The following is a 72,089-nucleotide window of genomic DNA, read 5'->3' on the forward strand; positions in this document are numbered from 1 at the left end:
CAACGGGTGGATATTCAGTTTGGGAGAGAACTCAGATTCCTTGCAATGCACGAAGCAGTTGCAGGATACGGTTTTGAATTTCTAATCTCTCCTATGCTTGTCGATATTTAAGCTGCTTTATGAATTATTATCATCTCATACAACACTCTTTGACCTGACACGTTGAACTCGAATATCACCTCACAAGTGATTGTTTCACTATGAAACTCGTCAATGTTGTCATTGTCTACACCACGTACCGACATGCCAACTGATTTTTTTCCAAAATTCGATAAATCATTTGTGATTAAAAAATTTAATTTTGGTAAAAGGCATTGAGGTAAAGCAAGAGTAAACCAACATCGGAAAATCATGTTTGTATATATCTTTGTGTCTTTTAAATTTATCTTAGTTTGTTGATTTTCGGGGGAGTAAATTCAAAATTGAAAAATACAAAAACATCGAAAAATTTAAAAAACACAAAAACAATAGAAAAACAAAAATGAGTTTCCTGGAGAGAAAAAGAGAAAATGATAGTACATCAGTGGTCTATCCAAACCTCTTTAAACCTTAAATGTAAAACGATAAGCAGCTCTATATAAGATGTATCGGTAGGCTCACAATCATTTTAAAGTGTGCAGGGTGATATAAACTTAAATCGACTGAAGACCAGGTGGGAACCATTCATTGGCATATGGTCTTAGTACCGAAATTTCGTTTGATAGATTGCCGAGGTTCTGAGATATTCGGTCTTTATGCTGCTTATCATCTGGGTATCATGGTTATATCTTTTACCGAAAAATAACGGGGACACAAGTCTAGATCTTCCATGATACTATACATACGTGTACATACTGCATACTGCATTCGACCTCAATAAGTGATAAACAATCACATGTCCAAACAAATAAGTGATAAAATATCACATTTATCCGGGAGTCAAGTTCGTCTCTCTGCTGTACGGAAGTACTGACCTGTTCACGGACTTGCTCCTGTGCCCTTCATGCATATGAAAATCAAGTTCCTCCTCAATAAGTGATTATATCACATAGGGCTTGTTTTCAATTCAAAATAAGTGAGAATCTCACATCATATACGGTCAAACAGATGATAATCGGTATACTCACCGGTAAGATGAACCCTCGTGCATACCTTAATACGGGAATGTGTCGTGATGTGGATGAACACCGGTCGGTAAGTATAAGTTATACCTTAACGTATCCCCTCGCCATGATTACATCTGATAAGTTGAGCTTAAGTGGACAACAATACCGATAATTGTTATAGGATGCTTATCTCAATGTTAATTAATTGAACAACAAGAGTGTTTTGGCGTGACCGCATACTGATATGATTCTCTTACCCTCGAAACTCGCAAAAAGAATGTTTGTATATATTTATTTACTGCTTTCAGTCTTTACCTTTCGAAATATTAAAAATACCAAAAAGTTTTTAGGTGTGTTTTAATATAAACTTTATAAAAGCCAAAAAGATTTTATTTCTATCTTATTTTCGATCGTACGATGTTGGAACTCGAGTCTTCGTTGCCTGAAACCTGAATGAAAACCGGATTGACTAAATCTTCATAAACGGTCGAAATTTGCACGTTTTGAAAGTTAAAACTTAAAGTAATAAACTTGTTAAACTCTCAAACTGTCGGACGGTGTTTGAATTGATACATGGTCATACGTGTGTCGCTTGTTTATACTAACTATATTCCAAGCAGTTGTTCTCATTACGCGTTTAGATTTCTTGCATGTGCAGATTCTAAAGGCAAGGAGAACATAGTCGATGACAAGCTTCGGAATGAAGACACGACGTGAAGGCGCTCAAAAGATGACGATGATCGAGTTGCCGCTGACCATCATCAACACCTCAAGGATCTCAAACTGTAGAACAAGTCTTTCACGAGCATAACTCAAGGGGGAGCTTATGTTAAGGGGGAGTTTGTCAACACACTTCCCACATGATACGAGTAGTTTGTTGATACACTCTCTGCTTTCAAGACGTGAAGACTTTGAAGATCCTCCGACATTGATGACTTGAAAAGACATCAGATACTTGAAGACACGAAGATCAAGAACTTGTAGAAGATAGAGACAAAGCTACAGCCAAGGGGGAGTTTGTTGGTGCACTTGTGTCTGTACTTTGTCTGTATTCGGTCTCGATGTAAAACGATGTCTTTGTCAGTCATGTAAGTTTGACCAAGTCAACCGTCCTCCTGGTTTGACTTTGCCAAACAGTTAGTAAATGGTTGTCACATGTGTGTGTTGAAGGATAAGACATCGAAGGTTTGTGTGAATCCTTCGATTAGCTCGAAAGTTGATCATCCGAAGGATAAGCTCGAAAGTTGATCATCCGAAGGATAAGCATTCGATTGATGGACCTCGAAGGATATCATCCTTCGAGGTGTATATCTGATCTTACGACAGCTCCTTGATCGATAGATGATGTTTCGATCATCTATCTGATCCTTCGATCAGCATATCTGATCCTTCGCCCAGACAACCTATGTTTCAGGTATATATACCCATGTAGTGTGTTCACAGAACCTAGATAGACACTTGGTGAGAGACATAGAGCAGACATTGTGAGAGCATTCTGTTGAAACACACACACACACTTAGAGGGTTTGCAAAACTGATTTGTAAACATTGTGCTTGTAACCGGAACCTTCATACGTATTAATACAGTGGTGTTAATCGGTGAACTTTGTGTGTCTTGTGTTTGTGCTTGTCTCCAACTCGGTTTGCACTCTAGCTTGGATTCCGCACTTGCTAGTGTGTTAACATAACAAGGATTAGGTTGAACCTCAACCTCCGAGGGACCTACAACCGATGGATTTGTTAAGTTTTACATAAAACGCCATATATTTGGTGACAATTCTTGTACTATTAAAGAAGAGAGAGACTGATGACAGTGAAGATTGGGAAAAGAGATCCGATTAGGATTTTTAATTTATTTCCTTCCCTTGTATTTTTTTTCCTGTGGTTGAAATATAATTTAACAATAGTAAAACGCCAAGATACCACAAACGCCAAAATGTTTATAAAAAATAATAGAACAATAAGCCATCTTGTTTAAAACCAATTTGGAAAACGCCATTCAAATAGATTTCAAGCCCCTTGGGTTCCAATGGCATACAATGTGAATAAACGCGATAAACGCCAAAATGTTGATACAATGAAACCATTAAAACACTATTACATATTGAATTTGGTTAACGCCAAAAATCTTAAAAACCAAAAATTAAAACAACATTGGGAAAAGCGGAACTGGAAAAACAGAAGATGAAAGGACAAAAAAACCCCTCCGCCCTTTTCTAAGCGGCGTGACACGTGTTGGGCCAAGAAGCATTCTCACCGTTCTCACACTTTTGAGCATTTTCTCCCGATCCCGTTTCTCTCTTTATATATCTATACTATCTATACTATATATATATAACTAGTTGATGCCCCGCCCGCGTTGCGGGGCGATGGCCGAATAATGAGCGGGTGTTAGGCAGCTCATTGACACGAAAAACAGTTAAATCGAGTCAACCAATTAAAACAAAACACTTTTATAGTTTTGAAAAAAAAAAAACTAAAACAATGGCAATATTGTAATTTTTAACTGAGGGAAAGTTGTATTTTTTGAGTGGGGTAAAATCGTAATTTGCCAAAAGCTAAAGTAATGGCAGTACTGTAAATTTGAACCAGGGGCAAAGTTGTAAATTTTCACAGGGGCAAATTCGTAATTTTAAACTTGGGGTAACAACGTAATATAATTTTGAACTAAGGGCACAATCGTAATTTTAAGCTGAAGGCAAAAGCACAATTTTATTTTGAACCGAGGGCAAAATCGTAATTTTGAGTTGGGGAAAAAACATTATTTTATTTTGAACTAGGGAAAAAATGTAATTTTGAATTGAGGGCGAAATCACAATTTTTTAAACGGGGAAAAATCACATTTTTGAACAAAGGGCAAAATCGTAATTTTTAGCTTGGGGCAAAAACATAATTTTATTTTGAACTGGTGGCGAAAAGGTAATTCTAAGCTGAGGGCAAAACCACAATTGTATATATTGAATGGAGGGACAAATCGTAATTTTGAGCTGGGGACAAAAACCGTAATTTTATTTTGAGCTGGTGGCAAAACCGTAAATTTAAAGAGGGATAAAAACGTGATTTTAGAATGGACATAAAATAATAAACTGGTTGGTCCAATGGGAGAGTGCCAGGCAAAGTCGTAATTTTGAAGTGAGGGCAAGATCGTAATTTTGAGATGGGGACAAAAAGCGTAATTTTATTTTGAGTCGGGGGCGAAAACGTAATTTTAAAATGGATATAAAACAATAAACGTGTTGGTCCAATGGAATAGTGCCAGGCAGCTGCCTGTCACTATTCCCCCATTTGGTTTTTGCTGCCTGTAACTATTCCCCGATTAACAGGTAATATCGTGTCTGCCTGTTTGGTACACGATACTTGTTAAGGCCATACACGATACATGTTAACTTCGTGTAGGTTCGTGTCGTGTATTCGTGTAAAATTGCCGGCCCTAGCAAGAATGATCATTTGCTAGTTTTTCAACATGTACAAGCTCATTGTGGGCATGCTTGGCTTAGCTTATTTTCAACTTCTTCAAAAGGACTTTTGGAAAAAAATGTTAGGAAATCCTGACTTTAAGATACTTTCATTTGCTCTGTATAGGCTTTATTTTTTTTTTTATGGTGGAGGTTGTTTCAAATTACTGATTTGCGGTTGTTATATGGTTAGCTTGGTGGCATGAAGCGTGATTTAGTCAGCAACAACATTATCTCTAGCGTATGTGTAATCGACAGATCTGTGGCGCGATGGTGGAGCTGTTGAGGTGTTGGTTCAGATCTTGGTTTTAAAAAGCGAGAGGCGCACAAAAGCGACGAGGTCTAAAATTGAGGCGCGAAGCGCAGAGCGCAAAAGCGGTGGGCTTTTCGTACCCGAGGCGCAAGATGTTTATATAATTTTTTTTTATATATCCCATACATATCCCATAGGTTTTTAGCTTCCTTTAACCAAAATATAGCTATATAAGTAAGGCTTTTATATGTTGGTGCATCAGTGGTCTATCCTAACCTCTTTAAACCTTAAATGCAAAACGATAAGCAGCTCTATATAAGATGTATCGGTAGGCTCACAATCATTTTAAAGTGTGCAGGGTGATATAAATCTTAATCGACTGAAGACCAGGTGGGAACCATTCATTGGCATATGGTCTTAGTACCGAAATTTCGTTTGATAGATTGCCGAGGTTCTGAGATATTCGGTCTTTATGCTGCTTATCATCTGGGTATCATGGTTGTATCTTTTACCGAAAAATAACGGGGACGCAAGTCTAGATCTTCCATGATACTATACATACGTGTACATATTACATACTGCATTCGACCTCAATAAGTGATAAACAATCACATGTCCAAATCAAATAAGTGATAAAAATATCACATTTATCCGGGTGTCAAGTTCGTCTCTCTGCTGTACGGAAGTACTGACCTGTTCACGGACTTGCACCTGTGCCCTCATGCATGTGAAAATCAAGTTCCTCATCAATAAGTGATTATATCACATAGGGCTTGTTTTCAAATCAAAATTAGTGAGTATCTCACAGCTTATACGGTCAAACAGATGATAATCGGTATACTCACCGGTAAGATGAACTCTCGTGCATACCTTGATACGGGAATGTGTCGTGATGTGGATGAACACCGGTCGGTAAGTATAAATCATACCTTAACGTATCCCCTCGCCATGATTACATCTGATAAGTTGAGCTTAAGTGGACAACAATACCGATAATTGTTATAGGATGCTTATCTTAATGTTAACTAACTGAACAACAAGAGTGTTTTGGCATGACCGTACACTGATATGATTCTCTTACCCTCGAAACTCGCAAAAAGAATGTCTGTATATATTTATTTACTGCTTAACTTTTATTGTTTTCTTTTAAAACAGTTTCGTCGTTTGGTGCATATCAGCACGATATTAGCGGTGATGTCGTTTGATAACACTCAAAGGATTTTAAATTGTTGTCTTTTAAGTTCAAAAATACCAAAAAGATTTTAGGTGTGTTTTAATATAAACTTTATAAAACCCAAAAAGATTTTCTTTCTACTTTATTTTCGATCGTACGATGTTGGAACTCGAGTCTTCGTTGCCTGAAACCTGACTGAAAACCGAACTGACTAAATCTTCATAAACGGTCAAAATTTGCAGATTTTGAAAGTTAGAATTTAAAATTGATAAATTTATTAAACTTTCAAACTGTCGGACGGTGTTTGTTTGTGACATGGTCATACGTGTGTGTAGGTCCCTCGGAGGTTGAGGTTTAACCTATTCCTTGTTATGTTTAACCCACTAGCAAGTGCGGAATCCAAGCTAGCAAGCAAACCGGAGTTTATATGAAAGCAAAGTGAACAAGAGAAAGAGTAGACAAGCAAGTATCAAAGTTTTCTCTTGTATTTCAGTGGACACGGTTACAGACCTTGACCAAACTGAAAATACACTCTTACAAGACCTTGTTTCACACACAAAAGCTCTCTACTGTGAATACAAACTTTGGACAGAACTATTTGTGAAGTGAAACCCTCATGGATATATATACCCATATCAGATTCCCATGCACGAAGGATAGAGATCCAGGTCGAAGGATCATCTGTCGACCAGAAAGACTATCGAAAGATCTCGAAGGATCTAAGCATACCTCAAAGGATGGTATATCCTTCGAGGTCCACAAAGATACTTCGAAAGACATCTTTCGAAGTCATCGAAGGATACTAAACATCCTTCGATGACATCCTTCAAGACAGGTCATCTTTCAACTACTAAGTGTTGAAGTTTGGCCAAGTCAAACCAGGAGGATGGTTGACTTGGTCAAACACATATTACAACACATATTACAACACATACAAGACGTAAACACAACCGACAAAAGACATCGTTTTATACATTACAAAATATAGACAAAGTACAGACACAAAGTGCACCAACAAACTCCCCCTTGGCTGTAGCTTTGTCTTCGTCTTCATGTCTTAAGTCTCTAACGCCCTTTCCACGGCTAAATGATGCGACGACCATGCACTTCCTGCATTGATCAACAAGTTGAAGCAGTATCGAGCCATCCTTTGAAACTTCATGGCTTGATCTCGATCTTGAACTAGGTAATTGATTTCATGATCCTTCAACACAATGATATCCGATCTGGACATGTTTGTAATCCACATCGGATCGATTATCCTGAAGTTCTCTGCATTGTCTCTGAACAAGATCACAGCTTCACCAGTGTCAGCATCATAAACCCAGCATCGGAAATTACCAAGAAAGTCGGTCTTCATTTTCAACAACGGAATCTTCTTCATCACCCTAGGAGGATCATATACCAGACGATAACGAGCGGTGTTAGTCTCTGGATCAAGAGTGAACTTGATCTGCCCGTATCTTGGAAATTGAGGTTTGTATAGAGGATCCTTCCACCCCAAACGCCTTTCTAGCCTGATTTTCTTCGCAAAGAGATCTACCATCGATTCTTTAGCTCGATTGATTACATCAAGCTGCGCCAACACTGCCACATCATAATATGGAAGTGTGAGAATACTAAGGAGAGTTCTGAAGTATTGAAGACCAGATTCTCTCTTCACAACCATGCAGTGTAAGTCTTTCACAAACATCCAGCTGATGATGCGACCCCTTGCCTGATTTTTCTCCAACAACATGTAGTTAGCCTGATCCAATGGGGCAAGCGGAGGAGGATTCCTAGCCAGGAAATCCGCTCGCCATTCATTAATAGTTCTCTCACGGCTTTCTTGAGCAGTTGGCGAATCAGAAGACAGATTTTCAAACTCTGCTGTCTTCTCAGCAACAAAGTTATCATCCAGAGCATTCATTTCAGCATCGTCCTCTCGAACATAGACAGGACGTTCAGATTAGAACTGATGAAGATTTCATCAATAGAGGAGAAATCAGTCTGATCCTGTACCAGTGGAGTAGCATCAATCAAACATTCAGCAACGTCATCCAACTCAAACAACCTTGATAACTGTTCATCTGTCATCTCAGATACAAACTCTCCCTCTTCCAGTAGTTCACCCGTGACAGGATGAAACTTTTAAACACTTGAAGATTCAGGAGGATCTTCAGTAAAAGTTTCTGGTTCTAGGCTGATCTGTGAAGGGTCTACAGACATTTCCAAAGTCTCAGTCTGTTCAGTTGGGCCGGTAGTAGCTGTAGGAGGAGCAGACTGAGTATCTTGAGGAGTACCAGATCCGCCTGCAGCACCGGATGCAGTTGCACCGGAGCCTGAGGCTGTTGTTTGATCTGGATTAGCAGCATCATCATCCTGATCATCCTCACGTCTTGGAAGAACTATCCCTTGGGCTTTGCACCTTTCTTCCCTTTCCTTCCATAATATACCAACCTGTTTATGAACCCTACCGAAGTTTGTCTGCATTGGCTTAAAAGCATTCACTAGCCTTTCATCACGACTGCTAACCATTTCCCTTAATGCTTTAGCTGAAGTTTCCAAATTTGTACTATGCTTCTTCATAATCTCCACCTCCCTATCTCTTGCCCTGTTCGCCTCTTTTAACTTTTCTATTTCCTCAGCTTGTTCTTTGATCTTCATACTTTGAGCATTTACAATAGAACACAGCTTATTGTGAGCCTCTGCATCCTTCACCCGTTGTACACGATGTTCTTCAATTGTTCGTGTATGTCGACCAACTATGTCACCCAGTTCACTGATTTGTTCAATCAAGAACTGTACCTTATCAGCTTCAGAGAAACCCGACAAGGTTTCTGCCAGAGATGGCCTGGAGGGTTCAGGCCTTGAAGAACCAGATTGACCTGCCTGACCCGAACCACCTGAAGGACCAGTTATAACAAGAGTAGGTCGAGGTTGTGTACCTGTGGTGGGAGTTTCAGGTGGCTGTTGATCAACAGACACCTGATGAGCTCCCGAAGACCTTTGCGGAGAAGACATAAGATCAATTGTCTCAGAAGCAGTTAACTGATCGCCAATAGGAGGAAGCTGCTGCTCAGGATCAGATGAAGGCTGAACTGACACTGGAACAGAAGTGTCAGCAGTAGATTTCTTTGATCCACGACCACCCTGTCGTTGAGCCTTCCTTTTCCTAATAAAGCCTGGAGACGTGAGCGTATAATCTTCATCATCCTTATCAGAGTCTCCAGCACCACCCGTCTTCTTGATTTTCTCAAATCTGGTATTCCCACGACTATCCTTGTATTTCCTCAACCCCGGAGGCGTAGGATTATCATCATCAGGCGAAGAATCACCATCATCATCACCAGACCCGCCTGCTTCATCTTCAGAAGATGAACTGCTTTCATCAATAAGCTTTCTAGGCTGATCCACCTTGCCCTTTCCTTTGTCAGTCGCAGCAGTACTAGACTGACCAGCACCACCATCACCACCAGAAACAACTGGAACATCAGGATCAACAGGCATGTCCTGAGCCACTTCAGCAGTCACATTCACATCAACCTTAGCACTAGCTGCTGCACCAGAACTGCCAGCAGATCTTCTAGTGGCTTTGATTCCATGCTTAGCTGTGAGTTGCTCATCAGCCATAGCAATCAATTTTGGTTCTTCATCGTCAGACACACTTCCTTCACGTCGCCATCTGTTGTTCTGTGGAGGCTCATATTCCGGAGCATCAAGATGACCAATCATTTTCCTATCCGGATGCGTTCCCTTGTAAACTGTGACACCTCGGATCTTTCCGGATAACCTTTCGATGTAACAAACGTGTACGTAATCGACTAAACAGTAAAAATGTATGAAAAACTATTTGTTATTATGTGTTATATGCCGATTTACGTATGTGTATATATATATATATAAGTGTTATATATATGTGAACCAAACCCGAGACCCGACTCGAGACCACGGTCTCGAGTGAACAGTGAAGCACTTGGGCCGTTTGGGCCTTGTAACCGAGAACCCAACCCGGAAACCCCCCTAGCCCAACTCGGTACACTATATAAACCCAACCCCACCTCCCTTAATCATTTTACACACTCTCTTCTCACACTCTCCTCTCATCTTCTTCACTAAACCCTAAACCCTAGCACAACACTACAATCCCTCTTCTTCTTCTCGGGTTCAACCAAATCAAGAACATACTCGGCTTAGCTCGGAACCACCAACCGGAAGCTCATTCATCGAACCCACACACCTTGAATCTCTACCGGTTAGTGTTTTGTTGATTAATATGGTTCTTGATTACTATTAGCGGTATGTTAGATAGCATGGTTATTGGCTTGTGCTTGTTGATATTGATGATTAAATAGATGCTTGTTGCTTTGCAAATTATTGTGATTCCGGTTTGTGTGCATCTCAGTTTGTTAGGAAGTTTAGATAGATTGTGGTCATCATAAATTTATGTTTCGGATATGTGCTAATTGCTTGAATGATCATATAAAGGGCTTGATTATGAGGTTTTAAGTGCACGGTTTTGGGTTTTTAATAGTATGTCTTGTTTGAATGAATTTCAGCTTATTAGGAGGATTGGTTATAATTATTGCTTGAATATTATGAAAAATGATGATGATGAACATGAAGAACAATTTGAATGCCTTTGAAATATTTTTGAAATGAGTATATTTGATCTGTTTTGGCTAATGATCAGACAAACAAACATGTTTTAGTGGAAATGGTACATATTGGTTTCATGAAAATGCATCTCTATTGGTTCGTACAAAATGACAGGTTCTAGAAGGGATTGCCATGCACGTTATCACGGTTGCGAGTCGCAACCTTTGGTTGCTACTCGAGACCGCACCAAGATTTGTCGAAGACCTCCCGGTTGCGAGTCGCAATCAACGCGTATCGATCCGATTGCGAGTCGTAACCACCACTGCTTTGTCGGAACCGCCGGTTGCGAGTCGGAATCTCTGATTGCGAGTCGCAACCAGAGCATGACGAACCGAGACCTCGGTTGCGAGTCGCAACCTTGGTTGCGAGTCATCCTTGTCTCGACTGGGCTGTTATTGGGCCAATGTACTTGTTGGATTGTCTGCTATCTGGATTGCTTGTGTAACTGTTTAGGCCCAATAACCCCACTGTTATGTGTTGGACTTTCTGTTGACTGGGCTGCATATATATACCTGCTACTGTGGTTATTTGCATTTATGTTAAGTGTGTCTTATACGTGTTTACTTGTACCCAACTTGACCCCTACTTGGTAACCATGCTAGGACGTGGTGACCAACATACTTAACCAAGTAACGTATCATACCGAGCAACCCAAGGTGAGTTCACAACTTAAAAGCATGCGTCCCGGTGGTTTGGGACACGAGACTAAAACAACCCTATCCCCTTGTAAAGGGGATACCGTCTACATTCCTTCCCTAGTTATTGGGAACAAACTTACTTTATCTTCCCTTGTATTGGGAAACCTTTTTAGTTAATTACTGTTTATACGGAATGCAATCAACGGCACTAAACGCAACTCTATCACTCAAGTCCCTACTACATAATACCGATTAGTCGCCGGTGCCAGGCGAACGGGTTATTAGTTGATAGCGCTATTTAGGTCTTACCAGCCTCACACCGTGCCATGGTATGGGATCGGTCGTGAACTAATGTACTCAGGCATCCGTCAATGATGATAGAACATTGACATCGGGGCATCCTGCGGAAACGCATTCGGTTACCTAGTGTTCGGTATTGGAAAAACAGTTTAGTCGCTAACTTTTGGGGTAGCTCCCCATGGCATGTATAAACGGATAAATTAACTGGTGAAACAAGTTTTTGGTAATTAAAACTGGACAACTAGTGAACTCACTCAGCATTATTGTTGACCCTTTACTGCATGCTTTGCAGGTGGCCAGTGACTGGAGCAGCTACTTGGGATGTGTAGTGGTCGTCTGCCCGTGTGTTGGGCATTTATCATGTTTACCTTATGAACAATGTTTAAAACTGTTAATTATGCTTCCGCTACATTTTACTCTGAACATTAAGACTTGAACTCTAAACTTAACACTTGCTAATCGTATGGTTAGTAAGTACTACTTTGATTATCAATTTAGTTATTCAGTATAATTGGTGGCTGGATCCTGGTCAGTCACGTCCTCGAAGCGGGTGTTATCCGCGGGTGGAATTTGGGGGTGTGACAGATTGGTATCAGAGCCATTGGTTATAGTGAACTTGGTTTTAAAAAGGGGAAAAATCTTTTTGAGAAAAACCAGACTATAACCCGTGACTCGTGACGACACTACACTCCAAGTACAAGGCTCGACTTATCTGACCTCATTGCTCGGACCCATATTTACTTGCTTGGTTGTTTTATGCTTTCTGCTTTATTATACGTACTAGTTGCCTGATTAGATAGATACATCTTCTCTCTTCTATCTTATTCTCGCTATGTTACGACACCACACTCATACTATGTTTTCTGGTTATGAAGACAATGAGTGGACGCGGACGAGGAAACATCAACATGACTCAGGCTCAGTTCACTAGCCTGCTCAACACTGTGGCTGCAGCTTTCGCAGCTCACCCGATAGGTAAACTCGTTGTTTTAGGATGTTTAGATCCTACCGCCACATCGTCTTTTCGCCTCTAAACCTATTTCGCTCCTCACAACAGGTCAGCCTGCACCTGTGCAACCACGTGTTTGTACCTTCAAGACCTTCATGGATTGCAAGCCTCTTCCGTTCAGTGGCACTGAGGGTGCCATAGGACTCCTGCACTGGATCGAGAAGGTCGAGGCTGTTTTCGCTGTCTGCGAGTGTCCCCCTGCTAATTGGGTGAAGTTTGCTACTGGTACTCTGGAGGGAAGCGCACTTTCATGGTGGAAAGCGCAAATTCAAATGCTTGGTTTGGAGACTGCTAACGCTACTGCGTGGGAAGATTTCAAGGATATGATCAAGGAAGAGTACTGTCACAGGGATGACATCCACAAGCTGGAGAATGAGTACTATGAACTCAAGATGGTTGGGTCAGAGATTGAGACCTACACCAAGCTGTCCAACGACTATGCTGCTCTTTGTCCAAACATGTCTCGACCTATGTATCGAAGGATCGAACTGTACATCAAGGGTCTGGCTCCAGAAATCCGAAGCCATGTAACTTCAGCCAATCACACTACCATTCAGCCGATCGTTCGACTTGCTCACAAACTCACGGATCAGGCTGTGGAAGAGGGCAGGTTGCCCAAAAGGATCAGTGCTGCGGAAGGAAGTTCCAGTGATGGAAAACGAAAGTGGGATGGAAATCAGGGCAAGGATGCTAACCCTACTCAAGCCCCAGCTCAGCAAAGGAAGACTGACAACAACAAAGGCACTCAGCAACAGGGTGGCTACCGGGGAAACTACCCTAAGTGCAACAAGTGTAACAGGCACCACAATGGGGCATGCAACAAGGGTCAGTGTCAGCGATGCCACAAGATGGGGCACGAAGCAAAGGATTGTAGAAGTCAGTTCCCGGCAAGGCAGAATCAGCAACAACCCCAGCAGCAACAGCAAGGAAACAACAGAGCATGTTTTAAATGCGGGGCAACAGGGCACATGCGAAAAGATTGCCCTGAACTGAATAAAACAACAATGCTGGGAATGCAAGGGGAAGAGCTTTCGTGATTGGAGCTGGAGAAGCAAGGAACGACCCTAACGTCGTGGCGGGTAAGTTCCTACTTGATGATCGTTATGTTTCTGTGTTATTTGATTCCGGTGCCGATGCCAGTTATGTATCCCTTCGCATTAGTAAGAAACTTAAGCACTCGCCCGCATTATTAAGTTCTAAGCACACCGTCGAGATAGCTAATGGTAAGAACATCGAGGCCACGCATGTGATCCACGACTGCACCCTAGAATTGTCTGGCCATACGTTTAGTATCGATCTTTTCCCTGTCAAACTTGGAAGCTTCGACGTCGTCATTGGTATGGATTGGTTATCCAACCATCGCGCTGAGATCCTCTGTCAAGAGAAAGCAGTTCGTATACCTCGCCGTTCTGGTCAACCCCTTATCGTTAAAGGCAACAAAGGTGGAGAAGTCACAGGCATTATTTCGCTTTTAAAAGCCCAGAAGTGTTTACAGAAAGGGCACACCGCTATCTTAGCACTCGTCACTAATACCCACGACAAGGAAAAGAGGATTGAAGATTTTCCTGTAGTACGCGATTATCCCGAGGTATTTCCTGAGGAACTACCTGGACTCCCTCCTCACCGTCAGGTCGAATTCCAAATCGAGCTAGCTCCTGGAGCAGCACCCATAGCTCGTGCACCGTACCGTTTAGCCCCTGCAGAACTGAAGGAACTCTCTACGCAACTACAAGAACTATTGGATAAAGGATTTATCCGTCCTAGTTCATCACCCTGGGGAGCCCCAGTACTCTTTGTCAAGAAGAAGGACGGCACATTCCGAATGTGCATCGACTATCGTGAGTTGAACAAGGTTACCATCAAGAATCGTTACCCTCTCCCGCGCATCGACGATTTGTTTGATCAATTGCAAGGATCGAGTTACTATTCTAAGATTGACCTGCGATCAGGCTACCATCAGTTGAGGGTACGTGACGAAGACATCTCTAAGACTGCGTTCAGGACCCGTTATGGTCACTACGAATTTCTCGTCATGCCTTTTGGAATGACCAACGCACCTGCAGTGTTCATGGATCTTATGAACCGCGTATGTAAGCCTTACCTCGACAAATTTGTGATTGTGTTCATCGACGACATTCTGATTTATTCGAAAAGTCAAGAAGAGCATGAACAGCACCTACGCCTTATCCTCGAGCTCCTTTGCAACGAGCAACTGTACGCCAAATTCTCTAAATGTGACTTCTGGCTTCGAGAAGTCCATTTCCTCGGCCATGTAGTTAATAAGAACGGAATTCACGTCGACCCCGCCAAGATCGAATCGATAAAGAACTGGCCTACACCTAAGACCCCCACTGAAGTTCGTCAATTCTTGGGTTTAGCAGGCTACTACCGCAGATTCATTCAGGGATTCTCAAAGATTGCACAACCCCTCACGACTCTTACTCAGAAAGGCGTCGCCTACAAGTGGAATGCAGCGCAGGAATCTGCTTTTCAGAGGCTTAAGGATAACCTATGTAGCGCTCCTATTCTCTCGTTGCCTGAAGGCACTGACGACTTTGTGGTTTACTGCGATGCGTCTATTCATGGACTCGGTTGCGTGCTAATGCAACGCGAGAAAGTTATTGCCTACGCCTCTCGACAACTCAAGACGCATGAAAGGAACTACACGACGCACGACTTGGAACTAGGAGCAGTGGTCTTTGCCCTCAAGATATGGAGACATTACCTGTACGGTACCAAGTGCACTATTTACACCGATCACAGGAGTCTCGAGCATATCTTTAGGCAAAAGGAATTGAACATGAGACAACGTCGATGGGTCGAACTCTTGAATGACTACGAATGCGCCATCAAATACCATCCGGGCAAAGCCAATGTCGTGGCAGACGCCCTCAGCCGAAAGGACACTATACCAAAGCGCGTGCGAGTACTACAACTTACCATTCAGTCTAACCTCCCTACCCAGATTCGAAATGCTCAAGTTGAAGCATTGAAGCCGGAAAACATCAGGGCTGAATCCCTGCGAGGATCGAGACAGCAATTGGAACAGAAAGAAGATGGTGCTTACTATGTAACAGGGCGTATTTGGGTTCCTCTCTTTGGAGGTTTACGTGAACTCGTGATGGACGAAGCCCACAAGTCCCGCTACTCAGTACATCCTGGTTCGGACAAGATGTACCACGACTTGAAGACTACGTATTGGTGGCCTGGTATGAAGGCCCACATAGCAACATACGTCAGCAAATGTTTGACTTGCGCGAGAGTCAAGACAGAATACCAGAAGCCAGCGGGTCTACTCCAACAACCAGAAATCCCGAAATGGAAATGGGAGCAAATTTCCATGGACTTTGTTACAGGGCTACCTAGATCTCAACGCGGAAATGATGCTATTTGGGTAATAGTAGATCGATTGACCAAGTCCGCGCACTTTCTGGCTATTAAGGAAACAGACAAGTTTTCTACCCTGGCGGAGATTTACTTAAAGGAAGTAGTTTCGAGGCACGGAGTGCCAACCTCAATTATTTCCGACCGAGACGCTCGATTTACCTCGGAATTGTGGCAAGCTATGCACAAATGCTTTGGCTCACGTTTGGATATGAGCACTGCTTATCACCCGCAAACGGATGGACAGTCCGAACGTACCATCCAAACTCTAGAAGACATGCTTAGAGCGTGTGTGATTGATTTTGGCAAGAACTGGGAGAAGCATCTACCGCTAGTGGAGTTCTCTTACAACAACAGCTACCACACTAGTATTCAGGCAGCACCTTTTGAGGCATTGTACGGTCGTAAATGCCGGTCACCTCTCTGCTGGGCAGAAATCGGTGATAGTCAAATCACGGGCCCAGAGATGGTGGTAGATACAACGGAAAAGATTGCCCAGATCAGACAACGCATGGCGGCAGCTCGTGACCGTCAGAAAAGTTACGCTGATAAGCGTAGGAAACCATTGGAATTCCAGGTCGGTGACCGGGTTCTACTTAAAGTCTCACCCTGGAAGGGTGTGGTCCGCTTTGGTAAACGGGGCAAGCTTAATCCGCGATACATTGGACCGTTCGAAATTACCGAGAAGATCGGTAAGGTCGCTTATAGATTGAACCTGCCTGAAGAACTGAGTGCGGTACACAACGTTTTTCACGTATCCAACCTGAAGAAGTGTTTGTCGGATGAAACACTTGTGATTCCTTTTAAGGAACTAACGATTGACGAACAGCTACACTTTACTGAGGAACCGATTGAGATCACGGATCGAGAGATCAAAATCCTCAAACGTAGCCAGATACCTCTTGTACGAGTTCGTTGGAACTCGCGACGTGGCCCAGAGTATACCTGGGAGCGGGAAGACCAGATGAAGCACAAGTATCCCCAGTTGTTCCCTAACGAAAATCCCAGCACTGAAGCTACGAACGAATTTCGGGACGAAATTCCAAACTAATGGGGGGATGATGTGACACCCCGTTGAAACGCTTTCACTTACACTAGCTTAACAGTGGCTGCCTTAACTTTCGGGACGAAAGTTCCTAAAACTTGGGGATAATGTGACACCTCGGATCTTTCCGGATAACCTTTCGATGTAACAAACGTGTACGTAATCGACTAAACAGTAAAAATGTATGAAAAACTATTTGTTATTATGTGTTATATGCCGATTTACGTATGTGTATATATATATATATAAGTGTTATATATATGTGAACCAAACCCGAGACCCGACTCGAGACCACGGTCTCGAGTGAACAGTGAAGCACTTGGGCCGTTTGGGCCTTGTAACCGAGAACCCAACCCGGAAACCCCCCTAGCCCAACTCGGTACACTATATAAACCCAACCCCACCTCCCTTAATCATTTTACACACTCTCTTCTCACACTCTCCTCTCATCTTCTTCACTAAACCCTAAACCCTAGCACAACACTACAATCCCTCTTCTTCTTCTCGGGTTCAACCAAATCAAGAACATACTCGGCTTAGCTCGGAACCACCAACCGGAAGCTCATTCATCGAACCCACACACCTTGAATCTCTACCGGTTAGTGTTTTGTTGATTAATATGGTTCTTGATTACTATTAGCGGTATGTTAGATAGCATGGTTATTGGCTTGTGCTTGTTGATATTGATGATTAAATAGATGCTTGTTGCTTTGCAAATTATTGTGATTCCGGTTTGTGTGCATCTCAGTTTGTTAGGAAGTTTAGATAGATTGTGGTCATCATAAATTTATGTTTCGGATATGTGCTAATTGCTTGAATGATCATATAAAGGGCTTGATTATGAGGTTTTAAGTGCACGGTTTTGGGTTTTTAATAGTATGTCTTGTTTGAATGAATTTCAGCTTATTAGGAGGATTGGTTATAATTATTGCTTGAATATTATGAAAAATGATGATGATGAACATGAAGAACAATTTGAATGCCTTTGAAATATTTTTGAAATGAGTATATTTGATCTGTTTTGGCTAATGATCAGACAAACAAACATGTTTTAGTGGAAATGGTACATATTGGTTTCATGAAAATGCATCTCTATTGGTTCGTACAAAATGACAGGTTCTAGAAGGGATTGCCATGCACGTTATCACGGTTGCGAGTCGCAACCTTTGGTTGCTACTCGAGACCGCACCAAGATTTGTCGAAGACCTCCCGGTTGCGAGTCGCAATCAACGCGTATCGATCCGATTGCGAGTCGTAACCACCACTGCTTTGTCGGAACCGCCGGTTGCGAGTCGGAATCTCTGATTGCGAGTCGCAACCAGAGCATGACGAACCGAGACCTCGGTTGCGAGTCGCAACCTTGGTTGCGAGTCATCCTTGTCTCGACTGGGCTGTTATTGGGCCAACGTACTTGTTGGATTGTCTGCTATCTGGATTGCTTGTGTAACTGTTTAGGCCCAATAACCCCACTGTTATGTGTTGGACTTTCTGTTGACTGGGCTGCATATATATACCTGCTACTGTGGTTATTTGCATTTATGTTAAGTGTGTCTTATACGTGTTTACTTGTACCCAACTTGACCCCTACTTGGTAACCATGCTAGGACGTGGTGACCAACATACTTAACCAAGTAACGTATCATACCGAGCAACCCAAGGTGAGTTCACAACTTAAAAGCATGCGTCCCGGTGGTTTGGGACACGAGACTAAAACAACCCTATCCCCTTGTAAAGGGGATACCGTCTACATTCCTTCCCTAGTTATTGGGAACAAACTTACTTTATCTTCCCTTGTATTGGGAAACCTTTTTAGTTAATTACTGTTTATACGGAATGCAATCAACGGCACTAAACGCAACTCTATCACTCAAGTCCCTACTACATAATACCGATTAGTCGCCGGTGCCAGGCGAACGGGTTATTAGTTGATAGCGCTATTTAGGTCTTACCAGCCTCACACCGTGCCATGGTATGGGATCGGTCGTGAACTAATGTACTCAGGCATCCGTCAATGATGATAGAACATTGACATCGGGGCATCCTGCGGAAACACATTCGGTTACCTAGTGTTCGGTATTGGAAAAACAGTTTAGTCGCTAACTTTTGGGGTAGCTCCCCATGGCATGTATAAACGGATAAATTAACTGGTGAAACAAGTTTTTGGTAATTAAAACTGGACAACTAGTGAACTCACTCAGCATTATTGTTGACCCTTTACTGCATGCTTTGCAGGTGGCCAGTGACTGGAGCAGCTACTTGGGATGTGTAGTGGTCGTCTGCCCGTGTGTTGGACATTTATCATGTTTACCTTATGAACAATGTTTAAAACTGTTAATTATGCTTCCGCTACATTTTACTCTGAACATTAAGACTTGAACTCTAAACTTAACACTTGCTAATCGTATGGTTAGTAAGTACTACTTTGATTATCAATTTAGTTATTCAGTATAATTGGTGGCTGGATCCTGGTCAGTCACGTCCTCGAAGCGGGTGTTATCCGCGGGTGGAATTTGGGGGTGTGACAGATTGGTATCAGAGCCATTGGTTATAGTGAACTTGGTTTTAAAAAGGGGAAAAATCTTTTTGAGAAAAACCAGACTATAACCCGTGACTCGTGACGACACTACACTCCAAGTACAAGGCTCGACTTATCTGACCTCATAGCTCGGACCCATATTTACTTGCTTGGTTGTTTTATGCTTTCTGCTTTATTATACGTACTAGTTGCCTGATTAGATAGATACATCTTCTCTCTTCTATCTTATTCTCGCTATGTTACGACACCACACTCATACTATGTTTTCTGGTTATGAAGACAATGAGTGGACGCGGACGAGGAAACATCAACATGACTCAGGCTCAGTTCACTAGCCTGCTCAACACTGTGGCTGCAGCTTTCGCAGCTCACCCGATAGGTCAGCCTGCACCTGTGCAACCACGTGTTTGTACCTTCAAGACCTTCATGGATTGCAAGCCTCTTCCGTTCAGTGGCACTGAGGGTGCCATAGGACTCCTGCACTGGATCGAGAAGGTCGAGGCTGTTTTCGCTGTCTGCGAGTGTCCCCCTGCTAATTGGGTGAAGTTTGCTACTGGTACTCTGGAGGGAAGCGCACTTTCATGGTGGAAAGCGCAAATTCAAATGCTTGGTTTGGAGACTGCTAACGCTACTGCGTGGGAAGATTTCAAGGATATGATCAAGGAAGAGTACTGTCACAGGGATGACATCCACAAGCTGGAGAATGAGTACTATGAACTCAAGATGGTTGGGTCAGAGATTGAGACCTACACCAAGCTGTCCAACGACTATGCTGCTCTTTGTCCAAACATGTCTCGACCTATGTATCGAAGGATCGAACTGTACATCAAGGGTCTGGCTCCAGAAATCCGAAGCCATGTAACTTCAGCCAATCACACTACCATTCAGCCGATCGTTCGACTTGCTCACAAACTCACGGATCAGGCTGTGGAAGAGGGCAGGTTGCCCAAAAGGATCAGTGCTGCGGAAGGAAGTTCCAGTGATGGAAAACGAAAGTGGGATGGAAATCAGGGCAAGGATGCTAACCCTACTCAAGCCCCAGCTCAGCAAAGGAAGACTGACAACAACAAAGGCACTCAGCAACAGGGTGGCTACCGGGGAAACTACCCTAAGTGCAACAAGTGTAACAGGCACCACAATGGGGCATGCAACAAGGGTCAGTGTCAGCGATGCCACAAGATGGGGCACGAAGCAAAGGATTGTAGAAGTCAGTTCCCGGCAAGGCAGAATCAGCAACAACCCCAGCAGCAACAGCAAGGAAACAACAGAGCATGTTTTAAATGCGGGGCAACAGGGCACATGCGAAAAGATTGCCCTGAACTGAATCAAAATCGTAACAACAATCAGGGAGCTGGGAACAATGAGCAAAACAACAATGCTGGGAATGCAAGGGGAAGAGCTTTCGTGATTGGAGCTGGAGAAGCAAGGAACGACCCTAACGTCGTGGCGGGTAAGTTCCTACTTGATGATCGTTATGTTTCTGTGTTATTTGATTCCGGTGCCGATGCCAGTTATGTATCCCTTCGCATTAGTAAGAAACTTAAGCACTCGCCCGCATTATTAAGTTCTAAGCACACCGTCGAGATAGCTAATGGTAAGAACATCGAGGCCACGCATGTGATCCACGACTGCACCCTAGAATTGTCTAGCCATACGTTTAGTATCGATCTTTTCCCTGTCAAACTTGGAAGCTTCGACGTCGTCATTGGTATGGATTGGTTATCCAACCATCGCGCTGAGATCCTCTGTCAAGAGAAAGCAGTTCGTATACCTCGCCGTTCTGGTCAACCCCTTATCGTTAAAGGCAACAAAGGTGGAGAAGTCACAGGCATTATTTCGCTTTTAAAAGCCCAGAAGTGTTTACAGAAAGGGCACACCGCTATCTTAGCACTCGTCACTAATACCCACGACAAGGAAAAGAGGATTGAAGATTTTCCTGTAGTACGCGATTATCCCGAGGTATTTCCTGAGGAACTACCTGGACTCCCTCCTCACCGTCAGGTCGAATTCCAAATCGAGCTAGCTCCTGGAGCAGCACCCATAGCTCGTGCACCGTACCGTTTAGCCCCTGCAGAACTGAAGGAACTCTCTACGCAACTACAAGAACTATTGGATAAAGGATTTATCCGTCCTAGTTCATCACCCTGGGGAGCCCCAGTACTCTTTGTCAAGAAGAAGGACGGCACATTCCGAATGTGCATCGACTATCGTGAGTTGAACAAGGTTACCATCAAGAATCGTTACCCTCTCCCGCGCATCGACGATTTGTTTGATCAATTGCAAGGATCGAGTTACTATTCTAAGATTGACCTGCGATCAGGCTACCATCAGTTGAGGGTACGTGACGAAGACATCTCTAAGACTGCGTTCAGGACCCGTTATGGTCACTACGAATTTCTCGTCATGCCTTTTGGAATGACCAACGCACCTGCAGTGTTCATGGATCTTATGAACCGCGTATGTAAGCCTTACCTCGACAAATTTGTGATTGTGTTCATCGACGACATTCTGATTTATTCGAAAAGTCAAGAAGAGCATGAACAGCACCTACGCCTTATCCTCGAGCTCCTTCGCAACGAGCAACTGTACGCCAAATTCTCTAAATGTGACTTCTGGCTTCGAGAAGTCCATTTCCTCGGCCATGTAGTTAATAAGAACGGAATTCACGTCGACCCCGCCAAGATCGAATCGATAAAGAACTGGCCTACACCTAAGACCCCCACTGAAGTTCGTCAATTCTTGGGTTTAGCAGGCTACTACCGCAGATTCATTCAGGGATTCTCAAAGATTGCACAACCCCTCACGACTCTTACTCAGAAAGGCGTCGCCTACAAGTGGAATGCAGCGCAGGAATCTGCTTTTCAGAGGCTTAAAGGATAACCTCTGTAGCGCTCCTATTCTCTCGTTGCCTGAAGGCACTGACGACTTTGTGGTTTACTGCGATGCGTCTATTCATGGACTCGGTTGCGTGCTAATGCAACGCGAGAAAGTTATTGCCTACGCCTCTCGACAACTCAAGACGCATGAAAGGAACTACACGACGCACGACTTGGAACTAGGAGCAGTGGTCTTTGCCCTCAAGATATGGAGACATTACCTGTACGGTACCAAGTGCACTATTTACACCGATCACAGGAGTCTCGAGCATATCTTTAGGCAAAAGGAATTGAACATGAGACAACGTCGATGGGTCGAACTCTTGAATGACTACGAATGCGCCATCAAATACCATCCGGGCAAAGCCAATGTCGTGGCAGACGCCCTCAGCCGAAAGGACACTATACCAAAGCGCGTGCGAGCACTACAACTTACCATTCAGTCTAACCTCCCTACCCAGATTCGAAATGCTCAAGTTGAAGCATTGAAGCCGGAAAACATCAGGGCTGAATCCCTGCGAGGATCGAGACAGCAATTGGAACAGAAAGAAGATGGTGCTTACTATGTAACAGGGCGTATTTGGGTTCCTCTCTTTGGAGGTTTACGTGAACTCGTGATGGACGAAGCCCACAAGTCCCGCTACTCAGTACATCCTGGTTCGGACAAGATGTACCACGACTTGAAGACTACGTATTGGTGGCCTGGTATGAAGGCCCACATAGCAACATACGTCAGCAAATGTTTGACTTGCGCGAGAGTCAAGACAGAATACCAGAAGCCAGCGGGTCTACTCCAACAACCAGAAATCCCGAAATGGAAATGGGAGCAAATTTCCATGGACTTTGTTACAGGGCTACCTAGATCTCAACGCGGAAATGATGCTATTTGGGTAATAGTAGATCGATTGACCAAGTCCGCGCACTTTCTGGCTATTAAGGAAACAGACAAGTTTTCTACCCTGGCGGAGATTTACTTAAAGGAAGTAGTTTCGAGGCACGGAGTGCCAACCTCAATTATTTCCGACCGAGACGCTCGATTTACCTCGGAATTGTGGCAAGCTATGCACAAATGCTTTGGCTCACGTTTGGATATGAGCACTGCTTATCACCCGCAAACGGATGGACAGTCCGAACGTACCATCCAAACTCTAGAAGACATGCTTAGAGCGTGTGTGATTGATTTTGGCAAGAACTGGGAGAAGCATCTACCGCTAGTGGAGTTCTCTTACAACAACAGCTACCACACTAGTATTCAGGCAGCACCTTTTGAGGCATTGTACGGTCGTAAATGCCGGTCACCTCTCTGCTGGGCAGAAATCGGTGATAGTCAAATCACGGGCCCAGAGATGGTGGTAGATACAACGGAAAAGATTGCCCAGATCAGACAACGCATGGCGGCAGCTCGTGACCGTCAGAAAAGTTACGCTGATAAGCGTAGGAAACCATTGGAATTCCAGGTCGGTGACCGGGTTCTACTTAAAGTCTCACCCTGGAAGGGTGTGGTCCGCTTTGGTAAACGGGGCAAGCTTAATCCGCGATACATTGGACCGTTCGAAATTACCGAGAAGATCGGTAAGGTCGCTTATAGATTGAACCTGCCTGAAGAACTGAGTGCGGTACACAACGTTTTTCACGTATCCAACCTGAAGAAGTGTTTGTCGGATGAAACACTTGTGATTCCTTTTAAGGAACTAACGATTGACGAACAGCTACACTTTACTGAGGAACCGATTGAGATCACGGATCGAGAGATCAAAATCCTCAAACGTAGCCAGATACCTCTTGTACGAGTTCGTTGGAACTCGCGACGTGGCCCAGAGTATACCTGGGAGCGGGAAGACCAGATGAAGCACAAGTATCCCCAGTTGTTCCCTAACGAAAATCCCAGCACTGAAGCTACGAACGAATTTCGGGACGAAATTCCAAACTAATGGGGGGATGATGTGACACCCCGTTGAAACGCTTTCACTTACACTAGCTTAACAGTGGCTGCCTTAACTTTCGGGACGAAAGTTCCTAAAACTTGGGGATAATGTGACACCTCGGATCTTTCCGGATAACCTTTCGATGTAACAAACGTGTACGTAATCGACTAAACAGTAAAAATGTATGAAAAACTATTTGTTATTATGTGTTATATGCCGATTTACGTATGTGTATATATATATATATAAGTGTTATATATATGTGAACCAAACCCGAGACCCGACTCGAGACCACGGTCTCGAGTGAACAGTGAAGCACTTGGGCCGTTTGGGCCTTGTAACCGAGAACCCAACCCGGAAACCCCCCTAGCCCAACTCGGTACACTATATAAACCCAACCCCACCTCCCTTAATCATTTTACACACTCTCTTCTCACACTCTCCTCTCATCTTCTTCACTAAACCCTAAACCCTAGCACAACACTACAATCCCTCTTCTTCTTCTCGGGTTCAACCAAATCAAGAACATACTCGGCTTAGCTCGGAACCACCAACCGGAAGCTCATTCATCGAACCCACACACCTTGAATCTCTACCGGTTAGTGTGTTGTTGATTAATATGGTTCTTGATTACTATTAGCGGTATGTTAGATAGCATGGTTATTGGCTTATGCTTGTTGATATTGATGATTAAATAGATGCTTGTTGCTTTGCAAATTATTGTGATTCCGGTTTGTGTGCATCTCAGTTTGTTAGGAAGTTTAGATAGATTGTGGTCATCATAAATTTATGTTTCGGATATGTGCTAATTGCTTGAATGATCATATAAAGGGCTTGATTATGAGGTTTTAAGTGCATGGTTTTGGGTTTTTAATAGTATGTCTTGTTTGAATGAATTTCAGCTTATTAGGAGGATTGGTTATAATTATTGCTTGAATATTATGAAAAATGATGATGATGAACATGAAGAACAATTTGAATGCCTTTGAAATATTTTTGAAATGAGTATATTTGATCTGTTTTGGCTAATGATCAGACAAACAAACATGTTTTAGTGGAAATGGTACATATTGGTTTCATGAAAATGCATCTCTATTGGTTCGTACAAAATGACAGGTTCTAGAAGGGATTGCCATGCACGTTATCACGGTTGCGAGTCGCAACCTTTGGTTGCTACTCGAGACCGCACCAAGATTTGTCGAAGACCTCCCGGTTGCGAGTCGCAATCAACGCGTATCGATCCGATTGCGAGTCGTAACCACCACTGCTTTGTCGGAACCGCCGGTTGCGAGTCGGAATCTCTGATTGCGAGTCGCAACCAGAGCATGACGAACCGAGACCTCGGTTGCGAGTCGCAACCTTGGTTGCGAGTCATCCTTGTCTCGACTGGGCTGTTATTGGGCCAATGTACTTGTTGGATTGTCTGCTATCTGGATTGCTTGTGTAACTGTTTAGGCCCAATAACCCCACTGTTATGTGTTGGACTTTCTGTTGACTGGGCTGCATATATATACCTGCTACTGTGGTTATTTGCATTTATGTTAAGTGTGTCTTATACGTGTTTACTTGTACCCAACTTGACCCCTACTTGGTAACCATGCTAGGACGTGGTGACCAACATACTTAACCAAGTAACGTATCATACCGAGCAACCCAAGGTGAGTTCACAACTTAAAAGCATGCGTCCCGGTGGTTTGGGACACGAGACTAAAACAACCCTATCCCCTTGTAAAGGGGATACCGTCTACATTCCTTCCCTAGTTATTGGGAACAAACTTACTTTATCTTCCCTTGTATTGGGAAACCTTTTTAGTTAATTACTGTTTATACGGAATGCAATCAACGGCACTAAACGCAACTCTATCACTCAAGTCCCTACTACATAATACCGATTAGTCGCCGGTGCCAGGCGAACGGGTTATTAGTTGATAGCGCTATTTAGGTCTTACCAGCCTCACACCGTGCCATGGTATGGGATCGGTCGTGAACTAATGTACTCAGGCATCCGTCAATGATGATAGAACATTGACATCGGGGCATCCTGCGGAAACGCATTCGGTTACCTAGTGTTCGGTATTGGAAAAACAGTTTAGTCGCTAACTTTTGGGGTAGCTCCCCATGGCATGTATAAACGGATAAATTAACTGGTGAAACAAGTTTTTGGTAATTAAAACTGGACAACTAGTGAACTCACTCAGCATTATTGTTGACCCTTTACTGCATGCTTTGCAGGTGGCCAGTGACTGGAGCAGCTACTTGGGATGTGTAGTGGTCGTCTGCCCGTGTGTTGGGCATTTATCATGTTTACCTTATGAACAATGTTTAAAACTGTTAATTATGCTTCCGCTACATTTTACTCTGAACATTAAGACTTGAACTCTAAACTTAACACTTGCTAATCGTATGGTTAGTAAGTACTACTTTGATTATCAATTTAGTTATTCAGTATAATTGGTGGCTGGATCCTGGTCAGTCACGTCCTCGAAGCGGGTGTTATCCGCGGGTGGAATTTGGGGGTGTGACAGATTGGTATCAGAGCCATTGGTTATAGTGAACTTGGTTTTAAAAAGGGGAAAAATCTTTTTGAGAAAAACCAGACTATAACCCGTGACTCGTGACGACACTACACTCCAACTACAAGGCTCGACTTATCTGACCTCATAGCTCGGACCCATATTTACTTGCTTGGTTGTTTTATGCTTTCTGCTTTATTATACGTACTAGTTGCCTGATTAGATAGATACATCTTCTCTCTTCTATCTTATTCTCGCTATGTTACGACACCACACTCATACTATGTTTTCTGGTTATGAAGACAATGAGTGGACGCGGACGAGGAAACATCAACATGACTCAGGCTCAGTTCACTAGCCTGCTCAACACTGTGGCTGCAGCTTTCGCAGCTCACCCGATAGGTCAGCCTGCACCTGTGCAACCACGTGTTTGTACCTTCAAGACCTTCATGGATTGCAAGCCTCTTCCGTTCAGTGGCACTAAACGGAATGCAAGTGTTAAGTTTAGAGTTCAATCTGTCACACCCCCAAATTCCACCCGCGGATAACACCCGCTTCGAGGACGTGACTGACCAGGATCCAGCCACCAATTATACTGAATAACTAAATTGATAATCAAAGTAGTACTTACTAACCATACGATTAGCAAGTGTTAAGTTTAGAGTTCAAGTCTTAATGTTCAGAGTAAAATGTAGCGGAAGCATAATTAACAGTTTTAAACATTGTTCATAAGGTAAACATGATAAATGCCCAACACACGGGCAGACGACCACTACACATCCCAAGTAGCTGCTCCAGTCACTGGCCACCTGCAAAGCATGCAGTAAAGGGTCAACAATAATGCTGAGTGAGTTCACTAGTTGTCCAGTTTTAATTACCAAAAACTTGTTTCACCAGTTAATTTATCCGTTTATACATGCCATGGGGAGCTACCCCAAAAGTTAGCGACTAAACTGTTTTTCCAATACCGAACACTAGGTAACCGAATGCGTTTCCGCAGGATGCCCCGATGTCAATGTTCTATCATCATTGACGGATGCCTGAGTACATTAGTTCACGACCGATCCCATACCATGGCACGGTGTGAGGCTGGTAAGACCTAAATAGCGCTATCAACTAATAACCCGTTCGCCTGGCACCGGCGACTAATCGGTATTATGTAGTAGGGACTTGAGTGATAGAGTTGCGTTTAGTGCCGTTGATTGCATTCCGTATAAACAGTAATTAACTAAAAAGGTTTCCCAATACAAGGGAAGATAAAGTAAGTTTGTTCCCAATAACTAGGGAAGGAATGTAGACGGTATCCCCTTTACAAGGGGATAGGGTTGTTTTAGTCTCGTGTCCCAAACCACCGGGACGCATGCTTTTAAGTTGTGAACTCACCTTGGGTTGCTCGGTATGATACGTTACTTGGTTAAGTATGTTGGTCACCACGTCCTAGCATGGTTACCAAGTAGGGGTCAAGTTGGGTACAAGTAAACACGTATAAGACACACTTAACATAAATGCAAATAACCACAGTAGCAGGTATATATATGCAGCCCAGTCAACAGAAAGTCCAACACATAACAGTGGGGTTATTGGGCCTAAACAGTTACACAAGCAATCCAGATAGCAGACAATCCAACAAGTACATTGGCCCAATAACGGCCCAGTCGAGACAAGGATGACTCGCAACCAAGGTTGCGACTCGCAACCGAGGTCTCGGTTCGTCATGCTCTGGTTGCGACTCGCAATCAGAGATTCCGACTCGCAACCGGCGGTTCCGACAAAGCAGTGGTGGTTACGACTCGCAATCGGATCGATACGCATTGATTGCGACTCGCAACCGGGAGGTCTTCGACAAATCTTGGTGCGGTCTCGAGTAGCAACCAAAGGTTGCGACTCGCAACCGTGATAACGTGCATGGCAATCCCTTCTAGAACCTGTCATTTTGTACGAACCAATAGAGATGCATTTTCATGAAACCAATATGTACCATTTCCACTAAAACATGTTTGTTTGTCTGATCATTAGCCAAAACAGATCAAATATACTCATTTCAAAAATATTTCAAAGGCATTCAAATTGTTCTTCATGTTCATCATCATCATTTTTCATAATATTCAAGCAATAATTATAACCAATCCTCCTAATAAGCTGAAATTCATTCAAACAAGACATACTATTAAAAACCCAAAACCGTGCACTTAAAACCTCATAATCAAGCCCTTTATATGATCATTCAAGCAATTAGCACATATCCGAAACATAAAATTATGATGACCACAATCTATCTAAACTTCCTAACAAACTGAGATGCACACAAACCGGAATCACAATAATTTGCAAAGCAACAAGCATCTATTTAATCATCAATATCAACAAGCACAAGCCAATAACCATGCTATCTAACATACCGCTAATAGTAATCAAGAACCATATTAATCAACAAAACACTAACCGGTAGAGATTCAAGGTGTGTGGGTTCGATGAATGAGCTTTCGGTTGGTGGTTCCGAGCTAAGCCGAGTATGTTCTTGATTTGGTTGAACCCGAGAAGAAGAAGAGGGATTGTAGTGTTGTGCTAGGGTTTAGGGTTTAGTGAAGAAGATGAGAGGAGAGTGTGAGAAGAGAGTGTGTAAAATGATTAAGGGGGGTGGGGTTGGGTTTATATAGTGTACCGAGTTGGGCTAGGGGGGTTTCCGGGTTGGGTTCTCGGTTACAAGGCCCAAACGGCCCAAGTGCTTCACTGTTCACTCGAGACCGTGGTCTCGAGTCGGGTCTCGGGTTTGGTTCACATATATATAACACTTATATATATATATATATATACACATACGTAAGTCGGCATATAACACATAATAACAAATAGTTTTTCATACATTTTTACTGTTTAGTCGATTACGTACACGTTTGTTACATCGAAAGGTTATCCGGAAAGATCCGAGGTGTCACATTATCCCCAAGTTTTAGGAACTTTCGTCCCGAAAGTTAAGGCAGCCACTGTTAAGCTAGTGTAAGTGAAAGCGTTTCAACGGGGTGTCACATCATCCCCCCATTAGTTTGGAATTTCGTCCCGAAATTCGTTCGTAGCTTCAGTGCTGGGATTTTCGTTAGGGAACAACTGGGGATACTTGTGCTTCATCTGGTCTTCCCGCTCCCAGGTATACTCTGGGCCACGTCGCGAGTTCCAACGAACTCGTACAAGAGGTATCTGGCTACGTTTGAGGATTTTGATCTCTCGATCCGTGATCTCAATCGGTTCCTCAGTAAAGTGTAGCTGTTCGTCAATCGTTAGTTCCTTAAAAGGAATCACAAGTGTTTCATCCGACAAACACTTCTTCAGGTTGGATACGTGAAAAACGTTGTGTACCGCACTCAGTTCTTCAGGCAGGTTCAATCTATAAGCGACCTTACCGTTCTTCTCGGTAATTTCGAACGGTCCAATGTATCGCGGATTAAGCTTGCCCCGTTTACCAAAGCGGACCACACCCTTCCAGGGTGAGACTTTAAGTAGAACCCGGTCACCGACCTGGAATTCCAATGGTTTCCTACGCTTATCAGCGTAACTTTTCTGACGGTCACGAGCTGCCGCCATGCGTTGTCTGATCTGGGCAATCTTTTCCGTTGTATCTACCACCATCTCTGGGCCCGTGATTTGACTATCACCGATTTCTGCCCAGCAGAGAGGTGACCGGCATTTACGACCGTACAATGCCTCAAAAGGTGCTGCCTGAATACTAGTGTGGTAGCTGTTGTTGTAAGAGAACTCCACTAGCGGTAGATGCTTCTCCCAGTTCTTGCCAAAATCAATCACACACGCTCTAAGCATGTCTTCTAGAGTTTGGATGGTACGTTCGGACTGTCCATCCGTTTGCGGGTGATAAGCAGTGCTCATATCCAAACGTGAGCCAAAGCATTTGTGCATAGCTTGCCACAATTCCGAGGTAAATCGAGCGTCTCGGTCGGAAATAATTGAGGTTGGCACTCCGTGCCTCGAAACTACTTCCTTTAAGTAAATCTCCGCCAGGGTAGAAAACTTGTCTGTTTCCTTAATAGCCAGAAAGTGCGCGGACTTGGTCAATCGATCTACTATTACCCAAATAGCATCATTTCCGCGTTGAGATCTAGGTAGCCCTGTAACAAAGTCCATGGAAATTTGCTCCCATTTCCATTTCGGGATTTCTGGTTGTTGGAGTAGACCCGCTGGCTTCTGGTATTCTGTCTTGACTCTCGCGCAAGTCAAACATTTGCTGACGTATGTTGCTATGTGGGCCTTCATACCAGGCCACCAATACGTAGTCTTCAAGTCGTGGTACATCTTGTCCGAACCAGGATGTACTGAGTAGCGGGACTTGTGGGCTTCGTCCATCACGAGTTCACGTAAACCTCCAAAGAGAGGAACCCAAATACGCCCTGTTACATAGTAAGCACCATCTTCTTTCTGTTCCAATTGCTGTCTCGATCCTCGCAGGGATTCAGCCCTGATGTTTTCCGGCTTCAATGCTTCAACTTGAGCATTTCGAATCTGGGTAGGGAGGTTAGACTGAATGGTAAGTTGTAGTGCTCGCACGCGCTTTGGTATAGTGTCCTTTCGGCTGAGGGCGTCTGCCACGACATTGGCTTTGCCCGGATGGTATTTGATGGCGCATTCGTAGTCATTCAAGAGTTCGACCCATCGACGTTGTCTCATGTTCAATTCCTTTTGCCTAAAGATATGCTCGAGACTCCTGTGATCGGTGTAAATAGTGCACTTGGTACCGTACAGGTAATGTCTCCATATCTTGAGGGCAAAGACCACTGCTCCTAGTTCCAAGTCGTGCGTCGTGTAGTTCCTTTCATGCGTCTTGAGTTGTCGAGAGGCGTAGGCAATAACTTTCTCGCGTTGCATTAGCACGCAACCGAGTCCATGAATAGACGCATCGCAGTAAACCACAAAGTCGTCAGTGCCTTCAGGCAACGAGAGAATAGGAGCGCTACAGAGGTTATCCTTAAGCCTCTGAAAAGCAGATTCCTGCGCTGCATTCCACTTGTAGGCGACGCCTTTCTGAGTAAGAGTCGTGAGGGGTTGTGCAATCTTTGAGAATCCCTGAATGAATCTGCGGTAGTAGCCTGCTAAACCCAAGAATTGACGAACTTCAGTGGGGGTCTTAGGTGTAGGCCAGTTCTTTATCGATTCGATCTTGGCGGGGTCGACGTGAATTCCGTTCTTATTAACTACATGGCCGAGGAAATGGACTTCTCGAAGCCAGAAGTCACATTTAGAGAATTTGGCGTACAGTTGCTCGTTGCGAAGGAGCTCGAGGATAAGGCGTAGGTGCTGTTCATGCTCTTCTTGACTTTTCGAATAAATCAGAATGTCGTCGATGAACACAATCACAAATTTGTCGAGGTAAGGCTTACATACGCGGTTCATAAGATCCATGAACACTGCAGGTGCGTTGGTCATTCCAAAAGGCATGACGAGAAATTCGTAGTGACCATAACGGGTCCTGAACGCAGTCTTAGAGATGTCTTCGTCACGTACCCTCAACTGATGGTAGCCTGATCGCAGGTCAATCTTAGAATAGTAACTCGATCCTTGCAATTGATCAAACAAATCGTCGATGCGCGGGAGAGGGTAACGATTCTTGATGGTAACCTTGTTCAACTCACGATAGTCGATGCACATTCGGAATGTGCCGTCCTTCTTCTTGACAAAGAGTACTGGGGCTCCCCAGGGTGATGAACTAGGACGGATAAATCCTTTATCCAATAGTTCTTGTAGTTGCGTAGAGAGTTCCTTCAGTTCTGCAGGGGCTAAACGGTACGGTGCACGAGCTATGGGTGCTGCTCCAGGAGCTAGCTCGATTTGGAATTCAACCTGACGGTGAGGAGGGAGTCCAGGTAGTTCCTCAGGAAATACCTCGGGATAATCGCGTACTACAGGAAAATCTTCAATCCTCTTTTCCTTGTCGTGGGTATTAGTGACGAGTGCTAAGATAGCGGTGTGCCCTTTCTGTAAACACTTCTGGGCTTTTAAAAGCGAAATAATGCCTGTGACTTCTCCACCTTTGTTGCCTTTAACGATAAGGGGTTGACCAGAACGGCGAGGTATACGAACTGCTTTCTCTTGACAGAGGATCTCAGCGCGATGGTTGGATAACCAATCCATACCAATGACGACGTCGAAGCTTCCAAGTTTGACAGGGAAAAGATCGATACTAAACGTATGGCCAGACAATTCTAGGGTGCAGTCGTGGATCACATGCGTGGCCTCGATGTTCTTACCATTAGCTATCTCGACGGTGTGCTTAGAACTTAATAATGCGGGCGAGTGCTTAAGTTTCTTACTAATGCGAAGGGATACATAACTGGCATCGGCACCGGAATCAAATAACACAGAAACATAACGATCATCAAGTAGGAACTTACCCGCCACGACGTTAGGGTCGTTCCTTGCTTCTCCAGCTCCAATCACGAAAGCTCTTCCCCTTGCATTCCCAGCATTGTTGTTTTGCTCATTGTTCCCAGCTCCCTGATTGTTGTTACGATTTTGATTCAGTTCAGGGCAATCTTTTCGCATGTGCCCTGTTGCCCCGCATTTAAAACATGCTCTGTTGTTTCCTTGCTGTTGCTGCTGGGGTTGTTGCTGATTCTGCCTTGCCGGGAACTGACTTCTACAATCCTTTGCTTCGTGCCCCATCTTGTGGCATCGCTGACACTGACCCTTGTTGCATGCCCCATTGTGGTGCCTGTTACACTTGTTGCACTTAGGGTAGTTTCCCCGGTAGCCACCCTGTTGCTGAGTGCCTTTATTGTTGTCAGTCTTCCTTTGCTGAGCTGGGGCTTGAGTAGGGTTAGCATCCTTGCCCTGATTTCCATCCCACTTTCGTTTTCCATCACTGGAACTTCCTTCCGCAGCACTGATCCTTTTGGGCAACCTGCCCTCTTCCACAGCCTGATCCGTGAGTTTGTGAGCAAGTCGAACGATCGGCTGAATGGTAGTGTGATTGGCTGAAGTTACATGGCTTCGGATTTCTGGAGCCAGACCCTTGATGTACAGTTCGATCCTTCGATACATAGGTCGAGACATGTTTGGACAAAGAGCAGCATAGTCGTTGGACAGCTTGGTGTAGGTCTCAATCTCTGACCCAACCATCTTGAGTTCATAGTACTCATTCTCCAGCTTGTGGATGTCATCCCTGTGACAGTACTCTTCCTTAATCATATCCTTGAAATCTTCCCACGCAGTAGCGTTAGCAGTCTCCAAACCAAGCATTTGAATTTGCGCTTTCCACCATGAAAGTGCGCTTCCCTCCAGAGTACCAGTAGCAAACTTCACCCAATTAGCAGGGGGACACTCGCAGACAGCGAAAACAGCCTCGACCTTCTCGATCCAGTGCAGGAGTCCTATGGCACCCTCAGTGCCACTGAACGGAAGAGGCTTGCAATCCATGAAGGTCTTGAAGGTACAAACACGTGGTTGCACAGGTGCAGGCTGACCTGTTGTGAGGAGCGAAATAGGTTTAGAGGCGAAAAGACGATGTGGCGGTAGGATCTAAACATCCTAAAACAACGAGTTTACCTATCGGGTGAGCTGCGAAAGCTGCAGCCACAGTGTTGAGCAGGCTAGTGAACTGAGCCTGAGTCATGTTGATGTTTCCTCGTCCGCGTCCACTCATTGTCTTCATAACCAGAAAACATAGTATGAGTGTGGTGTCGTAACATAGCGAGAATAAGATAGAAGAGAGAAGATGTATCTATCTAATCAGGCAACTAGTACGTATAATAAAGCAGAAAGCATAAAACAACCAAGCAAGTAAATATGGGTCCGAGCTATGAGGTCAGATAAGTCGAGCCTTGTAGTTGGAGTGTAGTGTCGTCACGAGTCACGGGTTATAGTCTGGTTTTTCTCAAAAAGATTTTTCCCCTTTTTAAAACCAAGTTCACTATAACCAATGGCTCTGATACCAATCTGTCACACCCCCAAATTCCACCCGCGGATAACACCCGCTTCGAGGACGTGACTGACCAGGATCCAGCCACCAATTATACTGAATAACTAAATTGATAATCAAAGTAGTACTTACTAACCATACGATTAGCAAGTGTTAAGTTTAGAGTTCAAGTCTTAATGTTCAGAGTAAAATGTAGCGGAAGCATAATTAACAGTTTTAAACATTGTTCATAAGGTAAACATGATAAATGCCCAACACACGGGCAGACGACCACTACACATCCCAAGTAGCTGCTCCAGTCACTGGCCACCTGCAAAGCATGCAGTAAAGGGTCAACAATAATGCTGAGTGAGTTCACTAGTTGTCCAGTTTTAATTACCAAAAACTTGTTTCACCAGTTAATTTATCCGTTTATACATGCCATGGGGAGCTACCCCAAAAGTTAGCGACTAAACTATTTTTCCAATACCGAACACTAGGTAACCGAATGCGTTTCCGCAGGATGCCCCGATGTCAATGTTCTATCATCATTGACGGATGCCTGAGTACATTAGTTCACGACCGATCCCATACCATGGCACGGCGTGAGGCTGGTAAGACCTAAATAGCGCTATCAACTAATAACCCGTTCGCCTGGCACCGGCGACTAATCGGTATTATGTAGTAGGGACTTGAGTGATAGAGTTGCGTTTAGTGCCGTTGATTGCATTCCGTATAAACAGTAATTAACTAAAAAGGTTTCCCAATACAAGGGAAGATAAAGTAAGTTTGTTCCCAATAACTAGGGAAGGAATGTAGACGGTATCCCCTTTACAAGGGGATAGGGTTGTTTTAGTCTCGTGTCCCAAACCACCGGGACGCATGCTTTTAAGTTGTGAACTCACCTTGGGTTGCTCGGTATGATACGTTACTTGGTTAAGTATGTTGGTCACCACGTCCTAGCATGGTTACCAAGTAGGGGTCAAGTTGGGTACAAGTAAACACGTATAAGACACACTTAACATAAATGCAAATAACCACAGTAGCAGGTATATATATGCAGCCCAGTTATTGGGAACAAACTTACTTTATCTTCCCTTGTATTGGGAAACCTTTTTAGTTAATTACTGTTTATACGGAATGCAATCAACGGCACTAAACGCAACTCTATCACTCAAGTCCCTACTACATAATACCGATTAGTCGCCGGTGCCAGGCGAACGGGTTATTAGTTGATAGCGCTATTTAGGTCTTACCAGCCTCACACCGTGCCATGGTATGGGATCGGTCGTGAACTAATGTACTCAGGCATCCGTCAATGATGATAGAACATTGACATCGAGGCATCCTGCGGAAACGCATTCGGTTACCTAGTGTTCGGTATTGGAAAAACAGTTTAGTCGCTAACTTTTGGGGTAGCTCCCCATGGCATGTATAAACGGATAAATTAACTGGTGAAACAAGTTTTTGGTAATTAAAACTGGACAACTAGTGAACTCACTCAGCATTATTGTTGACCCTTTACTACATGCTTTGCAGGTGGCCAGTGACTGGAGCAGCTACTTGGGATGTGTAGTGGTCGTCTGCCCGTGTGTTGGGCATTTATCATGTTTACCTTATGAACAATGTTTAAAACTGTTAATTATGCTTCCGCTACATTTTACTCTGAACATTAAGACTTGAACTCTAAACTTAACACTTGCTAATCGTATGGTTAGTAAGTACTACTTTGATTATCAATTTAGTTATTCAGTATAATTGGTGGCTGGATCCTGGTCAGTCACGTCCTCGAAGCGGGTGTTATCCGCGGGTGGAATTTGGGGGTGTGACATAAACCCCCATAGACTTGAAAATTAGAAGTGTTCGCTCGTTCATAGGATTCACTGGAAATACATCTGCCTCGGCTTTAGCAAGATCAGGAATCTGATCATCTATTAACATCTGCAGAAAGCGAGGATATAACCAAAACTTGGTGTTTGTACGCTGTTTATCAGACGGAAGAGGCCTCTGAGAGTTCTCCTTCAGATTGTTGAAAATATACCGAGAGATGTTGAACGGCTTGTTCAGAATCAGCGCCGTAAACAATCCTGTCAGATCAATAGGAGACAGATCATACCCAGAGCGTTTGTTGCTTAGGCAATGAATGAGGATGTGCAGAAGAAACTTGTATTTAAGCGGCAGATATTTCTTGTTGATTTGATTGGCAAGAACGTTGTCGCTGTACTTGAGTCTTAACAATAATCCCCTTTGACACTGCAAGTCTATTGAAGTTGGATCCTCAGAATTATCACCAAGTCGAAGACGTTCCCTGATTGAGTTCTCAGTAATAACTACTGGCTTTTCTGCGACGATTGCCCTGATTACTTCCTGATTATCCACTGTTTCCACCCCAGCGGTATTCCAGAATGCCTTGATATGTGATTGATAGGCGACATGCTGTGTGGTGATAGCATAGTTGATTCGCGCCCGATGAAGATATTCCATAATCCCAGCAAACTCAGGACTGATGCCTCCTTCTGGTTGTAAGTACGCCACCATATTATGTCTAGATTCAGACATAGCTTCCAGTTCAGATTTCACTTTCTTGGTGGGTTTGGCCCGTTCAAACTTAACTTTTGGTGCCATTTCTGCACATCACAATTACACGTAATAAGCACGGGTCAAACAGTCAACATTGAGTTTCACACTTAGAAAAATTTTCAATTTCTTGAAAATTTCCTAAGTGTTGAAACTATCGAAGGATACATTATGTCCATCGAAGGATGAAATGTGGCACGAAGGATGAAACACAGTTCGAAGGATGATGAATGATTCGAAGGATGTTGATCCAGCTCGAAAGATGCTGTTTATCTTGAAAGATGTCAAACTTATCGAAAGATCATCTTTCGAATGATCAAGATATTTTGAAAGATACCTTGATCTTTCGAAGGCTGATCCAACGAAGGATGATCTTTCGGGATATCCATTATCTTTCGAAATTCACCTCGAAAGATGCTGTTTGGCACATCTCTCGAGGTGATGACTCATCATCTTCCCTCGATCTCATCCGGTGACTGTTCATCGGCTGAAATTTCCGGTGAGTTTTCCGGTGATTAAATATTTTTCCGGTGACAGTTATATCTATGTTCAAGTCAGTTTTTATAGCAAACCAAGACTAACATCATCACCATTTCAAAAACATCAACCATTTTAAACCAAACCAGATCCTGATCACAATCTATCACTTAAACTTTACCCAAAACCTAAACTCCCCTGTTTTACCCAAAACCAAACCCTAACAATGATTCAAACACGAACATATATAAAACAAGATTCAAAAACACAGATGATACACATAAACATGTACAGAAACACTACATAACACATCGACATATACATTAACAACTGGTTCAGATTTTCAAAAATCAAACAACATTTGAAAATAAAAACCATGATCAATGAGATGTTTATTGTTTTAGTGTTTCAATGTTTTGTTAGAAGATCAAAGTATGATCATCCTACCAAATGATGTTATCAAATCCTGATATCAGTAAGTTAGATGAAAATTTTGGCAGAGGTTCGAGAGGTTTTTAAGGTTTTTGAAACGGATAATGAAACATGAAGAAGAAGACACCCTTTTATACTCCACCTTGAAAGTCGAACCGTCTCGAAAGACACAACTCTACTCGAAAGATGGACAGCTGTCACGAAGGATCCCTTTTTGTTCGAAGGATCCAAATATTGTTCGAAGGATCCAGATATTTGAAGGATCTGGATCGAAGGATCCCAGATATTTATGAATTCTTCGAAGGATATCCTTCGATATAAAGCCATCTTTCAAAAGTTTGGTCAACTCGAAGGATCACTTGGTCAAATCTTTCGTTGACCAAGCATCTTTCGACAGAGATTGTTTGACTTTCATTGACTTTCTTGACCATCTGATCTTTCGAGGGCCATTGCTTCCTCGAAGGATCAGATTTCCACCAACACTTGGATTTTTGGGGAATTTCCAATTTAACCCTTCAAATTTGAGGTTTTCCAAAAATGACCATTTTGAGAGGTTGTCCATTATGAAGTACAGCAAGGTTAATTTTATGAAGTATTTCGGCTTGTCAGGTATCGGATCGAGCACCAACATCATTCAATCAAAAATAAGGTTAAATTAAATTTTTTTTTTTGGATTTTGAAGTTTGATAAAATAAAAAGCAACAATTTTGAAATCCTTTGAATGTTATCAAACGACATCACCGCTAATGTCGTGCTGATATGCACCAAACGACAAAAACTGTTTAAAATTAAAGCAGTAAATTAAGCAGAAAGTAAATATGTACAAACACAACAATATTTTTGCGAGTTTCTGGCGAAGAGAATCATATCAGCTTGCGGTCTTTTGTCAAAACACACTTCCTTTTAAAATTCTTTTACAGAAGCGGATAAGTATTCTACCACAATTACCGATATTGTTGTCCACTTAAACTCAACGATCAGGTGTAATCATAATACAATGAGATACGTTTAAGGTATGATTTATACTTACCGACCGGTGTTCATCCACTCACGACACATTCCCGTATCAAGGTATGCACGAGAGTTCATCTTACTGGGGAGTATACCATTTATCATCCGTTTTTGACGTATATATATACAATGTGAACAAGTCACTTATTTGAGTTTGAAAACAAGCCCTATGTGATAGAATCACTTATTGATGAGGAACTTGATTTTCGATGCATGAGGGCACAGGAGCAAGTCCGTGAACAGGTCAGTACTTCCGTACAGCAGAGAGACGAACTTGACTCCCGGATAAATGTGATATTTTATCACTTATTTGATTTGGACATGTGATTGTTGATCACTTATTGAGGTCGAATGCAGTATGAGATATGTACACGTATGTATGGTATCATGGAAGAACTTAGACTTTGTCTTTTATAGAAACAACCATGATACCCAGATGATAAACAGCATAAACCCCGAATATCTCAGAACCTCGGCAATCTATCAAACGAAATTTCGGTACCAAGACCATATGCCAATGAACGGTTCCCACGCGGTTTTCAGTCTGTTATGTTTATATCTCCTGCATACTTTAAAATGATCGTGAGTCTACCGGTACATCATTAGTAGAGCTACTTATCATTTTCTTTTTCTTTTGATTTCTGGAAACATGTTTCAACCGACCTCTGATGTAATATCACTTTCTCTTATATTGCCAAGAAACTCATTTTTGTTTTTCTATTGTTTTTGTGTTTTTCTGAATTTTCTCCCCCTTAAATGCAGAAAGTAAATAAATTAAAGACATATTTTTGTATTTTTGTGGTTTTTCAATGTTTTTGTATTTTTCTTGAAACTTTCTCCCCCTAAAATTCAAAAATAAAGAAAATGAAAAATATTTTAGGATTTTTGGTTTTTAGAAAAATATTTACAAAAACGATTTCCTGATGTCGGTTACTCTTGCTTCACCTTAATGTCGTTTACCAAAAGTAAATAATCAAATCTTGATTTATCAAATGCTTTGGTAAAAAGGTCGGCACGTTGGTGGTCGGTATGAATATGAACCACATCGATAAGTCTCTTTTCAAAGCAATCACGTATGAAGTGATATTTAATATCGATGTGCTTCGTTTTCGAGTGCTGTACAGGATTTCTAGTGATCTGTAAGGCAGCCTCATTATCAACATAAATAGGAGTAGTTAGGAATTCAAAACCGTAGTCCCGCATCTGTTGTTGGATCCATAGAACCTGGGAGCAGCAACTAGACGCAGCAATGTATTCTGCTTCACATGTAGACGTAGCCACACATGTCTGCTTCTTGCATTGCCAAGTGACTAGGCGATTGCCTAAGAACTGACATCCTGCTGTAGTTGATTTTCCATCTTTCTTGCAGCCGCCGAAATCAGAATCACTGAAAGCTTTAAGATCGAAGTTATCATCCTTAGGATACCATAACCCGGTGTCAGGGTAAGTCTTCAGATAACGAAAGATCCTTTTGACAGCAGCATAGTGAGAGACCTTCGGATTCGCTTGATACCTAGCGAGAAGACAAGTTGGATACATAATGTCGGGTCTTGATGCGGTGAGATACATTAAAGATCCAATCATAGCACGATAGAGCGAAGAATCCACAGCATCTCCTTCGTCATCCGGAGTAATTCCATGATTCTGAGGAAGAGGAGTAGAAATTGGCTTCGAATCGGACATCTGGAACCGGCTCAAGATGTCCCCGACGTACTTGGTTTGATGAATAAAAATTCCAGATTCGGATTGATTTACTTGCAAACCCAAGAAAAACGTCATTTCACCCATCGCACTCATCTCGAATCGATCTTGCATCACCTTTTCAAATTCTTTACACAACTTATCATCGGTAGAACCAAAGATAATGTCGTCGACATACACTTGTACCAACAGAAGATCTTCACCATTCTCTTTGATGAAGAGGGTACAGTCGATCAAACCCCGTCTAAAACCATTGCTGAGCAGATAGGTAGACAACGTTTCATACCAAGCCCGAGGTGCTTGATGAAGACCATATAACGCCTTGTTTAGAAGTAAAACCCTGTCAGGATGTAATGGATCTTCAAACCCCGGTGGTTGCTCGACATATACTTCCTCCTCGACTACTCCGTGTAGAAAAGCACTTTTGACATCCATCTGGTACACCTTAAATTTCTTGAAAGATGCATAGGCTAGAAAGATTCTAATAGCCTCCAGACGAGCAACAGGAGCATACACTTCATTGTAGTCAATGCCTTCAATCTGACTAAAGCCTTGGACAACCAACCTTGCTTTGTTTCGGACAACAATCCCACGGTCGTCCTTTTTGCACTTGAACACCCAGCGAGTTCCGATCTTTTTGTAGTTATCGGGCCTATCAACCAATTTCCATACGCCCAATTTCTCAAACTGCTGAAGTTCTTCTTGCATTGCTTCCACCCAGGAATCATCCTTCAATGCCTCTTTCCAAGATTTAGGTTCTTCTTGGCTAACGTAGCAGGCAAAGGACCATTGATTCTGTTGTCCCGATTCTCGTATCTCAGCATACAAGCCAGCATTTTCGTTGTTTCTGATTTGATTTCTTGTCCTTACACCACTGAGAACATCACCTATTATATTCTGCTGAGGATGAATGTTATGAATTCGGGTTTCAGTAACTTGAGGAACTTCAACATTTGACCTCAAGTTAGTAATATTTAAATTCCCGATATCATTCTGAAGCTGGTGAGTTGTAGAAGATGATGCATTTTCTTCTTGGATAATTGGCGCAGACACTGGATCCGTTGCTTCTGAAGTACCTTGAACCGGACGCAGTGCTTCACCATCATTTGCATCAACATACTCCTCATCTTCCGATGACAAATTGTAATCGACAGCATCATTAAACACCTCATTTGAAACGAGATTGTTGACAGAAGAAGACGCTTGTGAGTCAACAATGATTGGACGAGCTAACTGAGAGCCAGTCGCATTCTCGCTTTCAGACAACATTTGAGCAATTGCATTATCATCATCAAATGTAGGCAGATTGAATGAGTCGAAAAGACCATCATAATCGAACATCCATGGTTCACCAGAAGGCTTCGGAGGATTAGAATATCTTTGGACTCTTACTTCACCCCATTCTTCAATCCTTTTGGTAGTCAGGTTCCATACTCGCAGATTAGGAGTAGCATACCCAAGGAAATAACCTTCGATAGCTTTGGCACCAAACTTCCCATCAGGCTCAATCATGGTACATGGTGCACCAAAAGGTTCTAGATATTCCAAGTCAGGAGTCTTCTTGTGTAGGAGTTCGAAGCACGTTTTCCATGTCTTTTCACTGTGAGAACCCTGTTTAACGTGTAGCAAGCTGAGGCAACAGCTTCAGTCCAGAATCGAACTGGAAGCTGAGACTCAACCAACATGGTTCTTGCAGTCTCTATTAAGGTTCTGTTCTTTCTTTCAGCGACTCCATTTTGTTGTGGCGTGTACCGAGAGCTGTATTCATGAAGGATTCCTTTTGCAGTGCAAAACTCATCCATAACCCTGTTTTTGAACTCGGTACCGTTGTCGCTTCGAATTCGCCTCACCTTTAGAATATACAGATTTTCCAACAGGGTGATCAAATTCTTCAGAATTTCTGGAGTCTCGCTCTTGTGGACCATGAAGTCAACCCATGAAAATCTTGAGTAGTCATCAGTAACTACCAAGCAGAAAACTTCTCCGTGCACACTCTTGTGTTTGACAGGGCCGAAAAGATCCATATGCAAACGCTCGAGTGGCATGTTGACAGTGTTAACCTTCTTCAATGGATGAGATTTCTTGGTCTGCTTTCCCTTTTGACACGGCACACAGACATCTTGAAGTTGAAAGTGTTTCACATTGACACCTCTCACCAAGTTGTTTTTGACAAGGTGATTCATTTTTCTGAGGTGAATATGACCCATTCGTCTGTGCCAAGAGATTGTCTCCTTTTCAGTGGCCTTTGAAACAAAGCAAGTAACTTGTTTGGAATTCGTTACTGCTTGGCTCATATCAAGGACATACAAATCATTCACCCTTGGAGCTGATAAGAGAATCCATTCTGGGGGGATCTTGAAACCTGGCTTCAGCACATAACAACCGGCATCATCAAAATGCACGGTGAACTTCTTGTCGCAGATTTGAGAAACACTCAAGAGATTGTGATCCAATTGCTTCACATAATTGATCTTGTCGAAACTCACAATCCCATTAGAGATCATTCCCTCGCCGGTGATATAACCTCCCTTATCTCCCGCAAACGCAACATATCCTCCTCTTATACTTCGCACATCGAAAAGAACACGATAGTCGCCAGTCATGTGCCTGGAAGCCCCACTATCAACAATCCAAAGACTATTAATAGTTCCTCCTGGAGCCGCCTGCACATGCAATTAACACATCAGTTTGAGAGGGGGACCCAAGCCTTTGTTGACTTGGGTCGTCCTTGATCATCAAGGAAAGTGATCTCAATCACTTGATGATTAGGAAATAAAACTTCTGGTGCTCCCCCTGACTTAATTACCTGTTTTTGTTTCCAAGCTTGTTTTTGTTTACCAGTATTTGAATTAATTGTTTTTGTATTTACTGGTTTTACACTTGTAGATTTAGCTTGTACAGGTTTTTCATTCTTGACCTCTGATTTTAAGGCCTTCTCAATTACCTTTTTGTTCTTTTGTTTTACCTTCTTTTCCTTTTCTTTCAAGACACGTGGGTCTTGTTTCGGGGAAACCGATTGTTTTTGGTAATTGGTTTCTTGAGGAGCACTTGTTTTTCCTTTCAATTTTTGCAAGTATGGGCAGTATCTTACAATGTGCCCAATTGTTCCACATTCAAAACACATTCTCCGCTCTACAAACCTCGGAGAAACGTGTTGATGACCAGACGAAGAACCAGATACTGAAGTTTGTGATCTAGATGTGCTTGGACCTAAGTCACATCCGTTTGTGTGTTGGGTATAATTGTTTTGCTCATTTCGTTTCAAAATTCTAACTTGTTTTATAAATTCATTGTTAGATTTGTTTTGAAATGTTTCAAGTTTGTCCGTACCCGTTGATTCAACAAACTTCACTATCGGTTTTTGTTTCTTAACAGGGGCTTTCCTGTTTTGCACCTTTTGAACCTTAGATTGTTCAACCTTAGATTGTGGAGCTTTAGGTTGTGCAACCTTAGGTTGTGGAGCCTTAGACTGTTCAACTTTAGGTTGTTGAACCCTTGGTTGTTCAGTCTTAGGCGACTGAGCTTTTGGTGCTTGAACATTCTTGTTCTGAGCCCTCTTTTCTTGTACCTGCCCCTTACCCTTTCCAGAATTCACCTGTTGTTTTCGCTCAAATGGCAGTTTTTGGTTTCCACATTGTTTTCTAATTTGTTCACGTGGAACTGGTTTACATTGAGTGACAGTGACTTTGTTACCTTTGTTTCCCAAAAACTTATCAGTTCGTCCTTCAAAAATTTTCTCAATTAAATCTTGATTTACATTTTTGATTGGAAAATCTCTGTCAGAATAAATTTTGCTGTCTCCCTTGAGCGTATACAACAAGTTATTCTTTTCACTGCTAGGTACACTGGGCTTCATTGCCTTTGGTGTTTCAGCCTTACTCGGTTTCACTGGTGGATCACACAAGATGTGATTCTCAATTGGAATGTCTGATGTAACCGAGTTAGACTGTGGCTTCACAATTTCTTCAGATTCATCGTCTGAAGAGTCAGCATCCTCAATGATGGGAGGACTCTGTTCCTTTTCACACGATGAATTTTCCACATTCTCAGAAGCTGATTGTTCCGAGGAAGATGTACCAGTTTTGAACCCGAGGCCTGCAGCAAAGTCATCTCGCGCAAGTGGCACAGTAGGTTCAAAACGGGGCATATCCTCGTCATCAGGCTGTTTTGAATAATTGTGGCTCATTGGGGGAGGACATTTTTTGTATCCAATACAGTTTTTATCCCCCTTTTCCTTCTGAACACTGATAATGTGATCCAAAACAAAGCGGGAATTGGAATAACTGTCCAATTTCTGCTTGATTGCATCACACTCGCATCGAGCTGTAGCTAACTCCACCATTTGTTTCTCAATTGTGTCAATTAAGTTATTTAGCATGTTGTTTTCTCAAAACAGCCTTTTGTAATTCAGAAACATCATGTTTTAATGACTTAATTGTTTCTTTAAATTCTTTTTCATTTTTGGTTAAAAAGAAGTTAGCTTCAGATGCTTTGGCAAGATCAACAATCAATTCTTGATTGTGTTTTTGTGTGATTTCAAACAGACTTTCCTTTTCTGCATATTCTAGACATTTAGCACATTCAACAACAGCAGAAACAGAGTCAGGTTTAGAATCACATACCTGTGAGGTTTGTCCTTCAACATGAGCCATGAAGGCTGTAAGAAAAGAGAAAGATCCGTCTTCAGAGAAAAATTGAGAAAGCTTCTCAGAAGTTCCAGCAGCTTTCTGGCAAAGAATAGACCTTCTCTTGCATAATGCTTCAGCATCAGCCAATAATTCATCAACCTCCAGATCTAAAGCATCACTTGATATATCACCAGTATCCAGTGATTCACCATCAACACTTCCACTGTAACCCGAGCTATCTTCATCTTCTGAAGATTCACCAGCAGACACGGGTTCTTCAACCTTTTCAACTACTTTGGCATAACAAGCTGTGCCACCATTACCTCCATTACCTCCTTCTCCAAGCTGAACACTCCAGTTACAAATCTCATCAGCTTGAACAACTAATCCTCTGTGGGAATTAGAGTTTGAGGATCCAGAAGTATTTCCTCCCACGGGAACTAATTGTCTGTCAGAATTGTTCTGTTGTTGCTGAGGCTGTCTTTGATTCCTGAAAGGATTCTGATTGCCTTGCTTGGGTGGCTTCTGACATTCCCGTTTGAAATGACCCTTTTCACCACAGTTGAAGCAGGTGACAGCATTTTTATCAAAACCATACTTGGTGTTGTTATTACTTTCCAAGCTGGTTCTCCCCGTTCTTTCCATAAACTCTTTAGCTCTACGGATAGCACTAGCAAGAGCCCACTTTATATCCATCATCTCAAACTCTTCTTTATCAACCTGCTGATAATCTTCGTTGGTTAGGTTGATATTTCCAATCTGACCCGCAACCAACCCACAGTAGGCGCTAACCAAGGTGTTCAACATCTCCATATGTTCCTTGGCTATCTCAACACTGACTTTTGAAAAATTGGAAGTATCCAATCTGACAGTGTTCGGATTGGAAGTAGCTTGAAAGCTTGAAGAACTTCCATAAAATCCCTGCTGTTGTGGTTGTTGCTGTTGAGCTCTGTTAGGATCCAGGAAAGACGGTGGAGTGAATTGTTGAGCTGTCTGCTGTTGTTGTTGTTGAGATGAAGAATCTGGTCTTGAATACATCATTGTGTATGCTGAAGGATCAAATTGATTTGCTGTTGGAGGTCCGGTGTTGGAGATGAACGCTGTTTGAAGCTTAGCATGCTGAGAAGCTGGCTTTTCTCCAGTAATACCACCTGCAATCCCAAAATACATCTCGGGATTCTGAGGAGTGGTTGTTCTTTTCGCCTTGAGCTTTTCTTCAACATCTTTGTTTTCCAATTTCTGGATTAGCTCATAAATGGTAATTGTATCCAGAACACCGTTTTCCTTGAGAATCTCAAGATAACTGCTCCACTTTGCTGGTAAGGCATCAGCAAATCTCCTCACCATATCTTGTGGAGTGGCAGAGACTTTGAAGGCAAACATTTCACTCAACAGATGGTGATATCTTGTAGACAATTCTGATAGACCTTCATTCTCCATGCAGGTAAAACCTTCAAACTCTTTCTTTAGCAACTCCTGCTTGATCTTTCTTGATTGAGCATTTCCTTCACACCTTAACGTGAGCATATCCCACAAACTTTTGGTAGTCGTACAGTAGACGAATTGGTGGTATATATCTCTGTGAAGAGCCTGCGTGAGAATCATAAATGCTTTCTTTTCCAATTCAAACTTCTTCTTATCTTCATCAGACAGTGTGCTGTAAGTTTCTGGATTTGATCCTGCAACTTCCAACTCATTTTCAAACGAAGTGAAGAAACACATCCATAAGTCTTGACCTTGCCCCTGAACATAAGTTCTCAACCTTTCTTTCCACCATCCCCAATCATTGATGTGATTAAGCTTTGGCGGTTTCATGCTTGTACCAGTTTCACTATCGTTCTGCATCATTGCTTGAATGCTGTTACTTTGATTAGTGACCAATGCCCATTGATTTGCCGTTATCATTGCAGCTTGAGTTGGGGCAATAGCCTGCATCCATGCAGTTTTGTTGAACTCTGGCGCAGATTGCGTGGTTGATGATTGCGTAGATGATGACTGTGGAGTCAAAGTTGTCGTAGTCCACGCAGAAGGATCCCATTGACCATTTGTTCCCATTTTATAATTAATATATTAGGTGAAAATAAATTTAGAAAATTGATTTTCACAAACTATATTAAAACTTGAAAAATGACAACAGCCAAAGGATAAGGATCGAAAGACCTGAAATCACAAACTGTTAAATTCAAACAGATAAGACTCGAAAGATGGCCCGAAAGATAACACTGTTCGAAAGATCAACAGTATTCGAAAGACTACTGTTGAGTTTTCGAACAAAAACTTCGAAAGATTCCCCTACTCGAAGGATCCTTATCTTTCGAAGACAAACAGTAACTCGAATGATGGATCTTTCGAGAAGATTCCTTGACTCGAAAGATGGCACACTGACTTCGAAGGATTGTTCGAAGGATAGTTATCTTTCGAATCTCCTGAATCGAAAGATGATCTGTCGAGCTCGAAAGATATCTTTCGAACACACTCTGACACACTGACACAAGGTTGACTGAAAAGTGACAGGTTGATGTGGTTGGTGAACCACCTTTCGGCAGAAAGGATGTTCTGCACAAACTTTTCACCAACTTTCACCAACTTTGAAAATTTTGCCAAAAAGGGAAGCTTCTTATCCACACCTAGCAACCGGAATATGACCGGAATATTTGCCGGAAAATAGCAAACCTTTCAAGACAAAATTTTAAGTTACCCAATCCTTCCCACACAACACCCGGTTAGTTTAAAACACGTTTTTAAGACTAGAAAGTCCAGAAACACACTAAAAACGGGAGTTAAACCAAGAAAACTTTTGTCCAAACACAAACCAAGGTCTTGCACAAACCCGGTTTAACAAGGAAAAGAGCCCTGGCTCTGATACCACTTGTAGGTCCCTCGGAGGTTGAGGTTTAACCTATTCCTTGTTATGTTTAACCCACTAGCAAGTGCGGAATCCAAGCTAGCAAGCAAACCGGAGTTTATATGAAAGCAAAGTGAACAAGAGAAAGAGTAGACAAGCAAGTATCAAAGTTTTCTCTTGTATTTCAGTGGACACGGTTACAGACCTTGACCAAACTGAAAATACACTCTTACAAGACCTTGTTTCACACACAAAAGCTCTCTACTGTGAATACAAACTTTGGACAGAACTATTTGTGAAGTGAAACCCTCATGGATATATATACCCATATCAGATTCCCATGCACGAAGGATAGAGATCCAGGTCGAAGGATCATCTGTCGACCAGAAAGACTATCGAAAGATCTCGAAGGATCTAAGCATACCTCGAAGGATGGTATATCCTTCGAGGTCCACAAAGATACTTCGAAAGACATCTTTCGAAGTCATCGAAGGATACTAAACATCCTTCGATGACATCCTTCGAGACAGGTCATCTTTCAACTACTAAGTGTTGAAGTTTGGCCAAGTCAAACCAGGAGGATGGTTGACTTGGTCAAACACATATTACAACACATATTACAACACATACAAGACGTAAACACAACCGACAAAAGACATCGTTTTATACATTACAAAATATAGACAAAGTACAGACACAAAGTGCACCAACAGTGTGTCTTTGTTTATACTATATTCCAAGCAGTTGTTCTTATTACGCGTTTAGATTTCTTGCATGTGCAGATTCTAAAGGCTAGGAGAACATGGTCGATGACAAGCTCTGGAATGAAGACACGACGAGAAGGCGCTCAAAAGATGAAGATGATCGAGTTGCCGCTGGCCATCATCAACACCACAAGGATCTCACTTCATAAAGATAAAGTCTTTTCACGAGCATAACTCAAGGGGGAGCTTATGTTAAGGGGGAGTTTGTCAACACACTTCCTATATGATACGGGTAGTTTGTTGATACACTCTCTGCTTTCAAGACGTGAAGACTTTGAAGATCCTCCGACTTTGAAGACTTGAAAGGACATCGAGACGAGTCTACAACTATAGAAGATAAAGACAAAGCTACAGCCAAGGGGGAGTTTGTTGGTGCACTTGTGTCTGTACTTTGTCTGTATTCGGTCACGATGTAAACGATGTCCTTGTAAGTCATGTAAGTTGACCAAGTCAACCGTCCTCCTGGTTTGACTCAGTCAACAGTAAGTAAACTTGATGAAAGTTGTCTGGCTCGAAGGATGAGTGATCGAAGGATAATGTAGATCCTTCGATCACCTCGAAAGATATGCTTCGATTGATAGACCTCGAAAGACTATCCTTCGAGGTCCTTGCTGATCTTTCGAAAGCATTGTATCCGAAAGATGATCCTTCGGACCATCTATCGGATCCTTCGAGCAGACCTGCTGTGTATGGGTATATATACCCATGCAGTGTGTTGTGTTAGACAGTTCTGAGAGTTCACATAGGTGCACACACCGAAAGAGAGAGAGTCTTCTTGAGAGCTTTCTGTCCGGAACTCACACACACACTTTGAGAGTTTACAAGTTAGGTTTGTAAACATTGTGCTTGTAACCGAAACCTTCATTTGCATTAATACAAGTTGTGTTAATCGGTGAACCCTTGTGTGTTGTGTTTATACTTGCTTAATCCCGGTTTGCTCGCTAGCTTGGATTCCGCACTCGCTAGTGGGTTAGTATAACAAGGTTTGAGGTTCGTCATCCGACAAAAAGGGACCTACATTATACCATTTTAATTACATGTACAAGTCAAAAAACCCAAGGTACAACATTTTTATGCAGTAAAACGCCTAAGTTACATGAGGTGTGCGCCTCAGGCCAAAAAGCCCACAAAAAAACATAAAAAAATGCGCCTTTTGGTCGCTTCCTGTAATTACACAAGGCGAGAAGCAAAAAAGCCCCAGGCCCTGCGCCTTGTTGCGCCTAGGGCGCCCTTTTTAAAACCAAGATTCAGATGCGCGACTCATGATTGATTTCAGGAAAACTAGGGTTTCGTAAGTTGAGATTCCGGCGATCTAGGGCTTAAACAAGCTTTCTCCAGCAATGTCCAGCAACGAGGTGAAAACCAGCACCCGAAAAATGGGTTTTTTTTTTTTCCGTTTTCATGTATTCTTGAGTTCATCAGATTTCGATTTTTCAGGATCCGTCTACGATTTTGATGTTCCTAACCATTTATCTATTACACAATTGCACATGTATTAGTTGTAATTTCCCCTTTTCAAGAACATGGTGTTCGAGAGGGAGAGGCCGCGAATGGAGTTTACTTCATATGGGAAGGCGAGGTAACTTTTCTCTTGTGCAACGTGTGACTTGTAATTCTAGAATTTAGATGCATATTTGAGTTTGGTTTATTCTAGATATGTAATATATCTAAACAATTTATAAACAAAATCTAAACACAAAAGTAACTATATATGATCAAGTGTTTGTATTTGGGGGAGTAGCCGCTGACTCACTACATTTACTAATTTACAAGTTTTCTGTCAATTTACACATTTTGTAGTGGCTGTTTTAGCTTCTAAAGAAGAGCGCATTAGTCGGTTTACATAATAAAAAGTACAAGGGTTAAAGCGGTTCTCCAGATTTCTTGGTTTTAACAAGCGCGCCTTAGGCGCAAGGCAAGGCGCGATTTATACGTAAAGCGCAATTGAGACGCAATTTTTTATACGTAAAGCGCAGTTGAGACACATTTTGTAATGGCTGTTTTAGCTTCTAAAACCATTAATAAAGAATTGTTTTGTAAGTTGGTTACAAGTCTTGAAACCTTGTTAACTGTTCAAGTTTCTACCAAAATTTAGCTTAGTTAGGCGAAATGCCACTTGTTGTAATTTCTTTTGTTGCCTTGAATTAAAGGTTCTCCTAATATATTTCTAGATTATGCGTCGATAGATATGAATTGGATCCGGAGGTTGAAAGTTGGGTAACGGGTCAAAATGGGTTTCGCATATGCTTATATCAAAAGAGAATTGAAATTCTTATGTTGTAATGTTTTAACTTAAATTGTTTATTTGATGATATGTCTTATATGATACAAATGTTGTTTTAACTTTTGTTGTAGTTCATTGCTTGACAACTACTGCACCAGAACAACTCACGTTTGCTCTACAATGGTCTATGAAGCCTTTGGCATATGTTGGTGTCCCAGTGGCTAAAGTTATTCTTACTCTCATATTGCTATTAAGATTTAGCAACCTTGTATTTTATTAGGTGAGTGGAGGACTTAGTTCCTTGCTGTTGGATGTAGCTTACATGTAGCCATGTAGGTGGATTTGAACAAAGGTATTATTACTCATGTTGATACTAAATTGTTAATTATCAATTCTTTTAAGCCATTCATACCTAAACAAAACAATCGACAAACTAACAGAAAACAAGGATCACCCTGCAAATCGTCAACCCCGCCGCAATGCGCGGGTAAACAACTAGTACATATATATTTATACTAGTTTATAACCCCGTGTATTACACGGGCTGAATAAATAAGTTTAGATACAAAATAATAAAACAATAGTTCTTTAAAAACCTCTTTTATTGCACGGGTTGAATAAATATAATTTTATATATTAAATAATAAAAAGTTATATCTATAAGAACCATATTGTACGAGTTGAATAAATGTAATTTTATATACCAAATAAAAAAGTTATATCTTTAAAACCACGTGTATTACATGGGTTGAATAAATGTAATATTGTTTACCAAATAATAAAATAATACATCTTTAAAAAACCTCATTTATTACACAGGTTAAATAAATGTAATTGTATATACCAAATAATAAAAAAATTAAATCTAATCTAACTTATAATAAAAGACTCAAACTAATGCCATATAGCATTCTCTCCCTCAACCTTATAAATTTTATTTATATTTGTTTAATATATTTCTTTTAATATTATTAATAACTAATATATAAATATCACTTATTTTTATCAATATTTGTATCTAATCTAATAATCTAATCTAAACTCTAATAAAGGATTCCACTAAATGTCACATGTCAATTTCTTATACTATCACAATGGTAATATTTCGTAGATAATATTATTAATTAATTTGAATATACATCAAATAATCAAGCAAACGATTCCGTGGCATGGTCTACTAATGAAAATCAATGCACGGAACACACATAGCATAGAAATCTTTCTTTTGTGTTTAATAATAGGTTCAGTGTTTTTATTTTTTATGTATACCTTTCATGAGTTTTATTACATTTGCTATTCATCACACCATATAGCTATTATAATCTTATTTTAACTACCTTACATAATTGTTAATTGTTAAATAATTAATATATAAAAACCAAATATTAATTTATAAAATCAATCTAATCTAAATCTATGTAATCTAAGGCGGGCCCGGTTACTAACGTTGTCTGCGTTCGTATGGCATTGGTGGCTATTCGTCAACGGGTTTGGCTGGATGGTCGGGCTTGTATAATATTAGTTGTCCGTTAAAAAAAAATAAACAAAAAATTCCACTAAATGCCACATGACAATTTTTTATGCTACCTCAATCATAAGAAATTAAATTAATATAAGGATGGTTTAGAAGGAAACAAATCTAATTTGTTATTTGTAAATAAAATTTGAATCGTTTATAATAAGGATTAAACGTTAAATATTCGAAGCTATTTATTTATTAATAAAACAAGTTTAGTAAATCTTCTATAATCAATCTTATTTAAGAAATAGTTAATAGTTTAAAAATATTTAATGTAAATCAGAATTGAATAACAATATAAAAACAATATCTTTAGTTAAATATAAACAACTTTATAAAAATATAAGTAACTGAACATTAAAAAAAAACTATTCGGATATTTGAAAAGCCTCTTTAAGGGTATTGTTTTATAATTCTCAAACTTTTATCACTAATTATTTGATTTTTATGTATTTAACTCGTGTAATTATCTATAAGACATGGCCTAATATAATGACAAGTGTCCTTAAATGGTTTCTTTTATTATATAGTATAGATATGTTAAGTCTAAGTAAATCCATTACAAACTTAACAATTAATATCTAATCTAGTCACCTTATTAATACACATCTAATAAATCTAACTTTGTAGGATAGGAATAATAAAATGACGCAAATAGCATAACCTATTAATATATCATTTTAATGTTCAGAGTCGAGTTATGACGTAAATAGCGTAACCCATTAATATATCATTTTAATTAATTTAACAAATTTATTTATCGGTTGTCATGAGTACTATACATTATGAATTCCAACCGCGTCCCTGTGCAACGTGCGGGTAACTATGACCCTAGTTATAACTACGAGGAGAAAAAGATCATTACATCTCTACTTTTAACAATTAAAACCAACTTTAGGTGAACTTCTTCATCACATAAAGCAACATATAACCGTAATAAAATGCCAACATGAAAAATACAACTCTAGATGAACTTCTCCATCCCATAAAGCAACGTATAACCATAATAAAATACCAACATGAAAAGTACATAATGGCAAAGTCAATGACATCCTAATAATATAAATATAACATTGAACTCTACAAAAGCAGTTAATACCATAGAACTAAATAACGATAACATTGTGTTCTTCAACACCTCTTTATTAGAAACGCTCTTATGTCCTATGTGAGTTTACCAAAAATGTAGACCTTTCACATTGATACCAAATTAAAGATTAACAAATGCTGAGTGCCTGTGTAACCAAGGTTACAACCAGTGGCGGACCCAGGAATTTTTTCCTTGGGGTGTGGAATATTTTTAAAGATTTTAGGCCACTAGCTATATAAAAAATCGGTTCATAGCGGGTTGTATCGGGTCGGGTCATGTAAGACAAAAGAACATCAAACTAAAATTTATATAATCATCAAAAACACGTCAAACGTCATTACAAACGTATTCAAAATTGTGCACTACAGGATTTCATTTTTTGAAATCTATCTAAAACATCATCTAGAGATACTAAACACCCCATAAGTTCATTAAAATTTTACTCATGGTTCCTATCACAATAAATCACTCCATAAGTTCATAAAACAACATTAAACACTTCAAAAAATAAACAATCATGTTCAACTATAGTCCATAATTTTTAATTTTATTTTCAAACATTCAAGCTCTAGCATTAAATGTTGATTACTTGTAATTAATCATTTAAACAAACAAAGCTATAAATAAAATAACAAAATTATTTAACTACAAGTCTAGAACAACCTACAAACATAAAAAACATAAAAAGATCAAACCCTTATACATCTATATTTTCTCCTAGTCATCACATAAAACAACAAAAACAAAATCAATAAAGAAACCATACTAGTTCTATATGGGAATTTTGGCGTAATATGGGTTGGTCGTGCCGGAATTTTGGTTTTTCGGCAAAAAAAGCCGTCCGGTCGTGAGTAGTAGCGTCAAGTTGCTGAGAGGTTTTATTTTGGGGTGAGATTTGGAATTGGAATGGGTGGATGAGTTTGGGGTATTTTATTTAGTTTAATTTCTTTGGGATGTGTTTGGGCTTGGGTTAATAAAAATAGATTGTAGATTGGGCTTTGAATGAGTTAAGTAATTAAGTGAAAAATGGTTAAAGAATAATTATATGAATTGTGTTAGAGTAAATTACAAGTTTTGTTCTTTATGTTTACATCAAATTTCAGCCGCTGTCCTTTTGGCCAAAAGTTTGCAGGCGGTGTCCTTTACCTTTCAAAATCTTGCACATTTTGTCCTTTAAACCAAACTCAGTTAGATTTTTTGGTTAAATCTAGTCATGTGCCTTGCACATGAGGGTATACTTGTCTTTTCATGTTTTTAGAGATTATTGTGTAAATAAATTATATACAAGGACTCTTTTTTAAAAATAAGATAATATTTAATTATAGAAACCTTGCACCCTCTCTCTAGTCTTCTCTCTCTTCTCTCTCAAGAAGCTCATCCCTCTTGAATCTCATATCAAGAAGCTCATCCCTGTAATATGTTCACCAACACCACCACTCTTCTCCACCTCCCACAACCATTTTTCTCCACCGCCCACCACCATTGTTTGGCAATCGCCAGAACGCCGTTGTCACCCCTGTTTGGCAATCAACGCCGCCGCCACTGTCACCACTGTTTGGCACATGCCGGAATGCTGCCGTCACTGTTTGCACTGAACACCACCGTCACCGTCGTTTGGACATCGCCGGAATGCCCCGTCACTGTTGTTATTAACAATTTTTAATAGACTCTCCCAGTATCTTTTATGACGACTCTCATTTATTGAAATAAGTGGCATGATACAAATTTATTGACTTTATCATCTGTATCCTATATTTTTGCTACATCATTACCATTACTAAAATATTGTCAATGGTCTGATGAAGTAAATGCTGGATATTATCATATTTTTAGCCCTTAAATTTTTCAAGAACAGTTTTGATGACGGTTTATATGTAACGTTAATGAATCAGCTCAAAACTTGAAAAAATAAAGTCAAATTAATACAAATATATGTACATTGCAGGTTTGTAGGGGGACTGCCGTCATGCTTGTTTTGGGGGTTTTGGTTGGTGAGTTGATTTGGAGGTGGTGGTTGTAGATGATGAAGGGTAGCAGTAGTGGTGGCGGTGGCGGTGGTGGTGGTCGAGGATGGTGGTGATAGGTGGTTGCTAATTTCAGAAATATATATATAGAGTAGGAGTTGGGTGTAAAGTGTGTTTTCCCTAGAAAGTCTAGGAAGCAATAAGAACGCGACATGTGGCATTGAAGGATTTTATCTAAAAGGGCATTTATGTACTTTCACAATATATTTTTATTTTAGGAAATTATCTTCAATAACTAACTATACATAAATTTTGGAATTTTTTGTTTTCGATTTCTGATCTCACGTAATATCAATCATTCCTGCGTTTTCTTGCTGGAATCTATCAGCATGTTCTTGGTACTGTGTTTTAACAGTTTGTTCTTGGTGATGTGTTTTAACAGCAAGCAGATTCATACAGTTGTGTTTTATTATTTAGATTTATACAGTTGTGTTTTAACAGCAAGCAGATTCATACAGTTGTGTTTTAGCATTCAGATTCATACAGCTGTGTTTTAACAACAAGCAGATTCATACAGTTGTGTTTTAGCATTCAGATTCAAACAGTTGTGTTTTACCAGCAAGCAGATGCATACAGTTGTGTTTTAGCATTCAGATTCATACAAGTGTGTTTTAACAGGAAGCAGATTCATACAAATGTGTTTTAACAGCAAGCAGATTCATACAGTTGTGTTTTAGCATTCAGAATTATACAACTGTGTTTTAACAGCAAGCAGATTCATAAAAAATGTGTTTTATCATTCAGATTCATACAGCTGTGTTTCAACAACAATTCAGATTCATACAGCTATGTTTTAACAACAAACAGATTCATACAAATGTGTTTTACATCAGCAGATTTCACCCCAGCTTTCGATTGGCTTTCGGTAACTGTTCCGCTGCTATCTATCCTTTCCAAAGTGTTTCCTGCTTTTTGAATCTCTTCCCTGCAACCTGTTGGTGCACTTGTGTTTGTACTTTGTCTGTATTCGGTCACGATGTAAAACGATGTCTTTATTAGTCATGTAAGTTGACCAAGTCAACCATCCTCCGGTTTGACTTGGTCAAACAGTTTGTAAATGGTTGTCACATGTGTGGTCGAAGGATGTTGTGTCATCGAAGGTTGCTTCATCGAAGAATAATTTGGATCCTTCGATGAGCTCGAAAGATGACCATTCGATAGATGCAGTTGGACCTCGAAGGATATACCATCCTTCGAGGTGTGCATGGATCTTTCGGGGAGTTTCTGATCGATAGATGATCTTTCGATCATCTATCTGATCCTTCGATAAGCATGCATGATCCTTCGACCAGACAACCATGTTTCGGGTATATATACCCATGTTGTGTGTTCACAGAATGTTAGACACGAAGACACCAGAGACAGAAAGATAGTGAGAGTTTTCTGTAAAACACACACACACACACTTAGAGAGTTTGCAAAACTGATTTGTAAACACTGTGCTTGTAACCGGAACCTTCATACGTATTAATACAGTGGTGTTAATCGGTGAATCTTGTGTGTCTTGTGTTTGTGCTTGTTCTAACTCGGTTTGCACTCTAGCTTGGATTCCGCACTTGCTAGTGTGTTAAACACAACAAGGATTAGGTTGAACCTCAACCTCCGAGGGACCTACAAGTGGTATCAGAGCCGTGGCTCTTTTCCTTGTTAAAAACCGAGTTTTTACAAGACTTTGGTGTGTTTGGACACTTGGTTTAGTACCCGTTTTTGGTAGTTTTCTTGCACTTATAAACATAAAAACGTGTTTTAAACCAACCGGGTGTGCTACGGGAAGGTTTGGGTAACTTAAAAATCTTGTTCTAAAAGTTTTGGTTATTTCCGGCCAAGATTCCAGTTGTCTCCGGTGACCACACTTTCTGGATAAGGTTTGCCATTTTGGACATATTTTATTTGAAAATCAAAGTTGGTAGAAAGGTAGTGTCAGAACATCCCTTCTGCCGAAAGTTGGTTCACCAACCAATCACCTTTTCACCTACCCGTCAACCTTGTGTCAGCTGTGTCAGAAGCGATCGAAGGATACCTTTCGATATCGAAAGATCATCTTTCAACCAAGGAAGGATCGATAGATAATCATCTTTCGACCCATCCTTCGCAGTCAGAGACTTATCCTTCGATCCAGGGAATCTATTCGAAGAATACATTTTCGAAAGATAAGGATCTTTCATTGTGAATCTTTCGAGATCAGTGTTCGAAAGATAAGGATCTTTCATTGTGAATCTTTCGAGATCAGTGTTCGAAAGATAAGGATCTTTCATTGTGAATCTTTCGAAGTCTTTCGAAGTCTTTGCTCGAAACTCAACAGTGATCTTTCGAACACTGTTGATCTTTCGAACAAGTCTTGATCCTTCGAACAAGTCTTGATCTTTCTATTCTTGTCTGTTTGAATTTAACAGTTTGTGTTTGTGAAGGTTTTCAATTAGTATTTCATCAAAATGAGTTGTACAAGTCCTTGGGATTGGAGTATTGACTCACAATCTAATCAAGAGCTAACCTCTGCTGCAGCTTGGACGAGAAGTATGATTCCTCAACCATCCATAAGTCCAAGTCAATGGGCATTGGTATCCAGTCAAAGTCAAAGCATTCAAAACCTTCTGATTAGTGAGAGCGAAATGGGCAGTAACAATCGTCTACCAAAGTTGAACCACATGAACGACTTTCCATCATGGAAAAGCCGATTTCACACGTATGTTCAAGGGCAAAGCACCGATCTTTGGACGTGTTTTATCAATGCATTCAATGATAATCTGGAAACTATAGCATCTACTTCAGATGGTTATGCTAACATGCTCGAAAATGACAAGAAGGCTTATGAATTGGAGAAAAAGGCCTTTGCTACTCTTACACAAGCACTCAACAAAGATATCTATCATCAGTTCTCCTACTGCAAGACCACGAAAACATTATGGGATGCCTTAGTTGCTAGAGGAGAAGGCAATGCAGCAACTCGAAAGTCCCGTCATGATGAGTTTGAATCTTTTCAGTTCTTGGAAAATGAAACTCTAAATGATATGACAACACGTTTCTATCATCTGATTAGTGAAATGTGTGCTTATGGAGTTTTAGCTACTCAACAAGACATGGTGAATAAGTTTGCTGACGCCTTACCTCCGAAGTGGAGCTCTTTTATTGAGTTGCTGAAGCATACTGGAACTCTGGATACGGTTAACATCTATGAGTTCATTCAGAAACTGGAGCATAAAAATGATGAAGAAACCAGGAAAGCAAAACGAGCTCCCGCTCCTCAGAATACAGAAATGTACCTTCCAGGCTTCGATGCTTTGGCAAGATCCGCTGCAGCTCAGCAACCTAAACTGCAAACTGCATTTGTGTCCAACACAAGTTCTTTTCCGTTTCCTCAATCAACTGCTGCTCCGGCTCCGGCTTTTGATCCGAGGTCTTACATTCCTGTCCCAACACAGCCACAAGTCCAACAACAACAACAACAACAAGCTCAACAAGCTCATTATACAAACAATCCTCAACCTCAAAACCCCAACACAATCCGAGTCGACACTTCAAACCTGTCACATGTTAGCATTGAAGCTGCTAAGGAGCATATGGAAATTATCAACACAATGGTCAGTGCTTACTGTGGTTTGGTTGCAGGTCAGATTGGAAACATCAACATGACCAATGAAGATTATCAACAGATCGACAAGGAAGAAATGGAGTTGATGGATATCAAATGGGCTTTTGCTAGTGCAGTGAGAAGGGCAAAAGATTTCATGGCTCGAACTGGAAGAACTTCGTTGGAAGGAAAGAAAGATACGAAGTATGGGTTTGATATTAATGCCGTTACATGCTTCAATTGTGGCAAGAAAGGGCACTTTAAACGTGAGTGCACTCGACCAACAAAACAAGGCAACCACAACCCTTTCAGAAACCAGACGAGTACTGCAAATGTGAATGCCCAGCAAGAAAACCGTGAAAGGAGGATTGTGGCGGTTAACAACAATCAAGGCCAGTCTGGAACTTCAAATCCCAATCGGGCTTTGACTGTTCAAGCTGATGAGGGATATGACTGGTCTGTGCAGTTTGGTGAGGGTGGTAAGGAAGTGGAAGAGCTTGTTATGCAAAGATCATTAAAGAAGACTTATCTAAAAGTGATGACAGTTCTGGTATTTCTGGAAGTTCTGATGAAGAAGGCTCTGTTTCTGGGGATAATCAATCAGAGTCTGATGTGAAGGAGGAAGCAGGTTCTGGTGTTGAGGATTTATTGAATGAAGCTGATGAGCTCATATGCCAGAAATCAATTCTGATCAAGAAGGCTGCTACTACATCCAGGGAAATGGAAAAGTTCTTTTCTGAAGACGGATCTTTTTCTTTTCAAAATGCCTTTATGGCAAATGTGTCAGCCTCTTCGAGTCAGGTAAATTCTGAACCTCCTGCTCCTAGTGTTTGTGAATCATGTGCTGAAATGAAGCTTGAGCTAGAAAAGCTTCATAGTCATAATCAAAATTTGGTTATTGAACTCTCCAAATGCAAAGAGGCAAATATGGCTTTAACTCGGAACGAAAAAGATTTTAAATCAGTAATTGAAACATTAAAGAAAAATGTGTCCGAAGTGAACAAAGTAGTTTACCACAAACAAGTAAGTATAAATGAATACATTAACATTGTGGAAGAAACTAAGAAGCAATTAGCCATTGCCCAATGCGAGCATGATGCGATCAAACAAAAATTGGAAAGTTATTCTAACTCCCAATTTGTGCTTGATCACATCATTGATGTTCAACAACCAAAGGGAAATCAGAAAGGCATAGGGTATAAGAAATGTCCGCCTCCATTGATGAACAACTATACCAAGATGCCCGATGAGGAGGAAATGCCCCGATATGAACCCCGTGTGCCTCTAAATTTTGAGGAATTTACTACTGGTCTAGGGTTCAAATCGGACAGTTCCTCAAACACATCCCCGAAACAACAAGAAACTTCAGCATCCGTGAAACAAAGTGCTCCCATTATTGAGGACTATGAGTCATCGGATGATGAATCAGATTTAGATGTGAGTGATCAGGATAAATCGCTTGACAAAGCTAAAGGAGTAGTAATTCCACTTGAGAATCACATTCTGTGTGATCCTGATACTCCTGAAGTTCCTTCAGTCATGAAACAAGCAATTGATCCTGTCACAGTTGATAATGCGACTGTGTCTGCTGTTAAAAGCAGTAATGTGTTGTATACATTGGTTGGTGGTGATAAAATTTACTCAAATCACGATTTCCCAATTGAGAATGTAAATTAATCATTAATTGATAAAGTTTTTGAAGATAACACAAACAAATTTTTGGGAAAGACACTTCCGGGAGTTGTTGTTACACAATGTGATCCAATTCCTAAGGATGAAGTCAGACAACAATTTGGTAAACAGAATTCACCAACCACTCAACATCCTAGTGCTTCTAATGGTAAACAACAAGTCAAGCGAGCTCAAAAGCCTAAAGTCTCTCAGATGAAATCTGAAACAAAAGGAGCTCGATCTCAAAAGAAAGCAAAAGGTGTAAAATTCGTGGCATCCACAGGTACTGATAAGATTGAGACTTTTGAAAATAAGACAAACACGGATTTTGTACAACAAGTCACGATCTTAAAACGCAACAGTGATAATAATTACACTCAACGCACAAATGGGTGTAATGAAAAGCCCAGTACCTCAGGTTCCACGGGTTCGACATCTTGTGGTAAAACAAGTTCTCCTAAATTTGTTGAAAGGAGAACATGCTTTTAGTGTGGAGAATTTGGGCACATCATCAAAAACTGCCCAAATGCTCCAAAAGATAAATATGTCGAGAAAGCTCCACCTGAAACAGTCCACCCTCAACGTCGACCAGTTTCACCAAAACATGATAAACGAACAGTAAAAGAACAAGAAACTAAACAACGACGTAAGAACATAAAAACTGTTGAAAAAGCTTTAAAATCTGAAGTTAAAACAGTTAAGAGGGAACCAAGTATGCCACAACCTGTAAAACCAGAAACATCAAAAGCTGTTTACAACACACAATCTGGTAGGCAAAAACAAACTTGGATACCTAAGGCGGGTGACAATTCAGGGGGAGCAGTGGTTCTCAAAAATATCAAGAGATTGAGATCACATATCGTGATGCTCAGGGACGACCCAAGACCACTAAGGCTTGGGTCCCCATCCTCAACTGATGTTTTAAATGACATGTGCAGGGTGTTCCAGGAGGAACTATTAATAGTCATTGGATTGTTGATAGTGGAGCATCCAGGCACATGACTGGCGACTTACGGCTCCTATATGACGTGAGAAATATTAGAGGAGGGTATGTCGCATTTGCGGGTGATAAAGGTGGATACATCACTGGAGAGGGAAGTATCTCCAATGGTATTGTGTGCTTCGACAAGATCAATTATGTTAAGCAAATTGATCATAATCTTCTAAGTGTATCGCAAATCTGCGATAAAAAGTTCTCAGTGATTTTTGATGATGCTGGCTGTTATGTGCTGAAACCTGGATTTAAAATTCCACAAGAATGGATTCTCTTATCGGCTCCGAGAGTTAATGATCTTTATATTCTCGATATGAGCCAGGCGATTACAACATCTGCACAAGTAACTTGCTTTGTCTCAAAAGCCACGGAAAAGGAGTCTATATCTTGGCACAGAAGAATGGGACACATTCACTTGAGAAAGATGAATCATTTGGTGAAAAATAATCTTGTGAATGGTGTACCGGTGAGAAGTTTTCATCTGCAAGTTATCTGTGTCTCGTGCCAAAAGGGGAAGCAAACAAAGAAGTCTCACCCTTTGAAGAAAATCAACACTGTCAGCATGCCTCTCGAACGTCTTCATATGGATCTTTTTGGGCCTATGAAACACAAGACAACATTCGGAGATGCTTATTGTCTAGTTGTTACTGATGATTATTCTAGATTTTCTTGGGTATCCTTTATGGCACACAAGAGTGAAACTCCTGGCATCCTCAAGGATCTTCTTACAATGTTGGAAAATCTATATTCGTTGAAAGTGAAGAGGATCCGAAGCGACAATGGAACCGAATTCAAGAATCAAGTTATGGATGAGTTCTGTACTTCTAAAGGCATTCTTCATGAGTACAGTTCTCGTTATACTCCACAACAAAATGGTGTCGCTGAGAGGAAGAATCGGACGATTATAGAAACTGCAAGAACAATGTTAGTAGAGTCGGAACTCCCTATTCAATTCTGGGGAGAGGCTGTATCGACTGCATGCTACACGTTAAACAGAGTTCTTACAGTCAAGAGACATGGCAAAACTTGCTTCGAACTCCTTCAGAGAAGGAAACCGGATCTTTCTTACCTTGAACCGTTTGGTGCTCCATGTACTATGCTTGACCCGGATGGCAAATTTGGAGCGAAAGCTATCGATGGTTTCTTCCTTGGATATGCTACTCCGAATTTTCGTGTTTGGAATCTAGCTACCAAAAAGATTGAGCTATGGAGCGAGGTGAGAGTTCAAAGGTACACGAGTCCTGTTAGGGCTCCGGGTGATCCGTGGATGTTCGACTATGACGGACTATTTGACTCCTTCAATCTGCCAACCTTTGACGTGGAATCAGCAGCTGCTAGAATGTTGTTTGAAAGTGACAACGCTGCTGACTCGCCTTTGGTTAGACCTATTATTGTTGACCCACAAGCTTCTTCATCTGTCAACAGTATGGTTCAAAATGAGGTTTATGAAGATGCTGCTGATTTTACTGAGTCTTCTGAAGATGATGAATATCATGATGCAGCTGAAGGTTCTTCGGCACCAGTGGCTCCTGTTCAAGGTGCTTCTGTTGATACACCTCATGTGCAGAATGTGGATACTGCTGAATGAAATGCATCCTCTTCTACAGACATTCCTGGTGTAGATCTGGTTGTTGATCTTAATTTCAATAATTTGGGTATCAATTCACGTGTTTCTGAAAATCCTGAAATGAGGATTCATGATATCCACCCACAGCAGAATATCATAGGAGATGTCTAACGCGGTGTGCAGACGCGTAATCAGCTGAGAAACAACCAGAATGCTGGTTTGTATTCAGCAATAAGAGAATCTGGTCTTCAGAATGATTGGTCCTTCGCGTGTTACGTGTCACAAGAAGAACCAAAGTCGTGGAAAGAAGCGTTGAAAGACAATGCTTGGGTTGAAGCCATGCAGGAAGAACTGCAACAATTTCAAAAGCTTGGTGTTTGGAAGCTTGTTGAAAAACCTGAGAACTACAAGAAGATTGGCACACGATGGGTTTTCAAATGCAAAAAGGACGACCGTGGAGTGGTTATTCGTAACAAGGCAAGATTGGTCGTTCAAGGTTTTCGTCAGATAGAAGGGATTGACTACAACGAAGTCTATGAACCAGTTGCTCGTCTGGAAGCTATTCGAATCTTTCTTGCTTATGCATCATTCAAAGGATTCAAAGTCTACCAGATGGATGTCAAAAGTGCATTCTTGCATGGTGTGGTTGAAGAAGAGGTGTATGTCGAACAGCCTCCAGGTTTTGAAGATCCTATCCATCCCGATCGGGTTTGGTTGCTCAACAAAGCTCTCTATGGTCTTCATCAAGCACCACGAGCTTGGTATGCAACCTTATCTACTTATCTGCTGGAGAACGGTTTTCGTAGGGGTCTTATCGACTGCACTCTTTTCATCAAAGAACAAGATGGAGATCTTCTGCTGGTGCAGGTATATGTTGATGACATTATTTTTGGTTCTACTAATGATGTTTTGTGTAGGAATTTCGAGCGGATTATGCAGGATAAATTCGAGATGAGTGCTATGGGGGAAATGACCTTCTTCTTGGGCTTACAAGTGAAACAAACTGAGTCTGGGATATTCATCCATCAGACTAAATATGTTGGAGACGTCTTGAGCCGGTTCCAGATGTCCGATGCAACGCCCATTGGTACCCCACTGCCACAAAATCACGGAATTACTCCAGACTTGAAGGGTGAAGCAGTTAGCCCTTCATACTATCGCGCTATGATCGGATCTCTTATGTACCTCACAGCATCAAGACCAGACATAATGTACCCAACATGCCTTCTTGCCAGATATCAAGTCAACCCGAAGGCCTCACATCTTACTGCTGTAAAAAGGATTTTTCGTTATTTGAAGGGTACCCTGACACCGGTCTATGGTACCCTAGGGATAATAACTTTGACTTGGTCGCATTCAGTGATTCTGATTTTGGCGGATGCAAAATCGACGACAAATCCACAACGGCTGGATGTCAGTTTTTAGGAAATCGCCTAGTCACATGGCAGTGCAAGAAGCAGACTTGTGTCGCTACATCAACATGCGAAGCTGAATACATTGCTGCCTCAAGTTGTTGCTCCCAAGTTCTTTGGATTCAACAACAATTGCGGGACTACGGTTTTGAATTCCTAACTACTCCTATTTACGTTGATAATTCTGCTGCATTACAGATCACTAAAAATCCTGTGCAGCATTCAAAGACCAAAAACATCGATATCAAATATCACTTCATACGTGATTGCTTTGATAAAAGGCTAATCGATGTTGTTAAGGTCCACACCGATGACCAACGTGCCGACTTATTTACCAAAGCTTTTGATAAATCAAGATTTGATTATTTATTATTGGTAAACGGCATTAAGGTCAAGCAAGAGTAAACCAACATCGGAAAATCATTTTTGTAAATATCCTTGTGTCTTTTAAATTTATCTTAGTTTATTGATTTTAGGGGGAGTAATTTCAAAAATTGAAAAATACAAAAACATCGAAAAAATTTAAAAACACAAAAACAATAGAAAAACAAAAATGAGTTTCCTGGCGAGAAAAAGAGAAAATGATAGTACATCAGTGGTCTATCCAAACCTCTTTAAACCTTAAATGAAAAACGATAAGCAGATCTATATAAGATGTATCGGTAGGCTCACAATCATTTTAAAGTGTGCAGGGTGATATAAACTTAAATCAACTGAAGACCAGGTGGGAACCATTCATTGGCATATGGTCTTAGTACCGAAATTTTGTTTGATAGATTGTCGAGGTTCTGAGATATTCGATCTTTATGCTGCTTATCATCTGGGTATCATGGTTGTATCTTTTACCGAAAAATAACGGGGACGCAAGTCTAGATCTTCCATGATACTATACATACGTGTATATACTGCATACTGCATTCGACCTCAATAAGTGATAAACAATCACATGTCCAAACAAATAAGTGATAATATATCACATTTATCCGGGAGTCAAGTTCGTCTCTCTGCTGTACGGAAGTACTGACCTGTTCACGGACTTGCTCCTGTGCCCTTCATGCATATGAAAATCAAGTTCCTCATCAATAAGTGATTATATCACAAAGGGCTTGTTTTCAAATCAAAATAAGTGAGAATCTCACATCATATACGGTCAAACAGATGATAATCGGTATACTCACCGGTAAGATGAACCCTCGTGCATACCTTGATACGGGAATGTGTCGTGATGTGGATGAACACCGGTCGGTAAGTATAAATCATACCTTAACGTATCCCCTAAACATGATTACAACTGATAAGTTGAGTTTACGTGGACAACAATACCGATAATCGTTATAGGATGCTTATCTTAATGTTAATTAAATGAACAACAAGAGTGTTTTGGTGTGACCGTACACTGATATGATTCTCTTACCCTCGAAACTCGCAAAAAGAATGTCTGTATATATTTATTATTTATTGCTTTCAGTCTTTACATTTCGAAATATTAAAAATACCAAAAAGATTTTATGTGTGTTTTAATATAAACTTTATAAAAACCAAAAAGATTTTATTTCTGCTTTATTTTCGATCGTACGATGTTGGAGCTCGAGTCTTCGCTGCCTGAAACCTGAACGAAAACCGAATTGACTAAATCTTCATAAACGGTCGAAATTTGCATGTTTTGAAAGTTAAACCTAAAATTGATAAATTTTGTTAAACTTTCAAACTGTCGGACGGTGTTTGATTGTGACATGGTCATATGTGTGTCGCGTGTTTATGTTAACTATATTCCAAGCAGTTATTCTCATTACGCGTTTAGATTTCTTGCATGTGCAGATTCTAAAGGCTAGGAGAACATAGTCGATGACGAGCTTCGGAATGAAGACACGACTCAAAGGCGCTCAAAGGATGAAGATGATCGAGTTGCCGCTGACCATCATCAACACCTCAAGGATCTCAAACTGAAGAACAAGTCTTTCATAAGCATAACTCAAGGGGGAGCTTATGTTAAGGGGGAGTTTGTCAACACACTTCCTACATAATACGTGTAGTTTGTTGATACACTCTCTTCTTTCAAGACGTGAAGACTTTGAAGATCCTCTGACATTGAAGACTTGAAAAGACATCAGATACATGAAGACACAAAGATCAAGAACTTGTAGAAGATAGAGACAAAGCTACAGCCAAGGGGGAGTTTGTTGGTGCACTTGTGTCTGTACTTTGTCTGTATTCGGTCATGATGTAAAACGATGTCTTTATTAGACATGTAAGTTGACAAGTCAACCATCTTCCGGTTTGACTTGGTCAAACAGTTTGTAAATGGTTGTCACATGTGTGGTCGAAGGATGTTGTGTCATCGAAGGTTGCTTCATCGAAGGATAATTTGGATCCTTCGATGAGCTCGAAAGATGACCATTCGATAGATGCAGTTGGACCTCGAAGGATATACCATCCTTCGAGGTGTGCATGGATCTTTCGGGGAGTTTCTGATCGATAGATGATCTTTCGATCATCTATCTGATCCTTCGATAAGCATGCATGATCCTTCGACCAGACAACCATGTTTCGGGTATATATACCCATGTTGTGTGTTCACAGAATGTTAGACACGAAGACACCAGAGACAGAAAGATAGTGAGAGTTTTCTGTAAAACACACACACACTTAGAGAGTTTGCAAAACTGATTTGTAAACACTGTGCTTGTAACCGGAACCTTCATACGTATTAATACAGTGGTGTTAATCGGTGAATCTTGTGTGTCTTGTGTTTGTGCTTGTTCTAACTCGGTTTGCACTCTAGCTTGGATTCCGCACTTGCTAGTGTGTTAAACACAACAAGGATTAGGTTGAACCTCAACCTCCGAGGGACCTACACAACCAGCAAAATACCGTCAATTACAAACAAGAATCACCCGTAATCGCTTTGTAAAACACGCAGTACAATGAAAGCTTGATCTTACGTATATGGAACAAGGAAAATCTCTTATCTTCATCCATGATTTTAGGTATTTTTGGTATGATTTTGGGGGTTTCCGAATTTGGGTTTAGAGAGAGAAAGAGAGAGAGGGAAATTGGCGTGTATTAAGGAGATGTGATATCTCTGACGGTTATTTTTGATTGGTTTAAAACACACATATGGACGAAATTGCCACTACTCATTTAAAACAATCTATTAAATATAGTTAATTATTACAAGATTGCCATTGATTTAATCTCAACCCTTAAACACACCAATCAGATGGACAAGATCGCTTCCTAGACTTTCTAGGAAAAACACACTTTCCGTAGGAACCCTACTCTCTCTCTCTCTCTCTCTCTCTCTATATATATATATATATATATATATATTTTATCACTATTACTACTGATAGGGGTTCATCCAATATTGCATGTTGCGCTCGTCATATTTCTAGACGAGTCTCTTCCCTATTTGTCTCATTCTTTCACTTCCTTTGAATATTTCCTCACCAAAGGTGCGGAGTTCTTGCACATTCTCAGTGCTCATGGGTGATGCGGGTGCTAGTATCGGGTCTGGGTATTGTGGCATTGGCTCTTCGTAAGGGTATGAGTTCTCTAGAATTTCCCTGATATATTGGTCATTATCCCAGTATGGGTCTAGAGGGTCCAGGTCTGGGTAGGGTGCTACTAGGTTTTGCATGGGTTCGTCTTGTGGGTGGATTTCTGGGTAATCCCTATTGTCGTCAAACCATGGGTCATAGTCTGGGGGATGGGGTGCTGGTACTCCAGGGATTTCAGCTGGGTCGAAAGAAGGTACTGGAATTTGGTCTACTGGGTTTGGTTCAATTTCCATAGGTTGTGTGGGAATCAGTGGTAACGGATGGGGTGCAATGAGTTGTTCTAAATTCGGGTCTGCAGCTGTGGTAGCTAATATGTGAAAATTAGCTAATCTCCTATTTAGCATATTCTGGGTTTGAGCATTCATTTCTCTATTGGCCGCTGCTAAGGCCCGCTGCTGCCGTAATTTTCTCATCCTTTTTCTACGCTCATGAGCTGCTTTGCTGAACCATCCTTTCTTCTTGGTAGGGAATGACTCTTCAGATTGTGCTTTGAATACGAAAATCCATTCTTCGATGTCAGCCGAATGGCTGGGAAGAAGTTCCTTCGTCCCTAGGAGAGCTGGACAATTGACAATAAGCGTTGATGGTCCTTGATCATATTGTAAACTAAAAATTGTCAAATAACACAAAACAATAATATATAGATATGCACATAATCACGTAGATTATTTCCTTACATAATGGATAAAATTTTGGTGTCAGCAGAACACTTCTGTGGCTGAAATCAGTGGTTATATAGCTCTGATACCACCTTCTGTCACAACCCCCGACCCCTGCCTCGGGAGGCGGGCGGCCGCGACCTACTTAGAGATGGTGGTATCAGTGTTTATCCTTATTTGGCAGCGGAAATTTCATCAGGACCGGAGTTAGGAAATATTTTATCAGAGTAAAACACCACATTTTATAATAATAAGTATATTGGGACAAAACCTAAGTTTTCGTTACAAACAGGTTTATAGGGATAAACCCTATTTTACTGAAATTAAACATCTTCTTTATTTAGGTAACTTTTATAGCTACTTTTCCAAGCCTTCAATGCTGTCCAGCTGGCTTCTATTTGGCTTTCACATTTTGTTACCTGAAATGCGTTTAAAAACATTTTATCAGTGGGAAATACTGGTGAGTGAATCCCAATTTAATCAAGACAGGTTTAATCAGTTTACAGTATTGAGGGCGATCTCGCAATTACATTTGTTTATTTTTCTACTTTAATTACCACCCACGGTACTGTAAACCAGACTTGTGGTCATGTTACTACTCACAGTGTAGTAACAAATTTTTTATACAAAACCCCAATATACAGACGATAATTGTAGAATTTACAAATACTCAATCACTGTAAAATATAATTTAAACATTTGAGGTTTTGTAAAAACAGGTTGCAATAAGGTTTACAAAAAGGAGATTACTCACATTGCTATCTTAGGTAATTTCCTATGGCTTCCTGGTTATAATCTATAAATTTTAAATAATGCACATGTGTTAGTATAATAACCCAATTTTACATTAGGTATACCCTCCCTGAGACAGAACTCCAACGACTACGTCGGGCAGAGCCTCAACAGCCGTTACGGAGCACTAGATCAGTCGGGCAACGTATCTAATACGTAACCGGGGGATAAAATACTTACAATGAGACAGAACTTCATTAATTAGGGGGGGTATTATGCCTGGTATTATGTCTACACTATAGAAATTGAGAGAGAGTTACGAATTCTGAACGATTTCCAAATGACAGCCGATTCCATCTATTTATAGGGTCCGATCAACCCCTTGTCGCGCCCCGCGAAAGCAATCAAAGGGGCCTTCCCGCCCTGCGACGTAGGCCGGGTAGGCCCTAGCCTTGTCTGGTCACACAGATAGGTTTGCAAGGTTCACGCCATGTGGCGGCTCAGGGGCTCGTCTGATGGACTAGCTGTCGCGGCCCACGACAGAGCTAGCCATAGGCTTCGCGGCCCGCGAGTGATGATGAAATTTTGTTTTTATTTAATTTTTATAAAAATAAAGGTTTTTAGGGCCATTTTTCGTATACGGTGTGTATTTTAGGGCGTATAGGGATGTTATAAATATTTTTAGAATATATTTAGGAGTGTCGGAAATATTTTAGGAAGGTTGTTATATTTAATGTGAATTCAACATTGTATTCCATAGAATGTAGTTCAAAAAATATAATATTTCATACTTATACGTATTTTCAATTGTATTTCAAATTTTCCATTAATTCATGTAACATGTCAGTTTGTTTTTATATGTTTTATTCATTCATTTATGATTAACGTAAATTAAATTTTCCAGCCTGTAAAGTTCACGTGTTATATGCTACTATATATACAGTTGTGTTTAATAAAATTTAAATACCCAATCTGTGAGTATTCACGGGTGATAACCTAGTTAGATATAAAGTTCTTTTGCACTAGCCGGAAAATTGAAAATTACGAATTTGGTATTGGATCTCAAGTACCTAAGTTCAGTTTTAAGTGGATGGTGATATTTAACCAAAAATTCCTCCACGAGAATTTGTTACCAAGTTTGATTAAGGTAGGAGTGATATATCATATATTTGTATTTTCTTAGACTTTAAAGATTTTTTAATGTAATAAACATGCCTAATTTTTTAAATTGTATTTAAATATTTAAAATTATTTGACCTTTAAGGTAGTATTAGTTCATATGTAAAACACCTTAAATTCTAAGCACATAATGCTTTCTTGCAGTTCTACCGCTAACCAAATGACGTGGAGAGTATAGTTTTGGTCCAACCTTTTACCGAGCAGACATTTTCTAACCCAGAACAAGTTTACTTCATTTAAAGCACTATGTGCCAATTAATAATACAAGAAATATCATCTGATACGATAGAGCTTTATAGACGACATATGTGGCATGTATATACCAGTTTTACATGGAAACATATTATCTAAAAAACTATTTAACTTAGAAATCTAAAGGTTTAAAAGGGGTTTAAAAAGGGTCTCTAAGTTAGGGACTAAATGCGTTACAAAGTACAAACCACAAGGACCATTTATGTAATTTTGGCAAAAGTTGAGTACTACATGGGTAACAAAGTGCAAACCATGTAGACCAAATCCAAAGTTTTGGTCAACCACAAGGACCATGCGTGTACATAACTTTCCTCATCATGGAATATGTTGTAAATATCGTTGAAATGCATTGTTATTTATCATGAGTTGTCGATTTTATTACCGTAAAGCACGATCATGTGGGATTTAAGAGTAGTGGGGTGGGAACTGAGCTACAATGTTGAATATGTGTCGAATGATGAAACTAATTACA

The 72,089-nt window shown here is 41.0% G+C and overlaps 1 protein-coding gene across 10 annotated transcripts; it reads left to right on the plus strand.

Moving 5' to 3' along the window:
• Nucleotides 1–4,667: 4,667 nt before the first annotated feature.
• LOC110937795 lies at nt 4,668–51,782 on the plus strand. 10 transcript variants are annotated; one of them, XR_004890805.1, is made up of 4 exons: nt 4,668–4,918; nt 50,443–50,521; nt 50,666–50,745; nt 51,522–51,782. XR_004890805.1 is itself a non-coding variant. In XM_035988755.1 (4 exons), exons 2-4 carry the CDS (start codon nt 50,507–50,509, stop codon nt 51,668–51,670), a joined length of 321 nt encoding a protein of 106 aa, XP_035844648.1. In that variant the 5' UTR covers nt 4,674–4,918; nt 50,443–50,506; the 3' UTR covers nt 51,671–51,782. The 10 variants fall into 10 exon arrangements, 5 of the variants coding, with proteins under 5 accessions (XP_035844648.1, XP_035844649.1, XP_035844651.1 ...); XM_035988755.1 differs by having other exon boundaries at nt 4,674–4,918; nt 50,589–50,745; XM_035988756.1 differs by having other exon boundaries at nt 4,674–4,880; nt 50,589–50,745.
• The last annotated feature ends 20,307 nt before the right edge of the window (nt 51,783–72,089 follow it).

This window comes from Helianthus annuus, chromosome 4 (assembly GCF_002127325.2).
Source record: "Helianthus annuus cultivar XRQ/B chromosome 4, HanXRQr2.0-SUNRISE, whole genome shotgun sequence".
Lineage (NCBI taxonomy): Eukaryota > Viridiplantae > Streptophyta > Magnoliopsida > Asterales > Asteraceae > Helianthus > Helianthus annuus.

Bases quoted from the DNA above. Each gene is read 5' to 3' on its own strand.
- LOC110937795 (XM_035988755.1), top strand. The intron at 50,746-51,521 runs GTAACTTTTCTC...CTTTTGTTGTAG, and splicing joins ACTTCATATGGGAAGGCGAG to TTCATTGCTTGACAACTACT.